Raw genomic sequence first — 72,089 nt, forward strand, 5'->3', positions numbered from 1 at the left:
ACAGAACTTAGAGGCTAGCCAACCAATGATGGATCTGATTTGAAGCCTACATGACATTGTGTAGATGACCAGAAACTGTAGGCTGACTAGCCTAGAGATCTATGGTTGAAAAAGTTCAATAAAATGATTCCTAATGTTATCACTATATATCAGAGATAGGCAAATAGCCTAATCATCATCAAAAAGGTATTGGCCTGCAACTGATGAGAGCAGATGCAGAGACCCACAGTCAAACGTTAGGCACAAAGTGCCCAAATTGGAGATCTCCATCAGATCCCTCTCATTTGAGCTTGGGGAACACTGTGGAAGAGGGAGAGGAGTAAATGGAGGAGGCAGAAGAGTTTAGGAAAACCAGAAAACACAACCCACAGACCTCAACTAAGTAGAGTTCAGAGAGTCTCATAGAAATGAAAAGCAATCACAGAGCCTGAAAATATCTATGCTATGTTGTCTTGATATGCATTACGGTTATTAGTTGGTATTTTTGTGGGACTCTGAACAGTGGAAATAGAGGTGTCTTTGACTATTTCACCTTTTCTTGGAACCATTTTTTTTCTATGGGGTTGTCTCACCAGTCTTCATATGAGGGTTTGTACCTACTCTTATTTTACCTTGTAATTCTGTGTTTGGTGGTTATTTGGGGGAGGCATGCTCTTTTCTAAAGGAAAAGGGAAATGGACTTTTTCAGAGGAAGTGCAGAGTTTGTGGGGGATTGGGAGGAGGGGAGGAATGAGAAATTGTGGTCAGGATGTATTGAAAAAAAACGAGAAACAAAAAAAGAGAGATCAGAGAAACAATATCATTCACAGTAGCCTCAAATAATATAAAATAACTTGAAGTAATTCTAACCAAGCAAGTGAAAGACTTGTATGATAAACACTTCAAGTCTTTAAAGAAAGAAATTGAAGAAGATATCAGAAGACAGAAAGAAAATGTCCTCCATGTTCATTGGTCCATAAGATTAGCATAGTAAATTTGGCATTTCATACCAAAAGTTTTCTATAGATTCAAAGCAATTCCCCCTCAAAATTCCAGCAAAATTCTTCACATATCCTGAAAGAACAATTTTCAGCTTTTTGTACAAACACAAAAAGGTCAGGATAGCAAAACTAATTCAGAATGATAAAAGAACTGAAGAGGTATCACCAATCTAGATGTCAGGTTGTACCACAAAATTATGGTAATAAAAACATCATGGTATTGTTCCCAAAACAGACATATTGATCAATGGAATCTAGTTGAAGGCCCAGATATAAATCCAGATGAAGATGATCTAACTGAAATCACCACATATATGGGAAGACAGAGCCCCAATTGGACATCTTTTGTCACCAAACACAGCCTCCAGTCTGGTGGTTCGTTACACTAATAGAATTATTGACCCAAGGGATCCCATGGGAAACAAAAAAACAAAAGCAAGCTTTTGACAAGACTATAAGTTGCTCTCTATACACTGATAGCAACGCCCCATTGCTCAAGATAATATGTATAAAACTAATTGAATATGTAGTGTTGCAGTTGGTGCCTACCTAAAGTGTTCATCCCTGTATGCTTGCATTTTTAGTGCAGAAAGGTACTTGGCATGCTACCAAGCAAGAAAAATAAAAACCAACATAGCCTCAAATACTTTGATCTGCAATGCTGTCCAACCTACAAGATATGTTAGAGAAATGACAGAAAAAGCTTGTGGAAGTAACCAAACAATATCTGATTAGCCTGAAGGCCCATGCCAGACACTGGTTAGGTGACCAGAAACCCAAGACTAAATAGCCCATTAACCTCAGGTAAAATAAAACATGAATGTTCTAAAAGAATATTAATTAAATGATTTATAAAGGCATTCTGCTATACTGACATATCAGTGCCTTGTTCAGAATGATCAGAGAAGCTTTTTCCTGTAGCACATGGGAAGAAACAGACTGACAGCCAGACCTCCTGCAGAGAGGGAAATTCTTTTGAACAATCCGCACTAAATGGAATGTCTCTATCATATCCCTCACCTCAGACTCAGAGAAATTTTCAGAAGATGGTGAAGAAAGGGTTTCAGAGCCAGAATGGATAGAGGATACTAAAAATGAGGCCTTCTAAATCAGTATAATCGAAGCTCACATGAACTCACAGAGAATGCATCATCATGTACAGGTTCTTCACAAGTCTGCATTAGCTGGGGTCCTAGAGCTGAAAGAAAAAGTGGAAATATATCACCATACCTAATCCAAAGCAATCTCCAAATGATAATCATTTAGAAATGAAAATTTAGTTTCCTCCAAGGGAGTCTCACCAGTGAAAAACACAGTATTCTTAAAGGTAGAATTCTTGTCCAGCAGGAGATAACCAAGAGAAACCAAACTCAAGGGCATCTTTAGAGGTCCTTTTCTCACAATGGCATGTGAGACCTTCCCAAAATTTGTTTAAATTTTATATTATTATGTATTATTTCTATTTTATTTTAACTATACATATTTATTCTTTTTTATCCTATATTTTCTTTGGATGTATAGTATGGCTTCTCATTTAGTATTTTTGTGTAATTCTTGAATGTACAAATAAGTGTGTTCTGTTATCTCAGCTTTCTCTTGGGTTCTTATCCTCCTGTTTGTTCATTTTGTACAATGCAGATGTGTTAGTTTTTATTTTATCTTTTTTATATTGTATTATTATCCCTTAGAAGACTGTTTTCTAATGTGGGACAGAAAGAGTCTGGATCTGGTGGAAGAGGAGGTGAGGATGAAGAGAGAGAAGGAGAAACAGGGAAAATCATAATTGAAACGTATGTTGTGGGAAAAGAAGCTCTTTTTCATAAAAGGAAAAAATAAAACCAAGAAAGATAAAAAAAAAGAAAAGATGTCTATCCATTGAAAATGAGGTCAAGGTCATGAATAGAACTGTAATATGAAACTTAGTGTCTACCTTGATATTGACATACTGATGTATATTTCTGGTTTTAGAATGATGAATGGTTCTCTATCTAAACTCTGCTCACTTGGGAGATTTTGTGCAATAACTGGTAATACAGGTGTGTATGAGAGAAGGGAGGTAGAGATAGACACAAAAGACAGAGAATATGAGTGCTCTCTGGATGTCTAGATACCAAATATATTGCATATTATAGGCATTCATGAACATAATACCTGTATGTGTACACTAAGATCTGTCTAGGATAAGTTGTTTATTATGCTTCTACCTTAAACTTGCTTTGGAATGTCTAAGGGAATCTGCTTCAAAGAGTTCACATGGTGATCAAGCTTGTGATGTGATGAATTAGGCTTATGAGCTAATATGGTCAAGAGGATTCTGGCCTGTGTGTTTCATTCCCACTGATATGATCTACTCATCCAGAATGTGGAAGGACGATCCTGAAAGTAAATAAACAGTTGTTGTTTGCACCTTGACATGAGACCAGATAACAAGAGCTTTAGGAAGGAGAACTTCTCCACAGAACAGCAAGCTGAGAAGAAAATATTGGGGAAAAAAATCAATGAACTTCTTAGTGACTACAGTAATAAAAAGACACATATGTATGTGTACAGGCATATTGGACAAATGGGTTTCTATGAAGCTTTACTTTTGCAATTTTAACAAATGCTCCCATGTTGTTGACATAATAAAGATGTTCTCTTTGATATTTTGTTCTTTGTCCTAAAGTTTTCCTTTGTTTTCTTCAGTTTGACTGATCTCAGGTGCTTTTGGAACTTAAAAAATATGGGGTGGAGATAAAGAAATTATTACTTTTTCTTCCATTTATACAACACATGGTCAGGTGAAAATTGAAAATTTCATTAAGGGTATAGATAAGAACTAAGTACTTTCTCTTTATTTATTTTTATTCATTTTCAGTGTAAAGAATATATAATATGGCTGTACATAGGCAGACCACCATTCTTCTCTTCAATTTACCCTCCCTTATTACCTAGGAAATAAGCAAATTTGTGTTATTTTACTGCTGATCACTTCCTTGTTTGTGGTACTTTAGAGGCTACGTTTATGTCCTTTAGACTCACATTTTTTCAGACTGGAACTGACAATATATCTACATTTATTCTACAGGATACACTTGATGGTGGTTCGCACTGCATTGTGTCAAGTGATGTCCCGGAGAAGCACAATCCAAAGCACTGCCGTGCCTTCATATCTTACAGACTGAGTAAAGTTTTCTTTCAATGGTCTGCTTGTACTTCTAGCTTCATTATAGAATGCCCAATTCCTGTGAAGAGAGGCCTTTCACATTTCTGCCTTGCTTCATAGGAACATTTCTTAAGATAATACTGTATTTTTATTATGAAGATATTTACCAATTAGGTAAATGTCATTTGTATTTAAGCACTAAAAAGATATTGCTGTGATTATTGTTTGTCAAAAAAGTATTTGAGTGTGGCATATTTATGGTAGTAATGTGACATTCTAGAGAGAACAAATTATCATCTAATTGTTCTTATTCTTCCCGCCAAATATCCTATTCTATCACAGTTCACCGAGTATAGTAGTATGTGATAATATTGGGCATTTCTTGTTCTTCACAGGATTGTAGAAAATCAGGAATGTTTGTGACAAATTAGAGTATTTAAAGACAACATACAATATTCATTTAATCAAATCTTGAATTGAAGAATTCATCCAATGTACAATACCAATATTTTGCACCCATGTGTTTTCACAAATACAATCCTTCAAAAGAATTTTTGTTTATCTATTTTCTGGCCCAGTCAATACACTTCTAATATTTCTTGGTGTATGGCTTTCCAAATTAGATTTCACATGTGCCAAGTCATCTTATAATTTATTTATTTAGAATTTCTGTGAATGATAAAACATTTTTTCTTCTGGACTTGTTATTAGTTAAAATATGTAATTTAAATAATAGAAGAAAGAAAGTGGGGCTTATTTTATGTATTCGATTTATTTATTTTTATTTTTCAAGAATTTCTATAGATTGGATTAGAGGGTTATTAAGTGTTGGCATAATGAATGGCTGAGCTTCAGTTTGAAACTCTCTGTATGTTGTGTATGTTATAGTGAATTAAGTTATTCACAGTGTACTAAAACCCAACATGTGGACCAATGGAATCTAACTGAAGACCCTGACATTAAACCACACACCTATGAACATTTGATTTTCGACAAAGAAGCCAAAACTGTGCAATGGAAAATAAAAGCATCTTCAACTAATGGCGCTGGCATAACTGGATGTCAACATGCAGAAGAATGCAAATAGATTCATATCTTTCGCCATGCACAAAACTCAAGTCCAAGTGGATCAAAGACCTCAATATAAATCCAGTTACAATGAACTTGATAGAAGAGAAAGTAGGAAGTAGTCTTGAACATATCAGCACAGGAGACCACTTAATAAATATAAATCCAGTAGCACAGACAATGAGAGCAACAATTAATAAATGGGACCTCCTGAAACTGAGAAGCTTTCATAGAGCAAAGGACATGGTCAACAAGACAAAACGACAGCCTACAGAATGGGAAAAGTTCTTCACCAACCCCACATCTGACAGAGGGCTGATCTCCAAAATATATAAAGAACTAAAAAAACTAGAGCTCAAAATACTGAACAACCCAATTAAAACATGGGCTACAGAGCCTAACAGAATTCTCAACAGAAGAATCTCAATTGTCTGAAAGACATTTTAAGGGATTGTTCAACATCCTTAGTCATCAGGGAAATGCAAATCAAAACAACTCTGAGATACCATCTTACACATATCAGAATGGCTAAGATCAAAAACACTAAAGACAGCTTATGAAGAGAGGATGTGGAGGAAGGGAAACACTCCTCCACTGTTGGTGGCAATGAAAACTTGTACAGCTACTCTGGAAATCAGTATGGCAGTTCCCTCAGAAAATTGGGAATAAGTCTTCCTCAAGAACCAGCTATACCACTCTTGGGCATATACCTAAAGAATGTTCAATCTTACTACAAGGACACATGCTCAACTATGTTCATAGCAGCATTATTCATAATAGCAAGTGCCTGGAAACAACCTAGATGTCCCTCAACTGAATAATGGATAAAGAAAATGTGGCACATACACACAATGGAGTACTACCCAGCAGTAAAAATCAATGATGTCATAAAATTTGCAGGTAAACGAATGGAACAAGAAAATATCATCCTCAGTGAGGTAACCCAGACTCAGAAGGACAAACATAGTATGTACTCACTCATGAGTGGATGCTAGATGTGAGAGAAGGGAAGGCCAGACTGCAACCCACAACTCCAGAGAGGCTAGCTAACAGGGAAAGACCCTAGGAGGGACACATGGTTGACCCAGCGAAGGAGAAGTGGATAAAATGAGTGGACTGGGTGTGGGGAGTGGCTGAAGGTGAGGAGTAGGGGGATGAGAACATAGGGAAATGGGAGGTCAAGATGGAACAGGGACAGAGTGGAAGGGCAGGGAGGGAGATACCAGGATAGACAAGCACATTGTGGGAATAGGAAGAGGTAAGGTGCCAGGGAGGCTCTCAGGAATCCACAAGGATGACCCACCTTGGACTGCTGGCCATGGTCCAGAGGGTGCTTGGACTCGTCTACTCTGGTAACAGGTCTAGTGAATAACCTGTCATGATAGAGCCTTTGTCCATTGACAGATGGAGGCAGATGCAGAGATCCATGGCCAGGCACCAGGCTGAGCTCTGTGAATCGATGAGAGGAGGGATTTTGCAGGCGGGGCATGTTGAGATCATGATAGGAAGATGTGCAGAGATGACCAGCTACACTAATGGAAGCCCATGAACTGTAGACTAGTGGCTGTGGAGCCCCAATGGGACTGGACTAGGCCCTCTGGATATGGAAGATGGTTGTTTGGCTCAAACTGTTCGGGGAGCACCCAGGCACAGGGATCAGGATCTGTCCCTGGTCTATGGGTAGGCTTCTGGAATCAGGTGCCTGTGGTATGATGCCTTACTCAGCCCTGGTGCAGTGGTAAGGGACTTGGGCCTGCCTATGCTCAGTGTGCTGGGCTCTACTGACTCCCCATGGGAGACCTTGATTTGGAGGATGTGGGGATGTGGGGTGGCTTGGGAGAGAGGGCTGGGGGGTGGGAGGAGGGAGGAGGTGGGATTTTTAGGTGGTATGTAGTATGAGTAGAAAATTTCTTAATAAAGAAAAATGAAAAAAAAAGAACTAGATGTGAAAAAAAGTTATTCACAGTGTGCTTTTTGATATTGGGATTATGGAATCCCAATTTTTCCTGACATTCTCTTCTTTATCCAATATGTGATGTAAATGTGTTTGGCTCCTGCTCTCTCCCACCTACATGAAAAATGCTGTCATAAACCAAGCAATCAATCAATCCCTATTCATACTAAGTCTAATTTCCAAGATTATGAGATTACTAAAACCTGTCCTGCTTTGGAGCTGATTGCCTTGGGTACAATTTTATTACTTATTTAATAGTTTTATACAATATATTTTCATGGTATTAGATCTTCTGTGACTCTTTTAACTCATCAAATTTAATTTGTGCTGCTGATATGCTCTTCAATATGTGGCCTCTCACTAGTCTGTATTGGACTCTCTAGAGGCCACAGCCTTTAAGAAAACTGATGCATCCTCTTCTAGCACTTATCAAGTGCCAATATTGATCCATTTATAGTCATATATTTGTATAGAGAGGGAGATTTGGGTCCAGTTTCTTTTTTCTCTTTATACATAGTGGATTTTCACAGCACAGAAAATTCTTAAATTTGAATAAAGCAAGAAAAAAATACAAATGGATTCAAGAAAAGAAATTGAAATGATCCACTTAGTGGTGACCAAAGGAGGTCATTATATTATCAAACTTTTATTTAGGTTATAAACAAGCAATGGCAATAATATTTTGGCTTAAAAATTATCAGGGGCTTTTAATTTGAGAATGTCATGTCCCTTGCATGCTTGGCAGAAGAAGATGATATGGTATATTAAAGAGAACACAATCATCAGCTAAACATCTGATTTTGCATAGATTAAAATATAAACCCATGCCGGGCGGTGGTGGCGCACGCCTTTAATCCCAGCACTCGGGAGGCAGAGCCAGGCGGATCTCTGTGAGTTCAAGGCATGCCTGGGCTACCAAGTGAGTTCCAGGAAAGGCGCAAAGCTACACAGAGAAACTCTGTCTCGAAAAACCAAAAAAATATAAACCCAAAGCTGATGAGTGAAGGTTTATGGCAAAGATGAAGAAATATGGAGATATTTATGATGTTACAAACAAAGATTTTTTAAAATGTAAACACTAAACAATCAAAGGTTTGACAAAGAATTCCTTGAATACAAAATGAGGAGATAATAGTAATTCATGGAAATTGAAAGTATGACTCCATAAGAAGAACAAACACAAGTTCTTAAACTTTATTTAGAAAACAAAGATCTATGTAATTTGAGATATTAACTTTACAGGACAGTAGCGCCACTGGTTTAACTAAAGATTTCAAATTTAAAACTGGGGAAAACATACATCAATGAAATACACCACAAAATGACAAGGCACTAGAAACTACTGTGGGTTTGGTGTGGCCAAACAATAATGAAACAATTGGGAAATGGAAGAATAACACAAAACACTGCACAATGAAGTTATTCAAGCATGAGTAGGACAATTATAGGACACATACATTGCTCTTCTACAGGATACTAGCTGCATAGCAACAGTGTGAGCTAGTGCACTGTACTATGTTAATATGGCCATAAAGCAATAGCATACACATGAGAGGAAGCAAAAGCCAAAAGACTCAATTAAAAATACAGTAAAATGATACAGATTATTCCTGAATACGGTTGTCAAATTGAATGAGAAAAATATACGAAATGATCTATATGGACAGTAAAAGAGCTATGGAGCAGAAAACAATATGGTATATCAAAGAGAACATATTCTTCAACTGAACTCCAGCTTTTCCACAGATTAAAATGAATACCACAAAGTGATAAGTAAAGGTTCATCAAATAAATGAGGAAATATGGAAATATTGATGATGTTACAAGGCAATAAAGATTTTTTAAAAATGTAAACACTAAATGATCAAAGATTTGATATAGAATTCCTTAAATACAAAAATGAGGAGAAAATAAGAGTTTGTGAGAATTAAAATATGACTCCATAAGTAGGACAAACTCAAATTCTAAAAATTAAGTAGACCAGTAAGATTCAAAGTTCAGTTGGCTGAATCCAATTTAGTAATGTATAAAACTCTCTGCAATAATAACCTAAAGGCCCCAAAAGTCTAATTCAATTTTTTAGGCTTCTCTTTATTTATATTTTATTTCCTTTTATATTTTTATATGTGTTTCTCTGTGTATAACTCTGGATGATTTGGAACTCGCTCTATAGTCCAGACCTGCCTAGATGTACAGAGATCTGCCTGCCTCTTGAGTGCTGGTGTGTGCCACCACCACACGGAAATGCCATTTTTTTTTCAATTTCATGCTAGTAGGTTCACACTTAGATGACCCTCTCGCTGTTCTGAAGCCAATCTGCTTACAAGACTTATTCTAACTTTACAATATCACGGCATATATGTTCATGCCAGAACTGTCCAACAGTAAGTATTGATGTAACCTTAGTTCTTAAAGTTTCTGTCCTGCCCGCTGCTCCCTAAATCACCACTCACAGAATTAATATTAATTATAAATGGTCAGCCCATAGCTCAGGCTTGTTACTAGCTAACTCATATTTTAAATGAACTCATATTTCTTATCTACCCTCTGCCACATAGCAATATTTTCTTTCAGTGTGGCACATTCATCTTGCTTCTCTCTGCATCTGCGTATGACTCCTGAAACTCCTGTGACTCCACCATTCTTCTTCCCAGCATTTCTTATGTCTGGCTGTTGCACCTACACCTCCTGCCTAGCTACTGGCCAGTTGGCTCTTTTATTAAACTAACCAGAATGTGCCTTGACAAAGAAGTATCTTCACAGTGCACAAAAAAATTATTTCATAATACTGAGCTCTACCTAATCTTTGACTGTGACATTCTGTATCTGCTTCCATCCATTGCTGGATAAAGTCTCTCTGGCCTCTTTGATGATGATTATGCTAGACTATGATCCCAGAACACTCTGCAATCAGGACAACATATAGGTCAAAAGTTTTGTGGCCAGATTGCTGTCCCAATCACTTGAGTATTGGTGGAAGTATTAAGGCAACTCCATGTAGTTAAAAGGAAGGTTTATTTGGGGGTTTTACTTACAACACATAAAGGAATAGGTTACAGGGTCCAGGAGAGGTGAAGTGCAGTCCAGCAGTGTTCTCCAGAGAACTCCAATCAGCCTACCATTCAACATCCAGGAGTACTAGGAACCAAATTTTACATATCAGCCACGGATTCATTAACTTTCCATAGTGGGAAAATTTCTTCATTAGTCAAAGGCAGTACAAATTATGCTGGGTCCTTTCCTGTCAACTGGCAAAGTCTTAATTTTCCTTTTTGAATCAAATCAGAGATCTTTTCTATATGAGACTTTAACTACTTATTTGGTTTACATGGTAGAAATATCCATTCCAATATAGTATCTTCCTTCTGCATCAAAATACCTGTGGGGAAATGTCTGGAGGGGAGTATGACCAGAATGAATTTAAGTTCTGGATTCACACGATCCACATGTGCTTCTCAAATTGTCTTTTCTAATAGAGCCAATTTATCTCAGCTTCGGCTGATTATTCTCTTGGACTATTTAATTATTTGTCCACTTTTACATTATTAGCCAAAGTTTGTAGTCCATCTTTGGGTATTCCCACAATACCCAGTAAGTTGGAAATGATTCCTGACAATTTTCAAAAGTCGTTAAGAGTCAGCAATCAATCAAACTCTCCTTAGTTGTACCTTTTGGGGTCTAATTTTTCATAGCTCTATCTTTTTTTAATATTTATTTTGCAATACAATTCAGTTCTACATATCAGCCACGGATTCCCTTGTTCTCCCCCCTCACACCCCCCTCACCTTCCCCCCAGCCCACCCCATATTCCCATCTCCTCCAGGGCAAAGCCTTCCCCACAGACTGAGATCAACCTGGTAGACTCAGTCCAGGTAGGTCCAGTCCCCTCCTCGCAGGCCAAGCCAAGCTACCCTGCATAGACCCCAGGTTTCAAACAGCCTACTCATGCAATTAGCACAGGACCTGGTCCCACTGCCTGGATGCCTCCCAAACAGATCAGGCCAATCAACTGTCTCACCCACTCAGAGGGCCTGATCCAGTTGGTGACCCCTCAGCCATTGGTTCATATTTCATGTGTTTCCATTCGTTTGGCTATTTGTCCCTGTGCTTTATCCAACCTTGGTCTCAACAATTCTTGCTCATATAAACCCTCCTCATTCTCGCTAATTGGACTCCCAGAGATCCACCCAGGGCCTTATATGGATCTCTGCATCCAGATCCCTCAGTAGTTGGATGAGGTTTCTAGCACGACAATTAGGGTGTTTGGCCATCCCATCACCAGAATAGGTCAGTTCGGGCTGTCTCTTGACCATTGCCAGCAATCTGTTGTGGGAGTATCTTTGTGGATTTCTGTGGACCTCTCTAGCACTTTGCTTCTTCATATTCTCATGTGGTCTTCATTTACCATGGTCTCCTATTCCTTGTTCTCCCACTCTGTTCTTGATCCAGCTGGGATCTCCTGCTCCCCCAAGCTCTCTTTCCCTTGACCCTCGCCCTTCGCTACCCCCACTCATGTCCAGGCTGTTCATGTAGATCTCATTCCATTTCTCTGTCATTGGGCGATCCCCGAGTCTTTCTTGGGGTCCTGTTTTCCAGGACCACCAAGGTTTCACACCACCTTCCTGGTGATGTGAGTAGCAGTCCAGTTATCCCTGTTCCACATCTAGTATCCTCCTATGAGTGAATACATACCATGTTTGTCTTTCTGAGTCTGGGTTACCTCACTCAGGATGATTTTTTCTAGATCTATCCATTTGTCTGCAAACCTCATGATGTCATTGTTTTTCTCTGCTGAGTAGTATTTCATTGTGTATATGTACCACATTTTGTTTATCCATTCTTCAGTTGAAGGGCATCTAGGTTGTTTCCATTTTCTGGCTATTACCAACAGTGCTGATATGAACATAGCTGAACAAGTGCTCTTGTGGTGTGGTTGAGCATTCCTTGGGTATATGCCTAAGAGTGATATAGCTGGATTTTGGGAGAGATGGATTCCCAATTTTCTAAGAAAGCGCCATATTGATTTCCAAAGTGGTTGTACAAGCTTGCATTCCCACCAGCAGTAAAAGAGAGTTCCCCTAGCTCCACATCCTCTCCAGCATAAGGTGTCTTCAGTGTTTTTGATCTTAGCCATTCTGACAGGCGTAAGGTGGTATCTCAGAGTTGTTTTGATTTGCATTTCCCTGATGATTAGGGATGTTGAGCAATTCCTTAAATGTCTTTCAGCCATTTGAGTTTCCTCTGTTGAGAATTCTCTGTTTAGTTCTATAGCCCATTTCTTAAGTGGACTGTTGGGCATTTTGATGTCTAATTTCTTGAGTTCCTTATATATTCTGGATATCAGTCCTCTGTCAGATGTGGGGTTGGTGAAGACCTTTTCCCATTCTCTAGGCTATCGCTTTGCTGTGTTGACCATATCCTTTGCTCTACAAAAGCTTCTTAGTTTCAAGAGGTCCCATTGATTGATTGTTTCTCTCAGTGTCTGTGCTACTGGTGTTCTATTTAGGAAGTGGTCTCCTATGCCAATGCATTCAAGATTACTTCCTACTTTCTCTTCTAGCAGGTTCAGAGTAGCTGGATTTATGTTGAGGTACTTGATCCACTTGGACTTAAGTTTGGTGCATGGTGATAGATATGGATCTATTTGCAGCCTTCTACATGTTGATGTCCAGTTATGCCAGCACCATTTGTTGAAGATGCTTTCTTTTTTTCCATTATGCACTTTTGGCTTCTTTGTCAAAAATTATATATTCATAGGTGTGCGGATTAATGTCAGGGTCTTCAATTCGATTCCATTGGTCCTCTTGTCGGTTTTTATGCCAGTACCAAGCTGTTTTTATTACTGTAGCTCTATAGTACAGCTTGAAGTCAGGGATCGTGATGCCTCCAGAGGTTGTGTTATTGTACAGGATTCTTTTGGCTATCCTGGGTTTTTTGTTTTTCCATATGAAGTTGAGTATTATTCTTTCCAGGTCTGTGAAGAATTGTATTGGTATTTTGATGGGGATTGCATTGAATCTGTAAATTGCTTTTGGTAAGATTGCCATTTTTACTGTGTTAATCCTGCCTATCCATGAGCATGGGAGATCTTTCCATTTTCTGACATCTTCTTCAATTTCTTTTTTCAGGGACTTAAAGTTCTTGTCATATAGGTCCTTCACTTGCTTGATTAGTGTTACCCCAAGGTATTTTATGTCATTTGTGGCTATAGTAAAGGGTGATGTATCTCTGATTTCCTTCTCCGCTACTTTGTCCATTGTATATAGCAGGGCTACTGATTTTTTTGAGTTGATCTTGTATCCTGCTATGTTGCTGAAGGTGTTTATAAGTTGTATCAGTTCCTTGGTGGAATCTTTGGGGTCGCTCAAGTATACTATCATGTCATCTGCACATAGGGAAAGCTTGACTTCTTCCTTTCCAATTTGTATCCCCTTAATATCCTTATGTTTTCTTATTGCTCTGGCTAGAACTTCAAGTACTATATTGAATAAGTATGGGGAGAGCGGACAGCCTTGCCTCGTTCCTGATTTTAGTGGAATTGCTTTGAGTTTCTCTCCATTTAATTTGATGTTGGCTGTTGGCTTGCTGTAAATTGCCTTTATTATGTTTAGGTATGTTCCCTGTATTCCTGATCGTTCCAAGACCTTTATCATGAAGGGGTGTTGGATTTTGTCAAATGCCTTTTCAGCATCTAGTGAGATGATCATGCGGGTTTTTTTCTTTGAGTTTGTTTATATGGTATATTACATTGACAGACTTTAGTATGTTGAACCATTCTTGCATCCCTAGAATGAATCCTACTTGATCATGGTGGATAATTGTTTTTATGTGTTCTTGGAGTCTGTTTGCCAGTATTTTATTGAGTATTTTTGCATCAATGTTCATGAGGGAGATCGGTCTGTAGTAGTCTTTCTTTGTTGCATCCTTGCTTGGTTTAGGAATCAGGGTAACTGTAACCTCATAGAAGGAGTTTGGTAATGTTCCTTCTGTTTCTATTGTGTGGAACAATTTAGACAGTATTGGTATAAACTCTTCTTTGAAGATCTGGTAGAATTCTGCACTGAAACCATCTGGTCCTGGGCTTTTTTTGGTTGGGAGACTTTTAATGACTGTTTCTATTTCTTAGGGGTTATTGGACTATTTAAATAGTTTATCTGGTCTTGATTTAATTTAGGTATGTGGTACCTATCCAGAAAGTTATTAATTTCTTTTAGGTTTTCCAGTTTTGTGGAATAGAGTTTTTTGAAGTATGACCTGATGATTCTCTGGATTTCCTCAATGTCTGTTGTCATGTCCCTCTTTTCATTTCTGATTTTGTTGAATTGGATGCTCTCTCTCTGTCTTTTGGTTAGTTTGGATAAGGGCTTGTCTATCTTGTTGATTTTCTCAAAGAACCAACTCTTTGTTTCATTAATTTTTTGTATTGTTCTCTTTGTTTCTATTTTATTGATTTCAGCTCTCACTTTGATAATTTCCTGGCATCTATTTTTCCTGGGAGACTTTGCTTCTTCTTGTTCTAGAGCTTTCAGGTGTGCTGTTAAGTCACTAATGTGAGATTTCTCCAGCTTATTTATGTGGGCATTTAGTGCTATGAATTTCCCTCTTAGCACTGTTTTCATAGTGTCCCCTAGGTTTGGATATGTGGTGTCTTCATTTTCGTTGATCTCTAGGAAGTCTTTAATTTCTTTCTTTATTTCTTCTTTAACCCATTGGTGATTCAGTTGGATATTATTCAGTTTCCATGAGATTGTAGGTTTTCTGTAATTTTTGTTGTTGTTGAAATCCAACTTTAGACCATGGTGGTCTGATAGAACACAGGAGGTTATTCCAATTGTTTTGTATCTGTTGAGATTTGTTTTGTGGCCAAGTATGTGGTCAATTTTAGAGAAGGTTCCATGGGGTGCTGAGAAGAAGGTATTTTTTTTTTGTTAGGATGGAATGTTCTGTAGATATCAATTAAGCCCATTTGAGTCATGACATCAATTAAGTCCTTTATTTCTCTGTTAAGTTTCAATTTGGGAGATCTGTCCAGTGGTGAAAGTGGGGTGTTGAGGTCTCCCACTATTAAAGTGTGGGTTTTTATATGTGATTTAAGCTTTAGTAAAGTTTCTTTTACATATGTGGGTGCCCTTGTGTTTGGGGCATAAATGTTCAGAATTGAGACTTCATCTTGGTGGATCCTTTCTGTGATGAGTATGTAATGCACTTCTTGATCTCTTTTGATTGATTTTAGTTTGAAGTCTATTTTGCTGGATATCAGGATGACTACACCAGCTTGTTTCTTAAGACTGTTTGATTAGAAAGTCTTTTCCCAGCCTTGTATTTTTAGGTAGTGTCTATCTTTGAATTTGAGATGTGTTTCTTGTATGCAGCAGAAAGATGGGTCCTGCTTTCGTATCCATTCTGTAAGCCTATGTCTTTTTATAGGTGAATTAAGTCCATTGATATTGAGGGATATTAATGACCAATGATTGTTCATTCCTTTTATTTTTTGGTGGTGATGTGTGTGTACTTCTCTTCATTGGGGTTTACTGCTGTGGCTTTATCTATTGCCTGTGTTTTCGAGGATGTATCTGACTTCCTTAGGTTGGAATTTTCCTTCTAGTGCTTTCTGTAGGGCTGGGTTTGTGGATAAATATTGTTTAAATCTGGCTTTGTCATGGAATGTCTTGTTCACTCCATCTATGATGATTGAAAGTTTTGCTGGGTATATTAGTCTAGGCTGTCATCCATGGTCTCTTAGTGTCTGCATTACATCTGTCCAGGTCCTTCTGGCTTTCAAAGTCTCCACTGAGAAATCGGGTGTTATTCTGATAGGTTTGCCTTTATATGTCACTTGGACTTTTCCTTTGCTGCTGTTAATATTCTTTCTTTATTCTGTATGTTTAATTGTTTAATTATTATGTGGTGAGGGGACTTTTATGGGGGGGTCTAGTCTGTTTGGTGTTCTATAGGCTTCTTGTATCTTCATAGGCATTTCCTTCTTTAAGTTGGGAAAGTTTTCTTCTATGATCTTGTTGAATATATTTTCTGTGTCCTTGAGTTGGTATTCTTCTCCTTCTTCTACCCCTATTATTCATAGGTTTGGTCTTTTCATGGTGTCCCAAATTTCTTGGACATTTTGGTTTATGACTTTGTTGGCTTTAGTGTTTTCTTTGACTGATGAATCTATTTCTTCTACTGTATCTTCAACACTAGAGATCCTCTCTTCCATCTCTTGCATTCTGTTGATTATACTTGCATCTGAAGTTCCCAATTGTTTTCTCAGATTTTCTATTTTCAGCATTCCCTCTGTTTGTGTCTTCTTCATTTTTTCTATTTCCCTTTTCAGGTCTTGGACTGTTTCCTTCATTTGTTTCATTGATTTTTCTTGATTTTCTTTCAGTATTTTATTGTTTTCTTCCAGGACTTTTTTGATTTCTTCTTATTTGTTTGTTCTTTCCTCTAGTTGTTTACAGCGTTCTTCATATTTTTTTGTCTTTTCCTCTACACAAGCCTCTAGCTTCTTCATGATGTCATTCATAAGGCTATTTTCTTCTGCTTCTTCTAATTTCTGATGTTCAGGTCGAGGTGTTGGAGGAGGGCTAGGGCCTGGTGATGGTGTATTGCTATTCATTTTGTTGTATGTGTTTCTGCCTTGACGTCTGTCCATCTCCTTGTGGTTCGCTCTTGGCCTTATCTGCACACTTGGTTCAGACAGAGCTGACAGATTCAGGAAGTCTCTCTCTCTTGTCCAGATGGGAGCTCTCTTGTCCAAATTGGAAGTCCGGGGCAGCATGGGAGCTCTTGTCCAGAAGGGAAGTCTGGGGCAGGATTGGAGCTCTTTTCTCTCTCTCTCTCTCTCTCTCTCTCTCTCTCTCTCTCTCTCTCTCTCTCCTCCAGAAGGGAAGTCCAGGGCAGGATGGGAGCTGTGCTCCAAAAGGGAAGTCCGGGGCAAGATCGTAGCTCTATCTTATATCCTAAGTAATTAATAGAATCTCCTCTTTGTATTTATCTCAGGAGAAATTTGAACTCCCCAGTGAGGCAAAACCTTTTTTACTTCTTCAAACATGCTTTCTAATGTGCCTAACTTTGGATCAGCTAATAAGATATCATCCATATATTGATAAATTATGGATTGTGGGAACATAACACAAATTATCTGCAATAGTTTTTGCAGAATGTATTGGCACATGGTAGGGCTGTCTAACATTCCTGTGGGAAGACCTTGCATTTGTATCTCTTGCCTGGCTGGAAATTGTTTTTTTTTTTAATTTTTATTTTGCAATACAATTAAGTTCTACATACAGGCACAGATTCCCTTGTTCTCCCCCCTCCCGCCCCCCTCACCTTCCCCCCAGCCCGCCCCCCATTCCAATCTCTTCCAGGGCAAAGCCTTCCCCACAGACTGAGATCAACCTGGTGGACTCAGTCCAGGTAGGTCCAGTCCCCTCCTCCCAGGCCGAGCCAAGCGACCCTGCATAGGCCCCAGGTTTCAAACAGCCGACTCATGCAATGAGCACAGGACTCAGTGCCACTGCCTGGATGCCTCCCAAACAGATCAAGCCAATCAACTGTCTCACCCACTCATAGGGCCTGATCCAGTTGGTGACCCCTCAGCCATTGGTTCATATTTCATGTGTTTCCATTTGTTTGGCTATTTGTCTCTGTGCTTTATCCGACCTTGGTCTCAACAATTCTCTCTCATATAAACCCTCCTCATTCTCGCTAATTGGACTCCCAGAGATCCACCTGGGGCCTAGCCATGGATCTCTGCATCCAGATCCCTCAGTAGTGGGATGAGGTTTCTAGCATGACAATTAGGGTGTTTGGCCATCCCATCACCAGAGTAGGTCGATTCGGACTGTCTCTCGACCATTGCCAGCAGTCTGTTGTGGGGGTATCTTTGTGGATTTCTGTGGGCCTCTCTAGCACTTTGTTTCTTCCTATTCTCATGTGGTCTTCATTTACCATGGTCTCCTATTCCTTGTTCTCCCTCTCTGTTGTTGATCCAGCTGGGATCTCCCACTCACCCAAGCTCTCTTTCCCTCCACCCTCGCCCTTCACTACCCCCACTCATGTCCAGGCTGTTCATGTAGACCTCATTCCATTTCTCTGTCATTGGGCGATCCCTGTGTCTTTCTTGGGGTCCTGGTTTCCAGGTACCCTACCTGGTGATGTGAGTAGCAGTCCAGTCATACTTGTTCCACATCTAGTATCCTGTTATGAGTGAGTACATACCATGTGTTTCTTTCTGAGTCTGGGATACCTCACTCAGGATGATTTTTTCTAGATCCATCCATTTGTCTGCAAACCTCATGATGTCATTGTTTTTCTCTGCTGAGTAGTATTCCATTGTGTATATGTACCACATTTTGTTTATCCATTCTGCAGTTGAAGGGCATCTAGGTTGTTTCCATGTTCTGGCTATTACAAACAATGCTGATATGAACATAGCTGAACAAGTGCTCTTGTGGTGTGGTTGAGCATTCCTTGGGTATATGCCCAAGAGTGGTATAGCTGGATCTTGGGAGAGATGGATTCCCAATTTTCTAAGAAAGCACCATATTGATTTCCAAAGTGGTTGTACAAGCTTGCATTCCCACCAGCAGTGGAGGAGAGATCCCCTAGCTCCACATCCTCTGCAGCATAAGGTGTCTTCAGTGTTTTTGATCTTAGCCATTCTGACAGGCGTAAGGTGGTATCTCAGAGTTGTTTTGATTTGCATTTCCCTGATGATTAGGGATGTTGAGAAATTCCTTAAATGTCTTTCAGCCATTTGAGTTTCCTCTGTTGAGAATTCTCTGTTTAGTTCTATAGCCCATTTCTTAAGTGGACTGTTGGGCATTTTGATGTCTAATTTCTTGAGTTCCTTATATATTCTGGATATCAGTCCTCTGTCAGATGTGGGATTGGTGAAGATCTTTTCCCATTCTGTAGGCTGTTGCTTTGCTTTGTTGACCGTATCCTTTGCCCTACAAAAGCTTCTCAGTTTCAAGAGGTCCCATTGATTGATTGTTTCTCTCAGTGTCTGTGCTACTGGTGTTCTATTTAGAAAGTGGTCTCCTATGCCAATGTGTTCAAGACTACTTCCTACTTTCTCTTCTAGCAGGTTCAGAGTAGCTGGGATTATGTTGAGGTCCTTGATCCACTTGGATTTAAGTTTTGTGCACGGTGATAGATATGGATCTATTTGTAGCCTTCTACACGTTGATATCCAGTTTTGCCAGCACCATTTGTTGAAGATGCTTTCTTTTTTCCATTGTGCACTTTTGCCTTCTTTGTCAAAAATTATTTGTTCATAGGTGTGTGGATTAATGTCAGGGTCTTCAATTCGATTCCATTGGTCCACATGTCGGTTTTTATGCCAGTACCAAGCTGTTTTTATTACTGTAGCTCTATAGTACAGCTTGAAGTCAGGGATCGTGATGCCTCCAGAGGTTGTTTTATTGTACAGGATTCTTTTGGCTATCCTGGGTTTTTTGTTTTTCCATATAAAGTTGAGTATTATTCTTTCCAGGTCTGTGAAGAATTGTGTTGGTATTTTGATGGGGATTGCATTGAATCTGTAGATTGCTTTTGGTAAGATTGCCATTTTTACTATGTTAGTTCTGCCTATCCATGAGCATGGGAGATCTTTCCATTTTCTGACATCTTCTTCAATTTCTTTTTTCAGGGACTTAAAGTTCTTGTCATATAGGTCCTTCACTTGCTTGGTTAGTGTTACCCCAAGGTATTTTATGTCATTTGTGGCTATAGTAAAGGGTGATGTATCTCTGATTTCCTTCTCTGCTTTTTTGTCCATTGTATATAGGAGGGCTACTGATTTTTTTGAGTTGATCTTGTATCCTGCTATGTTGCTGAAGGTGTTTATAAGTTGTATCAGTTCCTTGGTGGAATCTTTGGGGTTGCTCAAGTATACTATCATGTCATCTGCAAATAGGGAAAGCTTAACTTCTTCCTTTCCAATTTGTATTCCCTTAATATCCTTATGTTGTCTTATTGCTCTGGCTAGAACTTCAAGTACTATATTGAATAAGTATGGGGAGAGCGGACAGCCTTGCCTCATTCCTGATTTTAGTGGAATTGCTTTGAGTTTCTCTCCATTTAATTTGATGTTGGCTGTTGGCTTGCTGTAAATTGCCTTTATTATGTTTAGGTATGTTCCCTGTATTCCTGATCGCTCCAAGACCTTTATCATGAAGGGGTGTTGGATTTTGTCAAATGCCTTTTCAGCATCTAGTGAGATGATCATGTGGTTTTTTTCTTTGAGTTTGTTTATATGGTGTATCACATTGACAGACCTTCGTATGTTGAACCATCCTTGCATCCCTGGAATGAATCCTACTTGATCATGGTGGATAATTGTTTTGATGTGTTCTTGGAGTCTGTTTGCCAGTATTTTATTGAGTATTTTTGCATCAATGTTCATGAGGGAGATCGGTCTGTAGTTCTCTTTCTTTGTTGTATCCTTGTTTGGTTTGGGAATCAGGGTAATTGTAGCCTCATAGAAGGAGTTTGGTAATGTTCCTTCTGTTTCTATTGTATGGAACAATTTAGAGAGTATTGGTATTAACTCTTCTTTGAAGATCTGGTAGAATTCTGCACTGAAACCATCTGGTCCTGGGCTTTTTTTTGGTTGGGAGACTTTTAATGACTGTTTCTATTTCGTTAGGGGTTATTGGACTATTTAAATAGTTTATCTGGTCTTGATTTAATTTAGGTATGTGGTACCTATCCAGAAAATTATCCATTTCTTTTAGGTTTTCCAGTTTTGTGGAATAGAGGTTTTTGAAGTATGACCTGATGATTCTCTGGATTTCCTCAATGTCTGTTGTTATGTCCCCCTTTTCATTTCTGATTTTGTTGATTTGGATGCTCTCTCTCTGTCTTTTGGTTAGTTTGGAATAGGGCTTGTCTATCTTGTTGATTTTTTCAAAGAACCAACTCTTTGTTTCATTAATTTTTTGTATTGTTCTCTTTGTTTCTATTTTATTGATTTCAGCTCTCACTTTGATAATTTCCTGGCATCTATTTTTCCTGGGAGACTTTGCTTCTTCCTGTTCTAGAACTTTCAGGTGTGCTGTTAAGTCACTAGTGTGAGATTTCTCCAGCTTATTTATGTGGGTGTTTAGTGCTATGAATTTTCCTCTTAGTACTGCTTTCATAGTGTCCCATAGGTTTGGATATGTGGTGTCTTCATTTTCGTTGATCTCTAGGAAGTCTTTAATTTCTTTCTTTATTTCTTCCTTAACCCATTGGTGATTCAGGTGGGTATTGTTCAGTTTCCATGAGATTGTAGGTTTTCTGTAATTTTTGTTGTTGTTGAAATCCAACTTTAGACCATGGTGGTCTGATAGAACACAGGAGGTTATTCCAATTGTTTTGTATCTGTTTAGATTTGTTTTGTGACCAAGTATGTGGTCGGTTTTAGAGAAGGTTCCATGGGGTGCTGAGAAGAAGGTATATTCTTTTTTGTTAGGATGGAATGTTCTGTAGATGTCGATTAAGTCCATTTGAGTCATGACATCAATTAAGTCCTTTATTTCTCTGTTAAGTTTCATTTTGGGGGATCTGTCCAGTGGTGAAAGTGGGGTGTTGAGGTCTCCCACTATTAATGTGTGGGGTTTTATATGTGATTTAAGCTTTAATAATGTTTCTTTTACATATGTGGGTGCCCTTGTGTTTGGGGCATAAATGTTCAGAATTGAGACTTTATCTTGGTGGATCTTTCCTGTGATGAGTATGTAATGCCCTTCTTGATCTCTTTTGATTGATTTTAGTTTGAAGTCTATTTTGCTGGATATCAGGATGGCTACACCCGCTTGTTTCTTAAGACCGTTTGATTGGAAAGTCTTTTCCCAGCCTTGTATTTTTAGGTAGTGTCTATCTTTGAATTTGAGATGTGTTTCTTGTATGCAGCAGAAAGATGGGTCCTGCTTTCGTATCCATTCTGTAAGCCTATGTCTTTTTATAGGTGAATTAAGTCCATTGATATTGAGGGATATTAATGTCCAGTGATTGTTCATTCCTGTTATTTTTTGGTGGTGATGTGTGTGTACTTTTCTTCGTTGGGGTTTACTGCTGTGGCTTTATCTATTGCCTGTGTTTTCGAGGGTGTATCTGACTTCCTTAGGTTGGAATTTTCCTTCTAGTGCTTTCTGTAGGGCTGGGTTTGTGGATAAATATTGTTTAAATATGGCTTTGTCATGGAATGTCTTGTTCACTCCATCTATGATGATTGAAAGTTTTGCTGGGTATATTAGTCTAGGCTGGCATCCATGGTCTCTTAGTGTCTGCATTACATCTGTCCAGGACCTTCTGGCTTTCAAAGTCTCCACTGAGAAATCGGGTGTTATTCTGATAGGTTTGCCTTTATATGTCACTTGGCCTTTTTCCTTTGCTGCTCTTAATATTCTTTCTTTATTCTGTATGTTTAATTGTTTAATTATTATGTGGCGAGGGGACTTTTTTTGGGGGTCTAGTCTGTTTGGTGTTCTATAGGCTTCCTGTATCTTCATAGGCATTTCCTTCTTTAAGTTGGGAAAGTTTTCTTCTATGATCTTGTTGAATATATTTTCTGTGCCCTTGAGTTGGTATTCTTCTCCTTCTTCTACCCCTATTATTCATAGTTTGGTCTTTTAATGGTGTCCCAAATTTCTTGGACATTTTGGTTCATGACTTTGTTGACTTTAGTGTTTTCTTTGACTGATGAATCTATTTCTTCTATTGTATCTTCAACGCTAGAGATTCTCTCTTCCATCTCTTGCATTCTGTTGATTATACTTGCATCTGAAGTTCCCAATCGTTTTCTCAGATTTTCTATTCCCAGCATTCCCTCTGTTTGTGTCTTCTTCATTTTTTCTATTTCCCTTTTCAGGTCTTGGACTGTTTCCTTCATTTGTTTCATTGATTTTTCTTGATTTTCTTTCAGTATTTTATTGTTCTCTTCCAGGACTTTTTTGATTTCTTCTAATTTGTTTGCCCTTTCCTCTAGTTGTTTACAGCGTTCTTCACATTTTTTTGTCTTTTCCTCTACACGAGCCTCTAGCTTCTTCATGATGACATTCATAAGGCTATTTTCTTCTGCTTCTTCCAATTTCTGATGTTCAGGTCTAGGTGTTGGAGGAGGGCTAGGGCCTGGTGATGGTGTATTGCTATTCCTTTTGTTGTATGTGTTTCTGCCTTGACGTCTGCCCATCTCCTTGTGGTTCGTTCTTGGCCTTATCCGCACACTTGGTTCAGACAGAGCTGACAGATTCAGGAAGTCTCTCTCTCTTGTCCAGATGGAAGCTCTCTGTGCTGTGCTGTGCTGTGCTTCAGAAGGGAAGTCCAGGGCAAGATGGGAGCTGGGAGCTGGGGGCCGGCCTCTAAGTCTCAGGAAGAGGCTTGGGGCTCAGGCGGATGGGGATGGGGGCAGGGCGTGGAGACTGCAGGGTCTGCCAGGGGTCTTGGAGAAGGGGATCCTTCCCGGTGTGGCTAGAAGGGAACCTGCCCGGTGAGCAGAACCTGGGGCCAAGTTGGGCAGGTCTTCCCCAGAGTGGCTGGTGCCCAGGGATGTGGTCAGGGGCAAGTTAGGGCACTCACCTGTGCTTCAGAAGCAAGTCCGGGGCAAGAAGGGAGCTGGGGGCCGGCCTCTAAGTCTCAGGAAGAGGCTTGGGGCTCAGGCGGATGGGGATGGGGGCAGGGCGTGGAGACTGCAGGGTCTGCCAGGGGTCTTAGAGAAGGGGATCCTTCCCGGTGGGGCTAGAAGGGAACCTGCCCGGTGAGCAGAACCTGGGGCCAAGTTGGGCAGGTCTTCCCCGGAGTGGCTGGTGCCCAGGGATGGGGTTGGGGGCAAGTTAGGGGACTCACCTGTGCTTCAGAAGGGAAGTCCGGGGCAAGATGGGAGCTGGGTGGAAATTGTTTTAATTAGGTACTGTGAAAGAAATTTTTTCTCTATAATTTTCTCGTAAAGGAATGGTAAAGAAACAGTCTTTTAAGTCAATAACTATTATGGGTCATTTTTGGGTAGCAGGGAGGACAAGGGCATCCCAGTCTGTAGGGAGCCCATAGGCTGAATTACCTTATTAATACCTCTCAGATCTCTCAGCGTTTTCCAGTTACCAGACTTTATTATATAACAAATACAGGAGAATTCCAAGGGCTGGTAGATTCCTCAGTGTGTTGAACATTTAACTGCTCTTGACCAAGCTGTTCTAAAGCTTATAGCTTCTCTTTTGTCAAAGGCCATTGTCCAACCCAGACGGGTTTATTAGTAGCCATTTTAAAAGGTAAGGCTGATGGTACTTCTGAGAGTTCAACAGCAGTTGTGTTCCATTTATGTACAGCCTGAATGGTTGGTGACTGTTTATTATAGCATGTTATGATATCATACCTAGAAACATGCATTGGTCTGTATTCATTTTCTGAGCGTGTAGGAGTTTTAATCTTGGTATTCCACGGTTATAACAGATCTCAGCCCCAAAGATTCATTGCTACATTTCCAACATATGACTTCAGCATTTCTCTCTCTCCTTCTGTCCCTATGCATTCAACCCATCGCAAACTCTGTTTTATCTGAGACAGGGTTCCAATCTCTATGATTGGACATCTACGTCTTGAAGAGGCCAATTTGGATGTCATGATTTTGGTGTAATTTTAGTCACCACCAAACCCATATCTACCAGGCCCTCCAGAAAAAGGCCATTAATTCCAATTCTAAGCTTTGGTTTTTGTTTTTTATGGATGTCTGCCAAAAAATTGTTTTATTGTGTTCTTTGGAATTTTTTATTCATCTATCATAGCTGTCCTATTATCCATTGCAGTATCATTCTTTACATTAGCCACTGGTTTATTTAATTGTCATGAAGAGGAATTTCCTCCACAGTTTCTAGAAATGTTTGGATCACATTTGATTTGTGGGTCTGCAAGAGCCCCCCTGAGGCATTTCCCACTGGTAAAGGGTTGCCTCATATATTTATTATTGATCTTTACTCACTGGTCCAATGTCGGCTTTGCTACATCTTCTACATAATCCAGAGGTTGGGGTCTCCTATTTTTGTTATGTCTAGAAGGATTACTTCTAGAGGAATCCCATGTAAAAAATTTTTTCTTGGTTTTTCAAGACAGGGTTTCTCTGTGTAGCTTTGCACCTTTCCTGGAACTCGCTTTGGAGACCAGGCTGGCCTTGAACTCACAGAGATCCACCTGCCTCTGCCTCCCAAGTGCTGGGATTAAAGGCATGTGCCACCACCGCCTGGCTCAATTTTTATTTATATGACCTTGTGTACCATATTTAAAACAATTGGTACCACTGAGCCATCTTTCATTTCTGGGATTTGCCTCTCCTATCCAAGCTTCATTACTATAGTTAAGAGAGTCAACACCATTAGTATAATGAATCCATTCTTCCAAAAAAGTTGATCTGACCTTTAATGGTGTAAGTATTCTTTTGCATTCTGTATTAGCATTGTCAAATGCCAAGGACTCAGTTAGTACTTGTCTTAATTCTTTATCTGACACATCTTTTGTTATACCTGTGGTCAGCCTTTTAAAAAAAAATCAGTGAAAGTTTCTTGTGGTCCCTTAAATAACTTTGTGTATACCTCAGTTGGTTTTCCTGGTTCTGGAATTTTTACCAAGCATTTAGTGCTGCTGTACACATAGGGATATTGTATACTCATCATAAGTGACTTGTACATTCCTACCAGTGAAATGTCCCTCACTAAGAATTTGATCTTGGGAGATCTCAAAACATCCGAGTTTACCTTGTTTCTTTAAATTTCTTACCTCTTCCCTCAACCAGCTTTTCCACTGTAACTGCTGGATATATTCTAGAACAGCTGAAATTAAATAATGCCAGTCATCTGGAATGATTCTATGTGACATAGACCATGAATTGAACATCAGTCTTAGATATGTGGAATCTATTCCATATGTGACTATTGCTTCCTTCATATTTTAAAGTCCGTCATCAAAATTGGTTGTAGTGTATATCTCACATATGGCTCAGGGTGTGTATCATCTGTTGGCCTCTCATGGATGATGACAAGATAAGCCATTGTATGAGAGCCAACCTGTATGGTCTTGCCCTTCTGCTTATAGGTCCCTTGTAATGTTTCCTGAGAATTTCTTCCAGGGCTTGCAAATGAGCACTTGGGGGCTGTTCTAGGGAGTGAACCTCCTGTATTGCTAGGGATTCCAGATTTCTCATGGAAGCATGCAATTTTTTATGTTCTTCTGAAACACATGATTCCATAGACCTTATCTTTTCAGTTAATGATAATCTTTCTTCCTTACAAAGTGTCTGAGTAGCTGCAACTTCACCCTGGATAGTTATTGTTCTATCCATTAAATATTCATATTTATTATCAATAAAATCAATTTTGGCTATACACTTACTATTAATGGACTGAAGTTCTTGTATTAAGTTAGCAGATTCCAAACTAAGAAGCCTGTTTTGTAAATCTTTATTGCTATCTTGTAATCCTGGTTAGTAGATTACAGAGAAAGAATCTTTTTATGTAAGTCATCATTGCTATCTTTTAAAGCCCGTGTCAGTACCAATAATGATTCATCCTTGTTATTATTATTAGACCAGTGAATTATTATGGTAAATGCCAAAATGGTATGGGCCAGATATGCCTTAGGAAGGTCATATATTTCCAGGACAATGTTGTTCATCATATGGACAAAAAAGTTTTTAAATTCTTGTGAGGCAATGTTTTCGGCCATATTATAAGGATTACTCAAAATTTGTTAGGCAGTATCAAGTTGTAAAATAAGTACTATTCCCTGAAATAAAACACTGGCTTGCTTGACTTACCTTCCTTTCAATGGTTTTTGGGTGTAGTAGCATTTTTTGGCTAGCAGGTGTCGCTGTTGTAGCTTTAAAGCAGGTCCCGCTGAAGGCTTTGGCTGGTGGCAACTGCAAGTGGGAGCAGAGTGTCCTGTGTGCATCAGGCAGTGTCCAGCATGTGTGCTGGAGTGGCCTGAGCTCAGTGGTCAGAGAGCTCTGGGTGGCTCCAAGCCCCTCTCAACACCTCTGCAGCCGTGGAATCCACACCAGTGGGGAACCACGCATGACCTCTCCTGGACCCTGTAACATGTCCCTTTATTGTTGTAAGTAAAACCCCCAAATAAATCTTCCTTTAACTATGTGGAGTTACCTTAATACTTCCACCAATATCTGGCACTCACATGAAGCAAACTCCAAAAGCCTGGGTGCCTTCCACCTTTACCTTCCCCTGTGGCTGCTGTGGCATGCTTGCCACACTTACCACACTTCCCTGTCCTTTTTAAAATTTCCATCCCTTCTGTGGACCAAACGCTCTAGGTCATTGGCTGTCATACATGACAGCATTTAATCTTTAGCTGTCATAGAGAGCAGCATAGGCTTTTGGTTGCCAGAACCAGGTCTGAGATTATTTCTCTGAAAAGGAGCAATTTAGGGGATTGACCTCACTTTGATCAGGCAAAGTAGGGTGATCAACACAAGTGTCCACAGTTTGAGCAATGCTCTAGCAACTAGCAAGGCGTGGGGCAGTTTTAACTCAGTGGTTAGTGTTACCATAATCCAGATGGAGTTGTTATGCCCCATTTATTTTTATTTTTGGTTACCGTAAAGTTTCTCTCTAGGAAGGGGCAGTTCTGTCTATTATTGGAAGCTTAAACATTTTGAATGCTAAATTTTGAAGATCTCTGAAGAACATATTTTAATAGAAAATTTATTTTAATAACTTGTTTAGGCTTAACTTTGAACACTTGCACAGAACGCAAAGTAAGGCTTATATTTGTAATTAATTATATTAGTACTTGTAATGAATTATCTTAGTATTTATCATGACTATGAGTACAATTTTAAACATATTAAACAATTGATCATTTATAAGTGACTGACCATTCACTTGTAGTTATTAATTACATTTAACAGTTTACAAGCTAATAGTTGTCATAAGACTAGGATTTTATGCTCTCTCCATGAGGTTTATCCTTTAAAAATAATTATTTTGAATTATTTTGATCTTCTTGTATTGAAAATAAAACTTTTCATTATAGAAACAGTCCATAGAGAGACTGGCAATTTTTTAATGATTTTTCCATAGTGCACCATGCTGATCTGAGTGACATCTAATCCAGGGTTGCTGCTCAGGCCCATGTCTGGGTCCATTGCCTCATAGCAGCCAAGGTCTTGGCTGATGGCCATGGCTCCTGTTAAAAATCAGGGCCATGCAGAAGACTAGGGTCTGGTCAGTCATCTGAGATCATGTCAGTCAGTGATAGCCTATTATAAGTGGTGAGGCAGAAACAAGAGTCCTCTAGCCAGACCAATGACCCCAGGCAATGAACACTTGCAAGTAAAGATGAATAAACTAAAGTGGTAATTGTGACTCAATGGACTATACTACACCTTCCACAACAACATTCTTCACCTTATTTTGTTGTTTGTTTTTGTTTTGTTTTGGTTTTGGTTTTTGCTTTTTTCTAGTTTTTTTTTTCATTTTATTTTATATACTAATCACAGTTCTTCCTGCCTCCCCTTCTCCAGCAACTCACCTTCCCCATCTCCCTACACTCCTCAGAGAGTTTAAGACCTCCCTTGGGGAGTCAACAAAGTCTAGCATATAAAGTTGAGGCAGTACCAAGCCCTCCACCCTGTGTCAAGGTGTAGCAAGTATCCTACCCTAGGTAATTAGTTCCAAAAAAGCCATTTCATGCAGAAGGTATAAGTTCTGGTCCCACTGTCAGGGGCTCCCTAAACAGACCTAACCACATAACTGTCACTCACATTCAGTGGGCCTAGCTTGATCCCATGCAGGTACCCTAGGTGACAGGCAAGAGTCAATGAGCTTCCACCAGCTTGGTTCAGCTGTCTCTGTGGTTTTCACCATCATGACCTTGACATCATTTGCTCCTGTGATCCCTCCTAACACTCTTAAGTCTAGGAGTTCAACCCAGTGCTTGGTTGTGGATCACTGCATCTGTTGCCATCTTTTAGTGAATGTAGTTCTATGCAGACTATTAGGGTAGTCATTAATCTGATTATATGGGAAGATGAATTCAGTATAAGATTCATGTTACACTGGACAATACAAATCAAGAGAAGGACAAAAAGCCCAAAGAAAGCTCAAGAATCAGAGACCCACTCATTCATCCACTCAGGATTCACACAAAGACATAAACTGAGAGCCATAATACAAATACAGAGGTCCTAATCCTGATTCATGCAGGCCATGTGCTTGTTATCTCACTCTCTGAGTTCATATGAACTTTGGAAACAGTGATTTAGAGGGGCTTGTATTGTTGTAAAACCACTGTGGTTCTTACACTCTTTTTGCTCCCCATTGTGAGGAGCCTTGAGCTCTGAATGGAGAGATTTATTTAGTGTTGGTTGTCTCAAGATCTCTCACCTTCTTTATAGTGTCTGGTGGTGGATCTCAATAGTTGTACCCATCTGCTGTAGGAGCAAGCTTCTCTGATCACAAGGGAAGAGACACTGGTTTTTAAGTAGAGCAGAATATCATTAGGAGTCATCTTATCACTACTTTTTTCTTTTCCTAAATCTGTATTACTTAATTTTATCCTATGTCTCTGTGTTATCTAGACTCAGGGTCTTGAGCATGTAAGCAGTGTAGGGTAAGTTCTATCTTGTGGGGTGTGCCTTAAGTCAAATCGGTTATCTGTGGTTACTAGCTTTTTGTCACCATTGCCCCAACATGTCTTTCAGGCAGTACAGCATTGGGTGTATAAAGTTTGTAGTTGGCCAAGGGTTTACATTTCTCTTTTGTGAGCTTACAGAGTATTTCCTATACCAAATACACTGGAACATAGGAGAAAAGACTCTATGTAGGAATTGGCTTGATGTCTCCATCTTCAGTGATTTCTGTAGGTTCCCTCTTTAGCAATGGAACATTGCTGTCAGTGTGTGGAGAACAATCTTTACTTTTGGCAACATCCTGGGTTTTTTTCTGGATCCTTGTGGGTCACTTTTGTTCAACAACTCAATTAGATTTAATCCAATCTGGGTACTAAAACGCTTTATTTGGTGTAAAAAGATGAACAGTTGGGACTCTGGGTACCGCAACACTGACAATTTCAATAGAATGCCTTCATGTCCATGTATATATAAGGAAGTTTCAACTGTAATAGGGTTCTATACTAACCTTCAAATGGCCTCAGATTTTAGGTATTTCTCTCCATATTCTCTCTCATAACCTCTTCTCTCCTTCCTTTCCTCACTTGATCCTCCCATTATAGCCTTCCACGCTTAGCCATCCCTAACTGCCTATTCAATATCACTTTCCTAATGAGATCCAACTATTCCCTCAAGTCCCTCATCCTTTACATACTCTCTGTGGTTCCATCAATTGTAGCTTATCAATGACTTCACAGATAATATCCACATATAAATAAGTAAATATATGCAATATTTATATCTCTGATTTTTATAGTATCTCACTTGGTATGATTTTTTCTCATTCCTCTCATTTTCTGGCAAATTTCATGATATTACTATTTTATCAGCTGATTAATACGCCATTGTAGAAATGTTCAACATTTTCTTTATCTATTCTACTGTTTAGGAGAATCTATGTTGGTTTTTAAATTCTCACTATTATTAATGGAGTAACAAGGAACATAAATGAGCAAGTATCTTAGCAGTAGGATGAAACATCCTTTGGATGTTTAGCATCGTTTAGCTAGAACTTGAGTAGACTGATTGCCATCTTCTAGACAAGCTGCCACACTGATTTTCATAGTGACTCTGTGGTTTTGCACTCCTACCAGCAATGTACAAGTGTTCTTACTTCACATTACTGCCAGCTCTACTTCCCCTTGTGTTGTGGATCTTTGCCATTTTGACAGGTGTAAGATGAAATCTCAGTGTAAACTGGATTTGTAATTATATGACTGCTAATGATGTTGAACTTTTCTTTAGGTGTTTCTCAATCATTTGAGTTACCTCTTTCTCATTCTGAGGGCTACTGTATTGTCTAAATGACATTGTCTTTGCCACCTGGAAGCTTCTCAGATAGAAAGACAAAACATCATTCAAGCAGGCAAAGAACATCCTCATAAAACAGACAGTAAATATATTACTTCCTATCATCAATATTACTGCTCATAATTCTTGTATGTCTCTAATAAGCTCTGTCTACTAAGAAATATTTTTGATTCAAAACTCATTTGAGATGCCTGATGTGATCCAAGTCAACTACTACAAATGGTAATCAGAGCTTGTTAGGAAATTTGCCCAGGAGGAATTGTGTCTGTGAACTTCATGTTCAATGACACAGATGTAATCATAAGGGATATTGAGGGGAATGAAATTAGTATCTCTTAGTTGTCACCTGGATTTAGAAACTCAGATGCAGAGCCCTAGGCTGGAAAGTAATTATGAATCCTCCAGAGGTAAATAACACACTGAAAACAAAGTACTGAGATTCCTAAAATATATTGCATTCCTTAGCAATGACTTTAAGAATAAAAAGAGGACACATGGATGGGTTCATGCATAATTGATACGTGAGATTCTTCCTGACTCTTCATGCTGCACTTTGCTCAGGCTCTCATCTCAGCTACATTACAAAGATGTTGTCTTTGATCTTTGTCTTCCTGGTCCTGAAGCCTCCCTTACTTCTCTGCAGTTTGACTGACCCTGTGTGCTTTTTGAGAATGAAAGACAAGAAAAACCCAAAAGAAGATAAAGAAATTGACTGTTTCTTTTCCATTTATACAGATCATAGAAACATGAAAAATGAATATTTCAGTGGAAATCTAGATAAGCAGTAAGTACCTCTTTCATTTTTAAATCCTTGTTTATCATGACATATGATGCATTCTAGCACTGCTGAATTATTCTGTGTGTCTTTTTTCTGTGTTTTCTTCCTACCTCTAGGACATTACCCAAATATATTTCATGTTTACAGAAGGTTATTGTAGTATTTATGATGGTTTAGAGGTTAGCTTGCTTTTTTTCTCAAGTCACAGATTCCAGTCTGGAAGCTGAATGAATGATCCATGATATCAACTTTGCTTCTAGAGACAATCCTTAAATATGACAGTTCCCAACTGCTGTCATGTGATGTCCCTAACAAACATAGTACTAAGCACTGCTTTTAGTTTATTTCATAGAGGTTAGAATAAAGTGGTCTTTCTTTCATCTGCTATTCTTTTTTTGTTCATCAGCATAGAATGCAAAATTCCCACACAGAGGGCCTTGGTATATCTGCCTGGACTTTTAGTTAGACATATCAAAAGGTACTGAGATTTTTGTTCAAATAACCTATCTGTCATAATTTCACAACTGTTGTGTTCTTTGATTCCACAGCTGAAATCAGGTGTGGAAAAAGTATGTCTGTTCACTATGAGAATTTTATGCCATCCTTACCTTTACATTCAGTTTCACGTGCAAAGTCACATTTTTTTGTGGAATAAAGAATTTCAGACCTTTTTTCAAAGTTCTAGATTAGAAACACATGTAGCTTCTAATTAGAATACTCCAGTAGACAATTTATTCATTTGTTAGAACAGAGGGTGCTCCTGCAAGCAATGACTTCCTGTTTCCCTTTTAATGTGTTAGAATAAAGGTGTTGCCTGTGGTACCTGCTAACAGTTGAGAGTGGAGTACTAAGGTTGCAAATGTATCCAACTTACCCCATGCTGAATGCCGTTTATTGACTTAAAATTTGTCATTTCTCATTTTTACTGTATATTTTTTCATTTATTATATTATACTTTTAAATCTCTTTCTCTTCTTTCCCTAATTATATAAAATAAATGTGTTTATTGTGAGAATGAGTGTACTACACAATCTTAGATTTATATGTTTGACCAGTTTTCCTATATCATTGAGGTTACTGGTCGAGATTTCAGGTGAGAAAATTATTACAAGGTCCTTTGGAGTTTGATAGGGAAAATGTCAAAAATAACATTCTTGGGTAAGAATTTGGGTAAGAACAAATGCTTCTAGATGTAGCATTGTATATGTGTGAGGATCACCACAGGGAAGTTTTCAGTTTTAGACAAAGGTTTTGTTCAGTTTTTAATACCATATCCCAGTGGGACATTCAAAACAGATGAAATTTTATGACTGTCTTATATAAGAGAAATCTTAGAAGATTTGAAAAATTGCAGTAGCAGTGAAACAATATCCTATGTGTTGAATACACATCTGTTTATCAAAAATATCATTAGGTTTGAAGGAGAGTGTGGAACAAAGGGCAAGTGATCATATAGTAGCTATAAATGTAATATTCATGGTAATTTGGAATATGGAGACGACACAGACATCCAAATGATCAGATAATGAGGCAGAATGAAGGGGTGTTTGAGTAGAATTCGAACAAAAAACTTTCACCAATACATATGTCATGTCTCCCCTAAGCCTATGATTAGCTACAAATTGCAGGCAAACTGTGCCATGAGAGTCAAGGAAAGGAGGTTTTTAATTCATCTCATTCACTCTCAGATTTCACCAGCTAATCAATCATTATGCCTCAGTGATGTGATCTCCTATTTAAGATTCTGAGAAATTTTATGTCTGAAATTCTGGCACTTGAAATCACAGGGTATTTCTATATCTATACTTACATATTTACATGACACAAGATGAGAGAAGTCCAGAGAAATGCTCTAATTTCTCTTAACTTATGAGTAATAAAGAAAATGGCAAGGCAAATGTTTCCTTCCTAGACCCATTTGTTTGCATTTTTTTACCAATACAAATAATCGATTAGTATAAAAATTGTCTCATGGAGGCAAAAACACCTCATTTGAAAAAAAAAGTCCTGATTATTTCCTGAATTTTCTTCATATACGTGTATGTTGGTTCATTACAGACTGGGATTGTTGTACCTAAATTCCTATTAAGGCTTTTTTTAATTACATAGCAACATGTTTCCAAATTAGTGCATGTTTCTTTTCCTGTTTGTGACTAAACAGCAGTTTTTGTTTTATGGATATTCAGTATTATTTTCTAAGCAATATTTGGAGGATTCTAAACATGATTAGAAACATAATATCACAATTAATAAAGCAAATGAATTTATAGAGAAACATACTGGATTATTAATGCACCTATATCGTGTTTTATCTAATTAAATAAAGAAATAATATCAGATCATTGTGAATAAATTACGACTTTCTGAAACATGGCCATGATGAGTGAGATTCAGCAAAACTAAACACATATTCATCATCTCAAAAGAGACTCTTGTGTGAAAATAAGTATGGGTATTATGAAGAGACATTTTGCCTATGTACCTACTAGTAAATTCTTTAAAGTGATTGTTTAGCTATATGTGAACAGCATGGTTAAGGCAACTGGAACATGAATTTTAATGGAAAATATGATATCATACATATTTTGTCAAACTATTTCTACTAATGTCCTATGTCATCACAGTGAACATAAGTGAGAAGCGATAGATTAGTCATTTATTTTCATATGCTTTGTAGTGCATCAGGACCTTATTCTGTGGCATGCTAGAGAATTTAATATAAACTTACTGTATATGTATTCATTTTAACTTAAAAACGAATAGTATGTTCCATATATTCTGCAAATGCTCTGAACCTTCCTAGCTATCATCAGATGGAATTTGTCAGAAGGACTGTTTGTTTATGCAGTTCCTGCTCATTTTACATTTCTGAGTTGAATGAGCACTTAGATGTGTCATTTCACAAACAAAATTTCAATTATTCTAACTCCTCTCTTGACATACATAATCAGAATTTCTCTGTGGCTGAGAAAAGGAATCTTCTTGTGGCATTCATTATTCTCCATAAGTTGGAATTTGATTGACAGATGAAAGAAAAGTAAGCTTTATATATGTATTACTCTCTATATTTCCAACATGTTGTAGATTAGATGTGAGGGATACACAAATGCTTGTACTATATATTGTTGATCTTCATGTCTGCATTGTTGATATATAGTGCAATAAACAGGAAATTAAGTTATTGATATGTGTACCCTCCATTGGAATTGGGTTCCCAATTTTGCCTATAATTTTCTACTATTTGTCCAAACCATGTTGAAAATATTCTAGTCATGCATGTTTCCCATATGGATGTACAGTGATGAGAGGGAAGGAACCAAAGCATTCAATCAATCTCCATTCAGAATGAGTCAAATCTCCAAACTGTGAGTCTACCTGAACAATGTAGGAACAATTCACTTATTTTCTCACATAACTACACCAACTTGTATGGTCTATTTAAAATTTTATTATTCATTTGAAGATTTCATGGAATGCATTATGATAGTATTCACATATATGGATTGTCTTAGAAATGAGAAGAAACTGCTGTTTTCTTTATGCCAGTCTGATCAAGTGATTAAAAAAACAGGGCCTAAGTGTCCTACAGTCCTCACAGAATATTGGATGTAGTTATTAAGCATATCCTAGTATATCTTCCATATATTAAAATTATACAGTTTAATGAGAAGTCCTCTTCCTGACCATGCTCAGATATATGTGACCATAAGATTGAGATGTAAACTTGAGATTACATATACACATCAGATGAAATTACACATTACAGTTCAGGTATTAGGGAGATACCACAGCTGGTTATACATATGTGAATTTACAAACAAAAGCAACCATGTCCAGAGTTTATGGCCTACTAAGTCCTACCTATAAGAAACCCTCCATCAGAGAATTATTTATCTGGTGGGTTGACACCTCACCTATCCATTGCCATCTGCTCTATATTCTTAGGCCTCAAGTAAAGCCATTGCTACCAGCAGCTCTCAGCATGAGGCAGTAACTAAAACACTCCTAAACAACACACTGAAATAAGAAGTTATTGTTAAATAAGATCAAACTCTATAAAACTATATTAAAACAGTTATAGCCAATCAAAACACCTTAAATGAAAGAGATGCTGAAGTAAATCTATTACAAAGGACATATCAGGACAAATCTCAACCACACCAACTTGAACCCAGGGTTAGTTCTGTAATACAAAGCTGAGCATGTAGGTTGAAAGGTATCAGTACAGCATAAGGGTCCATATGAAGAGAAAGGAGCTCATTCCTCACTGGAAGCAGGTATAGTTATATCCAAACTTATATCACTAAACATTGAACATCCTCAAATACAAAATGAAAACAAAAATGTATGTGAAAGGAGAGAGGGAGGATAAGAAATATTATGCTATTTTCATTAATCCCTCTGGCTTTTCAAAGCATTTGACACAGGCTGAGTTGGCTACTTAGTCTTCATACCCTCAGCAACATCACTGTCCAGCATTGTCCAGTTCTGCCTCTGTATAAAAGTATAGCATTCTAGGTAGCAGATAATACAAATTTATTTTACCTATGTTTAATTTTAGAAGTATACAATGAAGGCACAAGCAGATTCAACATTAGCCAGTACAATCTTTTCTAGTGTCTGAAGGGCATGCATATATTTTATAAAGTTTGCAGATAATAGGATAGAACTGTAGGAAACTGCAAAGTAAAAAAAGGCAATCTCATTGGTATGAAATCCACTCTCCACAAAGAAAAACCTTTATGAATCTTAATATTCTCCCATAGGTCTCACATTCTCATACATCAAATAAATAGGACTTGTGTCTCCATGCAATGGGTCCAAAAAACAAGAATTCAATGCTATTCTCCTATTGAGTGTAATATAAAATTGTCATGTTTGTTAACTAATCTCTCATGAATAGTGTGCTCTGTTTTCAGGTTGACACCTAATAACATCCACCTGATTTTCTCTCTTTATTTTGCCATGGAAGAAATCAATAGGAACCCTCATATTTTACCAAACGTTTCTCTGCTAGTTGACATCAAATGTAACCAGGTGGCTGACAGGAGGAAATCTGCTTCTACTGCAAAAAGAAGTGAAAATTTCCCTAACTACTACTGTAAAAATCAGAGAAAATATTTAATCGTATTTACAGGACCCATGTGGGAAGTTTCTGCAACACTTGGACCACTCCTGTACATGTCCAGAACTCCAGAGGTAAGTCAGAGTGGGATACTTTAATGAAATAGTGTCTCCTTAAAGTTGATTTTCTGAGAATCAAAAAGATTAAAAGTCAGAGACTTGGTTTTTATCTATTTTGTTCCATCAAGTATACATTTTCAGATACTTTCTGAAGGAAACATAACAACTTTATTCAAAAATAGGCATGACAGGCAGCAGAAGTGTGAAACATTATACTAGAAAACGTAAATTTATTTGTAGTTTTGGAATAACCACAAGAAATTGGAAATAATTATAATAATGAGGTGAAGAATTCACACTTTCTAAAACCCCCAGTATTTGCTTACTACCCTTAGGTGTTAGACCAATCATTATTCCTTCTATCTTACTCATACTGTGCTTATGTTCTATGTCCTTCAGCTCTACTATGGTCATTTTCAACCTCTCCTGAGTGCCCATGAACAATTTCCTTATCTCTACCAGATGTCTCCCGAGGACACATCTCTACCAATAGCCATGGTGTCCCTACTGGTTCACTTCAGATGGAACTGGGTAGGAGTGATCATTTCAAATGAAGACCGTGAAATTCAATTTCTTTCTGAATTGAGAGAGGAGATGCAAAGGAACATTGTCTGTTTAGCATTTGTGAGTTTTATCACAGATGACAACATTTCATACTTTCAAAAAGCTAACCAGTATAATAGGCAGATTATGATGTCATCAGCAAAAGTTGTGATTGTTTATGGAGACAAAGACTCTGCTCTACAAATACATTTTATAGTATGGAAATTTTTAAAAATTAATAGAATCTGGGTCAGTGTATCACAATCTGACAGGATCACTGTTATGGGGGATTTTTTGCTTGACTCCTTCCATGGTACTCTCATTTTTTCACATCAGAATTCTGAGATGTCTGATTTTAAACAATTTATGCAGACAGTGCACCCTTCAAATTACAGTAAGGAAATTTCATTTGCTAAACTATGGTGGATTTATTTTAAGTGTTCTTTGTCATCATCTAATTGTAAGAAACTGAAGAATTGTCCTGACACAAATTTATTGAAGTGGTTATTTAGTCATCCATTTGGAATGTCCATGAGTGATACAGGTTATAACTTATACAATGCTGTGTATGCTGTAGCCCACTCGCTCCATGAGATGCTTCTGCAACAATTAGACATATGGTCTGAGAATCCTGGGAAAGGGCTGGAATTTGACTCCTGGCAGGTAATTGCTCATTGATTGAATGGCCTGTATGTCATAGAGATGACATTCTTAAAGGTAACCATAGTTTTCTAAATCCATGCAAACTACACACCTTTCTCTCAGGTGCATATATTTCTGGACTCTTTCACTGCATGTGATGAAGATCATGTTAGTGTCATAAATTATGATAGAGCTATTACTGACACACAAGTTAGCATTTTAGAATCTAAAGGAAGAAATTTTGTTCAGAATATTGCAAGCACACACATGAGTCTTGTGTTTTTAACATTTGGAGGAACAATATTTTTCAGTAAATATTTAAATGACAACAAGAAAATGACTTTTCTTTTATATGATCAAAATGTTATTCATCATTTTAAAACAGAGATTCCAGATGATAACACTAGTGCTTTTTTGATCAATTAAGGAAAGCAATTCCCAGGGTTATGATCAAATAACAATGTTGCTAGGAAGAAACATAGATTGTGTCTCTACTCTATAAGCATATAATTTAGGTGGTGTTTTTTAACTTATAAATACCAGTGATAAAATTTTAACTTTAAAGTGTAGTGAAAATTTATTTCTACATATAATTTCTTTCATTTACTACTGAGTACTTCTAATACAGTTGCTTTTTAGTGGAGGCTAATGAAAATTACCAGCATTATATTCTTTATATACTTTATATTTTCTGTCCTAATGTGTAGGCCCAGTTGAAACTAAAATAACAATGTGTTTTAGATATTCTCTTTTCTGAAGTACATACAATTTGTAAATCCTGCTGGAGACCTTGTGAACATGAACCAGGAGGCAAAAGAGGATACAGAATATGACATTTTCTATATCACAGATTTTAAACAATCCTGTGGATTTAAAGTGAAAATAGGGAAGTTTTCTGGACATTCTCCAAATGATCAAGAATTGTACATATCTGATGAAATGATAGAGTGGGCCACAGATTTTAGACAGGTAATTTAGTCTTAACTCAAATGATTTACATGTAGCACAAATACTCTAAAATAGCATGCTTTATTGAAATAACACATTTTAACTATTACTCATTTATTGACTTACATCCAATCTTCTCTCTCTCTCTCTCTCTCTCTCTCTCTCTCTCTCTCTCTCTCTCTCTCTCTCTCCTCTCCTCTCCTCTCTTCTCCTCTCTCCTCTATTGTGGTGTTCCACAATTTATAAATCACCACAAATTCATAATATTTATCTTTAAAACAATGGAATTTTACTTTATAATATGATACATGAGTTTTATAGAATTTTCAGTCGTTCCTTGTTGTGAGTCTTACAGATTTTGCAATTTATATTAAAGTTTTGTATTTAAAATGTATCTGATTTTTCTCAGACTCCACCCTCCATATGCAGTAGACCCTGCAGTCCTGGACACAGAAAATCCCCTCAGGAAGGAAAAGCCATCTGCTGTTTTGAATGTAACCCCTGTCCAGAAAATGAAATTTCCAACATAACAAGTAAGGATATGATTTAACAAAATAATCAACAGATTGTTTATTTTCTCCCATATTTATATAGTTCTCAAAGAATCCTCTGAGGAAAAGGAAAAGATAAATTTTATTATGAAGTTGAATGCATAAATAACATTGCTATTAGAAACACTACACTCTCTGTCTTTTTAACTACATTTTATCTGATCAGTCTTGACCTCACGAACATAGTAGTTTTTCCAAGATATGACTTTAGAGTAATAAAATTACTATTGCAACTTATCATCACCCTAATGGTCAGCATTTTTAATAGCCATATCTTTATTCAGTTTACTTAAGCCTTATATGCTATGCATCCTTTTATTCCCAGTAACCCCAAGTTTCTAACAAGGAGTGGAGTGGATGTTCAGGGATGTTCTACCATGTTTTAGAAATGTTCATTTTTGTACTGTGTGCTATTGTAGATCAATTCTATCATTGATAGTTTGTATTTCAAGTCCTACTATATTTCACAGCTTAGTTTGGATTCAACCATATTGAACACTGTATTAAATATTTTGTTATAATGTTCACAACAAACAATACACAGAGAGTTTTTTAAATAAGTAAGTAGTGGAATCTACATTGATGTACAGAAACTTTGAAAACTATATTTTCATAATATATCAGTTTCTGAAGGATGGTTAATTATTGTTGTAGTGAGAAGAAACAGCTAAAAAAAATTAACTAGCATTTTCATTTAGAGCCTGACAAACAGGTAAACACAATTCTGTATGATTTGAACATGGGATTTTGAAGAATCAGCACAAGTTTTTAAAATATATATACTGAAATTATAAGTGTATTTGATTATAAAACAGTGAATATTAAGAGAAAAAAATCACTTTAATTCACAAATATTGTACTGATTCAAATGATAGTATCACATATATATTAAATCAAAAGTCAAACTTATTTACTTTTGTGCCAGTTGAACACAAAGATACTACACTCAATTTTATTAAATTTCCCTTGCTCCTACTTAAAAAAGCATGGGAGGAATAGAGGAAAGGGAAGCTGTGGTCAGGGTGTATTGTATCAGAAAATAATATATTTTTGATAAAAATAAATAAATTCAACACGTTTATACCTAATTTTAAATAAATATTAAAAATTGAAGCATTTCAATACTTCTACTCACCAGTTTAGATGACTTTGCTTAGCAAAATCAGAGAGGACTGAACAACTAAAATGGAATGTAAACTTTCTGATGTATAAACTCAATCCTGGAATGGCATCATCATTGTCACTTTTCAGTTTGGTCTGTTGGGGCAATTCAATAGAAAGAAAAGTGAATATACTGTGGTATAAATTACAAAGATACAAATGGAGGGAAGTTCTCAGACTCATCCAGTACTATCTTTTGTAATTACGTCCTTGAGGTATGGGATTTGGTTTTGATGATTTACCAGTAAATACTGCCACCTTGGGAGCATTGAACAATCAAATCTTATAGAAATTAGTAAAATTTGCAGATAATGTGCCCTACCAAATATCAAACAGTGAAACATAAAAATAGATGTCATATTTTGACATGTAGATAATTTGGTGATAATTTGTTCATGTTGTCTCTGCTTTCCTAGGCATTATCAATGCTGGCTATTTTATTTATTTATTTATTTTTTTTTTTTGCTTCTTGCCTTTTTTCTTATTTTTGAGATTATGGCACTGTTACATCATTTCCCCTTTCCGGAACCTTCCTCCAAATCCTTCCATATATTCCTTCTTTCTCTCTTTCAAATTCATAGCCACTTTTCTCATTAACTCTTGGCATGTGCATATATTTTATGTATATACATATATACTTCTAAATACAAACTTCGGTCTTCACAGTATTACGTGTATGTTTTTAAGATTGGCCATTTTGTTATTCAAAGATAATCAGTTGGTGTCCCATACTCTGGAAAGACAATTTCTCCCATGTTCAATACACCTTAGATGCCTGCAGTTCTCCGTGTAGTGTTGAGGTCTGATTGTCTTGCTGCCATTCACTTTGCCATGTCTATTACTTTTGTCGTTGTTTAACTAATGTTTAAACAGTCATGATAGTGAGACTTTATAGCTGTAGCTTGTGATATTTCTCTGAGACAACTACTCACATCAACTGCTTGATCCACTAACACTTACAATATTTTCATCCCCCTTTTCTGCAACTTTTCCTGAGATACAGCTGAGGGAGTATTATTATAAATGTATCCGTTAGACTGAGCTCCACAACTCTAAATTTTCACTGGTTGTGATTTTCTCTAGTGGTCTCTGTCTCAAAGACAAGTTTCCTTGATGAGGAGAGACTACTTTACTATGCATTATGCATATGCATTAGCAAATATTTTGAACATTGTTAGGAATTGTACTGGTTTAATAATTTGGTGGAATAGGTTCTTTCCATGATATCGAGTGGGTAAGGCTTCTATGTCAAAGGAAACACATGAGAACATTTTTATGTGGGACCTAATTGCTGCTGATACACAGATCATAATATAGAAAGAAATAGCTCATTCTCAGTTATTGTTTGGCATAGTTCTCAAAACTGTGAGTAACTACGGTGTTTCCATGAATTACCCAATCTAAGGTAGGTTTCTGTGGCTACCTGAACATCATGTAAAAGTATATCACTGTTTTTGGAAAATACTAACAAGGTTTGGAGTAAGTAACATAAATATAAACAAAACCTTACCATTATGATGAAAGGAAAAGGAAGTAAGAATTAAATCCTGTTCATCAAACATATTTAATTTCCATATATCACAAGAGGTAAATAAAATTTAGCTATGACTTCCTAATACATTACTGTACCTATCACATTGCAAGAATATTAGAGAAAAATTAAATCTGAAAATGCTGCCCTTCCTATACTAGACATGAATCATTGTGTGAAGTGTCCAGATGACCAGTATGCCAACACAAAACGAACTCACTGCCTCAAAAAGGTTGTCACCTTTCTGGCTTTTGAGGATCCCCTGGGAATGTCTCTGGCTGGCTTGGCTCTGTGTTTCTCTTCTCTTACAGCTATTGTACTCGCTATTTTTTTGAAGCATCAAGACACTCCCATAGTCAAAGCCAATAACCAAGTTCTCAGCTATGTACTACTCATTTCCCTCATATTTTGTTTTCTCTGTCCATTGCTCTATATTGGCCATCCCCATATGGCCACCTGTATCTTGCAGCAGACAACATTTGCAATTTTCTTCACCATGGCAACATCTTCTGTCTTGGCTAAGACAATTACTGTGGTACTAGCATTCAAGGTCACTGTTCCAGATAGAAGAAAGAGATGGCTGCTGGCATCAGGTGCACCTAACATCATCATTCCCATCTGTACTATGATCCAACTGATTCTCTGTGGAATCTGGCTGGGAACTTCTCCTCCATTTGTTGATGCTGATGTACACACTGAACATGGCCATATTTTGATTGTCTGCAACAAAGGTTCAGTTATTGCCTTCTACTCTGTCCTGGGATATTTGGGCTCCCTTTCCCTGGCGAGCTTCATTGTAGCTTTCCTGGCCAGAAATCTACCTGACACATTCAATGAAGCCAAGTACCTGACATTCAGCATGATGGTGGTCTGCAGTGTCTGGATCACCTTCCTTCCTGTCTACCAAAGCACCAAGGGCAAGGCTACAGTAGCTGTGGAGATTTTCTGTATCTTGGCCTCAAGTGCAGGGCTACTTTTTTGCATCTTTGCCCCAAAGTGCTACATTATTTTGTTCAAACCACAGATAAATTCTTTTCATAAGGTCAGGAAAAGACATTCTAAAACTGAAAATATCCATTAAACATAACAAACATTTCCTATACCAGACATCCCTACAATATCACAAGGATCCTTTCTGTAAACCAAATATTATGTCAAAGTAAGAAGTCTGATCTTATGGAAAAATGTACAAAATAAACTGCATAATATAGTTTCAACACAAAATCTGGATTTCAGTTCTCATGGATGAAACATTATAATAAGCAATTTCTACAAATGTAATTCTGCTTTTTGTTATTGTTTATGATTGAATTGTGAGGAATCTGGATATTGGCATGGAAAATTTAATCTTATTTCATTTGACTGCAATTTTCCACTAAAATGATGTGTTATTTTTACATTCCAAAAAAATATGGGCATGTAGAGTGTATATACAAACAGGATTTAATTATGAAACCCTTCATTTTGATCTAGGATTGTAAAGAAGCTATAAAAAAGTAATTAAATTATGTTCTATGTAAGGATATAGACCAAAACATGGGATAATACAAATAATGATGCCAAGATGTATATGAGGCTAAATGTTTTCTGATTTAATTTGAAGCTTGAACAATAGGAAGATATTTCATGTCTTAACTTGTATGGCTGTTGAATATCTCATAGCTGGGAATGGAAAAGGGCCAATAGTTTAACACTCTATTTTTAGTTTGCTAAATTATCACAGTATCAAATGCCTTTTCAAATATTTATGTTTATATCTAGAGACATAATCTGCCCTTATGCATAGCCGTAAAAGCTTATTTATCCAGTTGGTGACCCCTCAGCCATTGGTTCATATTTCATGTGTTTCCATTCGTTTGGCTATTTGTCCCTGTGCTTTATCCAACCTTGGTCTCAACAATTCTCGCTCATATAAACCCTCCTCTTTCTCGCTAATTGGACTTCCAGAGATACACCTGGGGCCTAGTCATGGATCTCTGCATCCAGATCCCTCAGTAGTTGGATGAGGTTTCTAGCTCGACAATTAGGGTATTTGGCCATGCCATCACCAGAGTAGGTCAGTTCGGGCTGTCTCTCGACCATTGTCAGCAGTCTGTTGTGGGGGTATCTTTGTGGATTTCTGTGGGCCTCTCTAGCACACTGTTTGAAACCTGGGGCCTATGCAGGGTTGCTTGGCTCAGCCTGGGAGGAGGGGACTGGACGTACCTGGACTGAGTCTACCAGGTTGATCTCAGTCTGCGGGGAAGTCTTTGCCCTGGAGAAGATGGGAATGGGGGGGGGGCTGGGGGGAAGGTGGGGGGGGGAGGGGGGAGAACAAGGGAATCCATGGCTGATATGTAGAACTGAATTGTATTGCAAAATAAAAATTTTTTTAAAAAGCTTATTTATGTAATAGAAAGAAGTAAAGGGAGAAATGCATAATAGTTTGAAGTCCTGAGAAATACAGACTAAGTGCTCTGACCTAAATAGGACATCTAACCAAATCCTCTCATCATCATGGCTGTGGGACCATCTTGGAATAGGTGGCAGAAGGATTTAAGAGCCAACAGGTAAGGAGTTCTGGAAATGTCATCTTTATAGCAAGATGTTTCTATTGTACTTCTGGTTACTTGACAAAATCTCCACAAGAACACACAAGTGAAAATACTGGCAAAGAATCAGTAGATCTTCTTTAGGAACCCACCCCTACATATTGATGAGCTATAGGCAGTTGATAGTGCATATGGAATGAAATGTTCTTTTGAGGCTGTATTTTCTGTTATGATTCTAATAAATGGTCCTAAAGTCATGCACATGTTACCATCACTAACTGAGCTTACTGTATTATGAAAATCAACAGCCAAAAATATGGGAGAAGAGTGTCATACGATGAGTCGAATGTTGTATGGCGAAGCAAGGAGTAGATGTGATTCTGTTACATTGATTAATGACAATATCAAAAAGAAATAAATTTAAAAATTTTATCTATGAGACTCTTCATTGTACATCTATTAACTGAAGCTGACTGTTCCCAGTAATAAACTTAAGGCTCCATAGGACTGAAATTAAACTGTGCCCTAAAATATTCTTGGGCTTTAGAGGAATTCCTAACCTCAGATGTCCTAGGGCCTACATGATCTAGTAAGTGAACTAAATAGAGAATTCGTACTACTTGAATGTTAACAGAACCTCGAAATAGACATAGAGAAAAGCAAAGGAATGCTGATTACAACTTGAAAAGTGGTGGTATTTTTGTCTTCTTTAAAAACCTGGAGTTCTTAGAACTACAGTATAGGCTGGGACCACATATCTTTTATAACCCTATAGCTCTGGATTGCTCTGTAAGATTTTTTGACATTTTCATGGACAAGAAATAGCTTGGTCATAAAGTGGTCCATGTGCATAGTGGCTAACAGCCAATAATTTAGAAACTGGTTACTAATCTTTCCTTAATTCATGATTTTAAGGTTATTGGCCTTTTCAAGAAAGTCATTGGTTTCTTTAAAGGACATTGTGACAGGAATATATCCTAGGCAAATTCCAGATCTGGTGACATCCCCTTGAAAATAACACTTTGAGGGAACATGTTGGATAATGTATGTCTATATTAGAAGATATAAGAAATACTGATGTGTCTCTCTGGGATCTATCCATATAGAATGTATAATGATAAGAATTTGAGTGGGAATTGAAGGCTCAAAAACTTTTACATGGCCTGAGTTTTGTTCTGTGACAGGATCTGGTCTGTTCTCAGAGTCTTCCTTGTGGCTCTGATCCTCTGAGGGACTTCTTTACAGCTTGGCTTAATTTTATCTGAGAAAGACTCTCACTTTTCATTGCTCACAGTGTCAGGGAGGGATCCAGTGAACATTGTAAGTATCAAGGATTCCCTGAAGCCATTTTAAGTTGTTTATCTTCCTTCTTAGGAGCTCCAGGTATGTTGGAAGTTTTAATTACAGAGGAAACTGTTACCCAGCACTCCACTCCCTCTATGTCTCTTATACTCTTTCTGTACCCTCTTCTGCAGTGATCCATGAGCTTTAGCATCAGTGACTACAGATGTCCACAGATAATTAATAGCCTACCATGTCCCAATAACAGGCGATTGTTCTCAGGAGATTCACCCATAGTTATGAGTTGGGGCTGACAATAACAGTGATCTATGGGTAAAAGCACACCTGTTCAGAAGGTAATTTGCCAGGCCCATAATGTCTATCAAATACAACTATAAAAATTGTTTCTTCAACCACAGATTTTTGCTCTGACTTACATTACCAGGCTTGACCTCTCTCTTGTCTAGTTGGCATTAAATCTAATTGGAAGACTGTTGTTCTTACCCCCTGATAATTGAGCAACTATGCCCAAGAAATCATATTTTTCCTGGAATGTTGTTGGTGTAGCTTGCAGGGTCCATAGACAAACAGGAATGTTTTTGACAATTCTCTGCTTCACATTGCCTCACTGACATCCCATAAGGCAGCTAACATGGTGATAGTTTCCATTTTAGCCCCAGCTTAATTCCTCAGTGTCCTACAGTCAAAGTATGTATATTCAGTGTCTTTAGCCATAGATAATACCATACATTCCTGGCATAAAGTCAATAACATAAACAATGACTTTTATAATTTGTGGGCCTCAGGGTCTTTCCTAGACTAAAACACATAGGGACACATCCACTACTAGCATTCAGTTTTAATTTAATAACTTTATGGCCTCTTCTGGTGTCCTTTAACAACCATGTGGCATACCTTTGGCATTTGTTTTGTTTTTATTACCCCAACCCAGGTAAGGTTGCAAAATAGTTCAAAGTATCATTGTAACAGGATGTTTCGCCAACAATTTTCCATATCTACAAAGCACTTATTGCTTAGAATTTATCACCTAAATAATAAATCATTATCCAGAGGATATATAGTACAGAGTAATATTCCAAAACACATAGTGTGTTTTTAAAGACAACCTTGGTGAGGCACTCTGAAAGCCTGTTGTTATCCATTTAAGTGTCAAGTTATTCCAGATGTTCACAATTAAGAAGATACTAACAGTGAACGTAAGTATGGTCTAATACAGCATGGAAAGGTTTCATCAATTTGTGTCAGTTACTTCCTCAAAGATCAAAGATCGTTACAAAGCATGGGTAGGAAGTGCTAACATGATTGATTCTCTGTAATTCTGTTTCTCTTCAAGCCATTTTATTACATATCCAAGAGCCCTTCCGTAGTCCCCACACATTTCTCTAACCAGGATGAAATATTTGAGCCTCCATTAACCAAATTCAAAATAAAGCATAAACAAAGAAAGAAAATGCAGGAACATTAAGATTCAACATAAATATTTCAGATATATGAATAATGAGTATAGAAAGAAAGAAGACCTAGCTCAAAGGCATAGAGAATATTTTCAACAGTGTTGTAAAAGAAATATTTTCTAATTTGAATAAAAACATGTCCATCAAATCCTAGAGGCATGAAGAACACCAAATAAATAGGTCTTAAAAATAAACTTCCCGAGAGGCCGGCCCCCAGCTCCCATCTTGCCCTGGACTTCCCTTCTGAAGCACAGCCCCACCAGGAAAGATCCCCTTCTCCAAGACCCCTGGCAGACCCTGCAGTCTCCACGCCCTGCCCCCACCCACATCCGCCTGAGCCCCAAGCCTCTTCCTGAGACTTAGAGGCCAGCCCTCAGCTCCCATCTTGCCCCGGACTTCCCTTCTGAAGCACAGCTCCCATCTTGCCTCGGATTTCCCATCTGGAGGAGAGAGAGAGAGATAGAGAGGAAGAGAGAGAGAGAGAGGAGAGCACCCATCCTCCCCCGGACTTCCCTTCTGAACAAGAGTTTCCATCCTGCCCCGGACTTCCAATTTGGACAAGAGAGCTCCCATCTGGACAAGAGAGAGAGACTTCCTGAATCTGTCAGCTCTGTCTGAACCAAGTGTGCGGATAAGGCCAAGAACGAACCACAAGGAGATGGGCAGATGTCAAGGCAGAAACACATACAACAAAAGGAATAGCAATACACCATCACCAGGCCCTAGCCCTCCTCCAACACCTAGACCTGAACATCAGAAATTGGAAGAAGCAGAAGAAAATAGCCTTATGAATGTCATCATGAAGAAGCTAGAGGCTCGTGTAGAGGAAAAGACAAAAAAATGTGAAGAACGCTGTAAACAACTAGAGGAAAGGGCAAACAAATTAGAAGAAATCAAAAAAGTCCTGGAAGAGAACAATAAAATACTGAAAGAAAATCAAGAAAAATCAATGAAACAAATGAAGGAAACAGTCCAAGACCTGAAAAGGGAAATAGAAAAAAAATGAAGAAGACACAAACAGAGGGAATGCTGGAAATAGAAAATCTGAGAAAATGATTGGGAACTTCAGATGCAAGTATAATCAACAAAATGCAAGAGATGGAAGACAGAATCTCTAGCATTGAAGATACAATAGAAGAAATAGATTCATCAGTCAAAGAAAACACTAAAGTCAACAAAGTCATGAACCAAAATGTCCAAGAAATTTGGGACACCATGAAAAGACCAAACCTACGAATAATAGGGGTAGAAGAAGGAGAAGAATACCAACTCAAGGGCACAGAAAATATATTCAACAAGATCATAGAAGAAAACTTTCCCAACTTAAAGAAGGAAATGCCTATGAAGATACAGGAAGCCTATAGAACACCAAACAGACTAGACCCCCCAAAAAAGTCCCCTCACCACGTAATAATTAAACAATTAAACGTACAGAATAAAGAAAGAATATTAAGAGCAGCAAAGGAAAAAGGCCAAGTGACATATAAAGGCAAACCTATCAGAATAACACCCGATTTCTCAATGGAGACTTTGAAAGCCAGAAGGTCCTGGACAGATGTAATGCAGACACTAAGAGACCATGGATGTCAGCCTAGACTAATATACCCAGCAAAACTTTCAATCATCATAGATGGAGTGAAAAAGACATTCCATGACAAAGCCAGATTTAAACAATATTTATCCACAAACCCAGCCCTACAGAAAGCACTAGAAGGAAAATTCTAACCTAAGGAAGTCAGATACACCCTCGAAAACACAGGCAATAGATAAAGCCACAGCAGTAAACCCCAACGAAGAAAAGTACACACACATCACCACCAAAAAAATAACAGGAATGAACAATCATTGGTCATTAATATCCCTCAATATCAATGGACTTAATTCACCTATAAAAAGACATAGGCTTACAGAATGGATACGAAAGCAGGACCCATCTTTCTGCTGCATACAAGAAACACATCTCAAATTCAAAGATAGACACTACCTAAAAATACAAGGCTGGGAAAAGACTTTCCAATCAAACGGTCTTAAGAAACAAGCGGGTGTAGCCATCCTGATATCCAGCAAAATAGACTTCAAACTAAAATCAATCAAAAGAGATCAAGAAGGGCATTACATACTCATCACAGGAAAGATCCACCAAGATGAAGTCTCAATTCTGAACGTTTATGCCCCAAACACAAGGGCACCCACATATGTAAAAGAAACATTATTAAAGCTTAAATCACATATAAAACCCCACACATTAATAGTGGGAGACCTCAACACCCCACTTTCACCACTGGACAGATCCCCCAAAATGAAACTTAACAGAGAAATAAAGGACTTAATTGATGTCATGACTCAAATGGACTTAATCGACATCTACAGAACATTCCATCCTAACAAAAAAGAATATACCTTCTTCTCAGCACCCCATGGAACCTTCTCTAAAACCGACCACATACTTGGTCACAAAACAAATCTAAACAGATACAAAACAATTGGAATAACCTCCTGTGTTCTATCAGACCACCATGGTCTAAAGTTGGATTTCAACAACAACAAAAATTACAGAAAACCTACAATCTCATGGAAACTGAACAATACCCACCTGAATCACCAATGGGTTAAGGAAGAAATAAAGAAAGAAATTAAAGACTTCCTAGAGATCAACGAAAATGAAGACACCACATATCCAAACCTAGGGGACACTATGAAAGCAGTGCTAAGAGGGAAATTCATAGCACTAAACGCCCACATAAATAAGCTGGAGAAATCTCACACTAGTGACTTAACAGCACACCTGAAAGTTCTAGAACAGGAAGAAGCAAAGTCTCCCAGGAAAAATAGATGCCAGGAAATTATCAAAGTGAGAGCTGAAATCAATAAAATAGAAACAAAGAGAACAATACAAAAAATTAATGAAACAAAGAGTTGGTTCTTTGAGAAAATCAACAAGATAGACAAGCCCTTATCCAAACTAACCAAAAGACAGAGAGAGAGCATCCAAATCAACAAAATCAGAAATGAAAAGGGGGACATAACAACAGACATAGAGGAAATCCAGAGAATCATCAGGTCATACTTCAAAAACCTCTATTCCACAAAACTGGAAAACCTAAAAGAAATGGATAATTTTCTGGATAGTTACCACATACCTAAATTAAATCAAGACCAGATAAACTATTTAAATAGTCCAGTAACCCCTAACGAAATAGAAACAGTCATTAAAAGTCTCCCAACCAAAAAAAGCCCAGGACCAGATGGTTTCAGTGCAGAATTCTACCAGATCTTCAAAGAAGAGTTAATACCAATACTCTCTAAATTGTTCCACACAATAGAAACAGAAGGAACATTACCAAACTCCTTCTATGAGGCTACAATTACCCTGATTCCCAAACCAAACAAGGATACAACAAAGAAAGAGAACTACAGACCGATCTCCCTCATGAACATTGATGCAAAAATACTCAATAAAATACTGGCAAACAGACTCCAAGAACACATCAAAACAATTATCCACCATGATCAAGTAGGATTCATTCCAGGGATGCAAGGATGGTTCAACATACGAAGGTCTGTCAATGTGATACACCATATAAACAAACTCAAAGTAAAAAACCACATGATCATCTCACTAGATGCTGCAAAGGCATTTGACAAAATCCAACACCCCTTCATGATAAAGGTCTTGGAGCGATCAGGAATACAGGGAACATACCTAAACATAATAAAGGCAATTTACAGCAAGCCAACAGCCAACATCAAATTAAATGGAGAGAAACTCAAAGCAATTCCACTAAAATCAGGAACGAGGCAAGGCTGTCCGCTCTCCCCATACTTATTCAATATAGTACTTGAAGTTCTAGCCAGAGCAATAAGACAACATAAGGATATTAAGGGGATACAAATTGGAAAGGAAGAAGTTAAGCTTTCCCTATTTGCAGATGACATGATAGTATACTTGAGCAACCCGAAAGAGTCCACCAAGGAACTGATACAACTTATAAACACCTTCAGCAACATAGCAGGATACAAGATCAACTCAAAAAAATCAGTAGCCCTCCTATATACAATGGACAAAAAAGCAGAGAAGGAAATCAGAGATACATCACCCTTTACTATAGCCACAAATGACATAAAATACCTTGGGGTAACACTAACCAAGCAAGTGAAGGACCTATATGACAAGAACTTTAAGTCCCTGAAAAAAGAAATTGAAGAAGATGTCAGAAAATGGAAAGATCTCCCATGCTCATGGATAGGCAGAACTAACATAGTAAAAATGGCAATCTTACCAAAAGCAATCTACAGATTCAATGCAATCCCCATCAAAATACCAACACAATTCTTCACAGACCTGGAAAGAATAATACTCAACTTCATATGGAAAAACAAAAAACCCAGGATAGCCAAAAGAATCCTGTACAATAACACAACCTCTGGAGGCATCACGATCCCTGACTTCAAGCTGTACTATAGAGCTACAGTAATAAAAACAGCTTGGTACTGGCATAAAAACCGACATGTGGACCAATGGAATCGAATTGAAGACCCTGACATTAATCTACACACCTAAGAACAAGTAATTTTTGAGAAAGAAGCCAAAAGTGCACAATGGAAAAAAGAAAGCATCTTCAACAAATGGTGCTGGCAAAACTGGATATCAACATGTAGAAGGCTGCAAATAGATCCATATCTATCACCGTGCACAAAACTTAAGTCCAAGTGGATCAAGGACCTCAACATAAACCCAGCTACTCTGAACCTGCTAGAAGAGAAAGTAGGAAGTAGTCTTGAACGCATTGGCATAGGAGAACACTTTCTAAATAGAACACCAGTAGCACAGACACTGAGAGAAACAATCAATCAATGGGACCTCTTGAAACTGAGAAGCTTTTGTAGGGCAAAGGATACGGTCAACAAGGCAAAGCGACAGCCTACAGAATGGGAAAAGATATTCACCAATCCCACATCTGACAGAGGACTGATATCCAGAATATATAAGGAACTCAAGAAATTAGACATCAAATTGCCCAACAGTCCAATTAAGAAATGGGCTATAGAACTAAACAGAGAATTCTCAACAGAGGAAACTCAAATGGCTGAAAGACATTTAAGGAATTTCTCAACATCCCTAATCATCAGGGAAATGCAAATCAAAACAACTCTGAGATACCACCTTACGCCTCTCAGAATGGCTAAGATCAAAAACACTGAAGACACCTTATGCTGGAGAGGATGTGGAGCTAGGGGAACTCTCCTCCACTGCTGGTGGGAATGCAAGCTTGTACAACCACTTTGGAAATCAATATGGCGCTTTCTTAGAAAATTGGGAATCCATCTCCCCCAAGATCCAGCTATGCCACTCTTGGGCATATACCCAAGGAATGCTCAACCACACCACAAGAGCACTTGTTCAGCTATGTTCATATCAGCATTGTTTGTAATAGCCAGAACATGGAAACAACCTAGATGCCCTTCAACTGAAGAATGGATAAACAAAATGTGGTACATATACACAATGGAATACTACTCAGCAGAGAAAAACAATGACATCATGAGGTTTGCAGACAAATGGATGGACCTAGAAAAAATCATCCTGAGTGAGGTATCCCAGACTCAGAAAGACAAACATGGTATGTACTCACTCATAACAGGATACTAGATGTGGAACAAGGATGACTGGACTGCTACTCACATCACCAGGGAGGCTACCTGGAAATCAGGACCCCAAGAAAGACACAGGGATCGCCCAATGACAGAGTAATGGAATGAGATCTACATGAACAGCCTGGACAGGAGTGGGGGTAGTGAAGGGCGAGGGTCGAGGGAAAGAGAGCTTGGGTGAGTGGGAGATTCCAGCTGGATCAACAACAGAGAGGGAGAACAAGGAATAGGAGACCATGGTAAATGAAGACCACATGAGAATAGGAAGAAACAAAGTGCTAGAGAGGCCCACAGAAATCCACAAAGATACCCCCACAACAGACTGCTGGCAATGGTCGAGAGACAGTCCGAACTGACCTACTCTGGTGATGGGATGGCCAAACACCCTAATTGTCGTGCTAGAAACCTCATCCAACTACTGAGGGATCTGGATGCAGAGATCCATGATTAGGCCCCAGGTGGATCTCTGGGAGTCCAATTAGCGAGAATGAGGAGGGTTTATATGAGAGAGAATTGTTGAGACCAAGGTCGGATAAAGCACAGAGACAAATAGCCAAACAAACGGAAACACATGAAATATGAACCAATGGCTGAGGGGTCACCAACTGGATCAGGCCCTCTGAGTGGGTGAGACAGTTGATTGGCCTGATCTGTTTGGGAGGCATCCAGGCAGTGGCACCGGGTCCTGTGCTCATTGCATGAGTCGGCTGTTTGAAACCTGGGGCCTATGCAGGGTAGCTTGGCTCGGCCTGGGAGGAGGGGACTGGACCTACCTGGACTGAGTCCACCAGGTTGATCTCAGTCTGTGGGGAAGGCTTTGCCCTGGAGGAGATTGGAATGGGAGGCGGGCTGGGGGGAAGGTGAGGGGGGCGGGATTGGGGAGAACAAGGGAATTTGTGCCTGTATGTAGAACTTAATTGTATTGCAAAATAAAAATTTAAAAAAAAAAAAGATACCATATATCCATAAATTTGCATTTCTTTGGGAAAATTATCCATTTTTCTTCCACTATGACTAATAGTTTTGTTTGGTGTAGAGCACAGGGCTGGGATTTGCTGCCTTTCAATAATTTTTACAACATCAATCCAATGACTTTTGCTTTTTTAGTCTCCATTGAATGATATATTTGATATGGATCTGATTTTGTTTATAAATCAATCTTTCTTCTATTTTCTTTTTTTTTTTGGTTTTTCGAGACAGGGTTTCTCTGTGTATCTTTGCGCCTTTTCCTGGAACTCACTTGGTAGTCCAGGCTGGCCTCAAACTCACAGAGATCAACCTGGCTCTGCCTCCCAAGTGCTGGGATTAAAGGCGTGCGCCACCACTGCCCGGCTACTTTCTTCTATTTTCAACATCCTTTGTTTGCTGTGTACATTTACTGTTTTCACTACTATATGGCATGGGAAGTTTATTTATTTTATTTTTTTTAATTTTTTTTAATTTTTATTTTGCAATACAATTAAGTTCTACATATCAGCCACAGATTCCCTTGTTCTCCCCCCTCACACCCCCCTCACCCTCCCCCCCAGCCCGCCCCCCATTCCAATCTCCAGGGCAAAGCCTTCCCCACAGACTGAGATCAACCTGCTGGACTCAGTCCAGGTAGGTCCAGTTCCCTCCTCCCAGGCCGAGCCAAGGGACCCTGCATAGGCCCCAGATTTCAAACAGCCGACTCATGCAATGAGCACAGGACCCGGTGCCACTGCCTGGATGCCTCCCAAACAGATCAGGCCAATCAACTGTCTCACCCACTCAGAGGGCCTGATCCAGTTGGTGACCCCTCAGCCATTGGTTCATATTTCATGTGTTTCCGTTTGTTTGGCTATTTGTCTCTGTGCTTTATCCGACCTTGGTCTCAACAATTCTCTCTCATATAAACCCTCCTCATTCTCGCTAATTGGACTCCCAGAGATCCACCTGGGGCCTAATCATGGATCTCTGCATCCAGATCCCTCAGTAGTTGGATGAGGTTTCTAGCACGACAATTAGGGTGTTTGGCCATCCCATCACCAGAGTAGGTCAGTTCGGACTGTCTCTCGACCATTGCCAGCAGTCTGTTGTGGGGGTATCTTTGTGGATTTCTGTGGGCCTCTCTAGCACTTTGTTTCTTCCTATTCTCATGTGGTCTTCATTTACCATGGTCTCCTATTCCTTGTTCTCCCTCTCTGTTGTTGATCCAGCTGGAATCTCCCACTCACCCAAGCTCTCTTTCCCTCGACCCTCGCCCTTCACTACCCCCACTCCTGTCCAGGCTGTTCATGTAGATCTCATTCCATTACTCTGTCATTGGGCGATCCCTGTGTCTTTCTTGGGGTCCTGATTTCCAGGTAGCCTCCCTGGTGATGTGAGTAGCAGTCCAGTCATCCTTGTTCCACATCTAGTATCCTGTTATGAGTGAGTACATACCATGTTTGTCTTTCTGAGTCTGGGATACCTCACTCAGGATGATTTTTTCTAGGTCCATCCATTTGTCTGCAAACCTCATGATGTCATTGTTTTTCTCTGCTGAGTAGTATTCCATTGTGTATATGTACCACATTTTGTTTATCCATTCTTCAGTTGAAGGGCATCTAGGTTGTTTCCATGTTCTGGCTATTACAAACAATGCTGATATGAACATAGCTGAACAAGTGCTCTTGTGGTGTGGTTGAGCATTCCTTGGGTATATGCCCAAGAGTGGCATAGCTGGATCTTGGGGGAGATGGATTCCCAATTTTCTAAGAAAGCGCCATATTGATTTCCAAAGTGGTTGTACAAGCTTGCATTCCCACCAGCAGTGGAGGAGAGTTCCCCTAGCTCCACATCCTCTCCAGCATAAGGTGTCTTCAGTGTTTTTGATCTTAGCCATTCTGAGAGGCGTAAGGTGGTATCTCAGAGTTGTTTTGATTTGCATTTCCCTGATGATTAGGGATGTTGAGAAATTCCTTAAATGTCTTTCAGCCATTTGAGTTTCCTCTGTTGAGAATTCTCTGTTTAGTTCTATAGCCCATTTCTTAATTGGACTGTTGGGCAATTTGATGTCTAATTTCTTGAGTTCCTTATATATTCTGGATATCAGTCCTCTGTCAGATGTGGGATTGGTGAATATCTTTTCCCATTCTGTAGGCTGTCGCTTTGCCTTGTTGACCGTATCCTTTGCCCTACAAAAGCTTCTCAGTTTCAAGAGGTCCCATTGATTGATTGTTTCTCTCAGTGTCTGTGCTACTGGTGTTCTATTTAGAAAGTGTTCTCCTATGCCAATGCGTTCAAGACTACTTCCTACTTTCTCTTCTAGCAGGTTCAGAGTAGCTGGGTTTATGTTGAGGTCCTTGATCCACTTGGACTTAAGTTTTGTGCACGGTGATAGATATGGATCTATTTGCAGCCTTCTACATGTTGATATCCAGTTTTGCCAGCACCATTTGTTGAAGATGCTTTCTTTTTTCCATTGTGCACTTTTGGCTTCTTTCTCAAAAATTACTTGTTCTTAGGTGTGTGGATTAATGTCAGGGTCTTCAATTCGATTCCATTGGTCCACATGTCGGTTTTTATGCCAGTACCAAGCTGTTTTTATTACTGTAGCTCTATAGTACAGCTTGAAGTCAGGGATCGTGATGCCTCCAGAGGTTGTGTTATTGTACAGGATTCTTTTGGCTATCCTGGGTTTTTTGTTTTTCCATATGAAGTTGAGTATTATTCTTTCCAGGTCTGTGAAGAATTGTGTTGGTATTTTGATGGGGATTGCATTGAATCTGTAGATTGCTTTTGGTAAGATTGCCATTTTTACTATGTTAGTTCTGCCTATCCATGAGCATGGGAGATCTTTCCATTTTCTGACATCTTCTTCAATTTCTTTTTTCAGGGACTTAAAGTTCTTGTCATATAGGTCCTTCACTTGCTTGGTTAGTGTTACCCCAAGGTATTTTATGTCATTTGTGGCTATAGTAAAGGGTGATGTATCTCTGATTTCCTTCTCTGCTTTTTTGTCCATTGTATATAGGAGGGCTACTGATTTTTTTGAGTTGATCTTGTATCCTGCTATGTTGCTGAAGGTGTTTATAAGTTGTATCAGTTCCTTGGTGGACTCTTTCGGGTTGCTCAAGTATACTATCATGTCATCTGCAAATAGGGAAAGCTTAACTTCTTCCTTTCCAATTTGTATCCCCTTAATATCCTTATGTTGTCTTATTGCTCTGGCTAGAACTTCAAGTACTATATTGAATAAGTATGGGGAGAGCGGACAGCCTTGCCTCGTTCCTGATTTTAGTGGAATTGCTTTGAGTTTCTCTCCATTTAATTTGATGTTGGCTGTTGGCTTGCTGTAAATTGCCTTTATTATGTTTAGGTATGTTCCCTGTATTCCTGATCGCTCCAAGACCTTTATCATGAAGGGGTGTTGGATTTTGTCAAATGCCTTTGCAGCATCTAGTGAGATGATCATGTGGTTTTTTACTTTGAGTTTGTTTATATGGTGTATCACATTGACAGACCTTCGTATGTTGAACCATCCTTGCATCCCTGGAATGAATCCTACTTGATCATGGTGGATAATTGTTTTGATGTGTTCTTGGAGTCTGTTTGCCAGTATTTTATTGAGTATTTTTGCATCAATGTTCATGAGGGAGATCGGTCTGTAGTTCTCTTTCTTTGTTGTATCCTTGTTTGGTTTGGGAATCAGGGTAATTGTAGCCTCATAGAAGGAGTTTGGTAATGTTCCTTCTGTTTCTATTGTGTGGAACAATTTAGAGAGTATTGGTATTAACTCTTCTTTGAAGATCTGGTAGAATTCTGCACTGAAACCATCTGGTCCTGGGCTTTTTTTGGTTGGGAGACTTTTAATGACTGTTTCTATTTCGTTAGGGGTTACTGGACTATTTAAATAGTTTATCTGGTCTTGATTTAATTTAGGTATGTGGTAACTATCCAGAAAATTATCCATTTCTTTTAGGTTTTCCAGTTTTGTGGAATAGAGGTTTTTGAAGTATGACCTGATGATTCTCTGGATTTCCTCTATGTCTGTTGTTATGTCCCCCTTTTCATTTCTGATTTTGTTGATTTGGATGCTCTCTCTCTGTCTTTTGGTTAGTTTGGATAAGGGCTTGTCTATCTTGTTGATTTTCTCAAAGAACCAACTCTTTGTTTCATTAATTTTTTGTATTGTTCTCTTTGTTTCTATTTTATTGATTTCAGCTCTCACTTTGATAATTTCCTGGCATCTATTTTTCCTGGGAGACTTTGCTTCTTCCTGTTCTAGAACTTTCAGGTGTGCTGTTAAGTCACTAGTGTGAGATTTCTCCAGCTTATTTATGTGGGCGTTTAGTGCTATGAATTTCCCTCTTAGCACTGCTTTCATAGTGTCCCCTAGGTTTGGATATGTGGTGTCTTCATTTTCGTTGATCTCTAGGAAGTCTTTAATTTCTTTCTTTATTTCTTCCTTAACCCATTGGTGATTCAGGTGGGTATTGTTCAGTTTCCATGAGATTGTAGGTTTTCTGTAATTTTTGTTGTTGTTGAAATCCAACTTTAGACCATGGTGGTCTGATAGAACACAGGAGGTTATTCCAATTGTTTTGTATCTGTTTAGATTTGTTTTGTGACCAAGTATGTGGTCGGTTTTAGAGAAGGTTCCATGGGGTGCTGAGAAGAAGGTATATTCTTTTTTGTTAGGATGGAATGTTCTGTAGATGTCGATTAAGTCCATTTGAGTCATGACATCAATTAAGTCCTTTATTTCTCTGTTAAGTTTCATTTTGGGGGATCTGTCCAGTGGTGAAAGTGGGGTGTTGAGGTCTCCCACTATTAATGTGTGGGGTTTTATATGTGATTTAAGCTTTAATAATGTTTCTTTTACATATGTGGGTGCCCTTGTGTTTGGGGCATAAACGTTCAGAATTGAGACTTCATCTTGGTGGATCTTTCCTGTGATGAGTATGTAATGCCCTTCTTGATCTCTTTTGATTGATTTTAGTTTGAAGTCTATTTTGCTGGATATCAGGATGGCTACACCCGCTTGTTTCTTAAGACCGTTTGATTGGAAAGTCTTTTCCCAGCCTTGTATTTTTAGGTAGTGTCTATCTTTGAATTTGAGATGTGTTTCTTGTATGCAGCAGAAAGATGGGTCCTGCTTTCGTATCCATTCTGTAAGCCTATGTCTTTTTATAGGTGAGTTAAGTCCATTGATATTGAGGGATATTAATGTCCAGTGATTGTTCATTCCTGTTATTTTTTGGTGGTGATGTGTGTGTACTTTTCTTCGTTGGGGTTTACTACTGTGGCTTTATCTATTGCCTGTGTTTTCGAGGGTGTATCTGACTTCCTTAGGTTGGAATTTTCCTTCTAGTGCTTTCTGTAGGGCTGGGTTTGTGGATAAATATTGTTTAAATCTAGCTTTGTCATGGAATGTCTTGTTCACTCCATCTATGTTGATTGAAAGTTTTGCTGGGTACATTAGTCTAGGCTGACATCCATGGTCTCTTAGTGTCTGCATTACATCTGTCCAGGACCTTCTGGCTTTCAAAGTCTCCATTGAGAAATCGGGTGTTATTCTGATAGGTTTGCCTTTATATGTCACTTGGCCTTTTTCCTTTGCTGCTCTTAATATTCTTTCTTTATTCTGTACGTTTAATTGTCTAATTATTATGTGGCGAGGGGACTTTTTTGGGGGGTCTAGTCTGTTTGGTGTTCTATAGGCTTCCTGTATCTTCATAGGCATTTCCTTCTTTAAGTTGGGAAAGTTTTCTTCTATGATCTTGTTGAATATATTTTCTGTGCCCTTGAGTTGGTATTCTTCTCCTTCTTCTACCCCTATTATTCGTAGATTTGGTCTTTTCATGGTGTCCCAAATTTCTTGGACATTTTGGTTCATGACTTTGTTGACTTTAGTGTTTTCTTTGACTGATGAATCTATTTCTTCTATTGTGTCTTCAACGCTAGAGATTCTCTCTTCCATCTCTTGCATTCTGTTGATTATAATTGCATCTGAAGTTCCAAATCGTTTTCTCAGATTTTCTATTTCCAGCATTCCCTCTGTTTGTGTCTTCTTCATTTTTTCTATTTCCCTTTTCAGGTCTTGGACTGTTTCCTTCATTTGATTCATTGATTTTTCTTGATTTTCTTTCAGTATTTTATTGTTCTCTTCCAGGACTTTTTTGATTTCTTCTAATTTGTTTGCCCTTTCCTCTAGTTGTTTACAGCGTTCTTCACATTTTTTTGTCTTTTCCTCTACACGAGCCTCTAGCTTCTTCATGATGACATTCATAAGGCAATTTTCTTCTGCTTCTTCCAATTTCTGATGTTCAGGTCTAGGTGTTGGAGGAGGGCTAGGGCCTGGTGATGGTGTATTGCTATTCCTTTTGTTGTATGTGTTTCTGCCTTGACGTCTGCCCATCTCCTTGTGGTTCGTTCTTGGCCTTATCCGCACACTTGGTTCAGACAGAGCTGACAGATTCAGGAAGTCTTTCTCTCTTGTCCAGATGGGAGCTCTCTGTGCTGTGCTGTGCTGTGCTGTGCTGTGCTTCAGAAGGGAAGTCCAGGGCAAGATGGGAGCTGGGGGCCGGCCTCTAAGTCTCAGGAAGAGGCTTGGGGCTCAGGCGGATGGGCGTGCGGGCAGGGCGTGGAGACTGCAGGGTCTGCCAGGGGTCTTAGAGAAGGGGATCCTTCCCGGTGGGGCTAAAAGGGCACCTGCCCTGTGACCAGAACCTGGGGCCAAGTTGGGCAGGTCTTCCCCGGAGTGGCTGGTGCCCAGGAATGGGGTTGGGGGCAAGCTAGGGCACTCACCTGTGCTTCAGAAGGGAAGTCCGGGGCCAGATGGGAGCTGGGGGCTGGCCTCTAAGTCTCAGGAAGAGCCTTGGGGCTCAGGCGGATGGGCGTGGGGGCAGGGCATGGAGACTGCAGGGTCTGCCAGGGGTCTTAGAGAAGGGGATCCTTCCCAGTGGGGCTAGAAGGGCACCTGCCCTGTGACCAGAACCTGGGGCCAAGTTGGGCAGGTCTTCCCCGGAGTGGCTGGTGCCCAGGGATGGGGTTGGGGGCAAGTTAGGGGACTCACCTGTGCTTCAGAAGGGAAGTCCGGGGCAAGATGGGAGCTGGGAGCTGGGGGCCGGCCTCTAAGTCTCAGGAAGAGGCTTGGGGCTCAGGAGGATGGGGGTGGGGGCAGGGCGTGGAGACTGCAGGGTCTGCCAGGGGTCTTGGAGAAGGGGGTCCTTCCCGGTGGGGCTAGAAGGGCACCTTCCCTGTGACCAGAACCTGGGGTCAAGTTGGGCAGGTCTTCCCCGGAGTGGCTGGTGCCCAGGAATGGGGTTGGGGACAAGTTGGGGGACTCACCTGTGCTTCAGAAGGGAAGTCCGGGGCCAGATGGGAGCTGGGGGTCGGCCTCTAAGTCTCAGGAAGAGGCTTGGGGCTCAGGCGGATGGGCGTGGGGGCAGGGCGTGGAGACTGCAGGGTCTGCCAGGGGTCTTAGAGAAGGGGATCCTTCCCGGTGGAGCTAGAAGGGCACCTGCCCTGTGACCAGAACCTGGGGCCAAGTTGGGCAGGTCTTCCCCGGAGTGGCTGGTGCCCAGGGATGGGGTTGGGGGCAAGTTAGGGGACTCACCTGTGCTTCAGAAGGGAAGTCCGGGGCAAGATGGGAGCTGAGAGCTGGGGGCAGGCCTCTAAGTCTCAGGAAGAGGCTTGGTGCTCAGGCGGATGGGGGTGGGGGCAGGGCGTGGAGACTGCAGGGTCTGCCAGGGGTCTTGGAGAAGGGGGTCCTTCCCGGTGGGGCTAGAAGGGCACCTGCCCTGTGCTTCAGAAGGGAAGTCCGGGTCCAGATGGGAGCTGGGGGTCGGCCTCTGTGCTTCAGAAGGGAAGTCCGGGGCCAGATGGGCGATATATGGTATCTTAAGAAGATCCACAGAAAATAATGAAATGCAAATGTAGATATGAATTAAACGGTAAATATGCCCAATAAGACATAGGGGACAAATGATCAATTATAGAACATTAATCAATAGATGTCTAATAGATAAAAACAACAACAAAATGACAAGAATAAAAAACATTTTCAATTAGCTTTATAAAAAAAGATGTCAAATCAGCAATAAAGACAGATTTATTAACAGACTGGATTAGATAAGAGAATGCATCTTTTCACAGGCTATAAGACAATCACCTAACAGCCAGTGACATGGATCACCACAGGGTAAAAGGAGGAAAAATATGTATTTCAGGAAAATGAAACCAAAAAACAAATATAATTCACTTCAAACCAATGCTAATCAGACAAATAAGTAGACTCTTAATACATGTTTAGGAAAAGACTAACAACAGGTTAATACCACAATAAACATACAAGGACCAAGTATAAGGGCATTCAATTTTATAAAAGAAACACGACGGAATTAATGACAAATTGACAGCAAAACAATGATAGTGGGTGATTTCAATATCCCATTCTCAACAACAAACAGGTTAACTGATTATCAAAAAGTTGCTCATCATTGTAATAAATAGTTTCCATATAATACTAGTAATACTGCCACTTTTGAACTATTAATGAATCCAATTCCCTAGGTAAAATTTAAATAATAATGTCAGGAAGAAATACAGTATGTGTCTCTACTCTATAAGCATTAATTCAGGTGTGTGTGTGTTTTAGAGTATCAACTCCAGTGATAAAATTTTAAAGTGTACTGAAACATTATGTCTGTATATAATTTCTTTTATTTACTATTGACTACATCTAATAAAGTTACATTTTAGACCAGGCTAATGAAAATTATAGGCATTACATACTTTATATTTTTCTGTCCTATTGTACAGGAATAGTTAAACTTAAAATGACAAATGTGTTTTAGATGTTACCTTTTCTGAAGAACATACAATTTGCCAATCCTGCTGAAAATGAACAAGAAGGCAAAACATGATACAGAGTATGACATTTTCTATGTCACAGATTTTCAACAACACTTTCAACTCAAAGTGATAATAGGAAAGTTTCCTGGACATTTTCCAAATGATCAACAATTGTACATATCTGATGAAATGATAGAGTGGGCCACCGATTTTAGTCAGGTTATTTGCTCTTAACTCAAATGATTTACTTGTAGCACAAATACTCGAAAATAGCATGCTTCATCATTGGGATAAAAGGTTTTGACATTTTGACAATTATTCATTTCTTGACTCACACTCTTCTCTCTCTCTCTCTCTCTCTCTCTCCCTCCTTCCCTTGCTCTCTAACTCTCCCTCCTCTCTCTCTCCTTTTGTACATGTGTCAATATATAAATCACCATAAATTCATAATATTTAGCTTACAAACAGTGAAATTTTAATTTATAATATGCTACATATATTTAATAGCAGGATTTTGACTGGTCCCATGTTGTGAATAACTGCAGCTTTTGCAACTTACATTAAACTTCCTGATCTAAAATATATCTGATTTTCCTCAGAGTCCACCCTCCATTTGCAGTAGACCCTGCAAGCCTCAACCCAGAAAATCCCCTCAGGAGGGAAAAGCTGTCTGCTGTTTTGACTGTAAACCCTGTCCAGAAAATGAAATTTCCAACATGATGAGTAAGGATGTGATTCACCAAAATAATCAACAGACTGTTTATTTTCTCCCATATTTAAATAGTTCCCAATTAGTCCTTTGGGGAAATGAAAAGATGAGTTTCATTATGAGTTTGAAACCATCAGTAACAGTACTATTTGAAATACTACATTCTCTTTTTAGTTATTTTTTATTAAAATTTTTTTCATTCGTTTTACACACCAAAGATCCCCTCTTCCTTCTTCCTGCCACCTCCCAGCCACTCCCTCACAACCCCACCCCACCCAAAAAAAAAGACATGCCTCCCATGGGGAAGCACATCCAATACAGGCAAGTCCAAGCCCTTTCCCCAGCCTCAAAGCTGCACAAGGTGTCCCATCATAGGTAGTGTGCTCCAAAAGGCCTGCTCATGAACCAAGGATGGATTCTGATTCTACTGCCAGGGGACCCAACAAGAAGATCAAGCTACACAGTTGTCTCAACATGCAGAGAGCTTAGACCAGTCTCATGCAGGCTGCACTGCCATTGATCCAAATCTCATGAGTTCCCACTGGTTTGGTTTGTTTGTCTTTGCAGGTTTCCCCATCATAATCCTGATGCACTTGCTCATTGAATCTCTCTTCTCTCTCTTTGACTGGACTCCTGGAGCTCAGCCTGGTGTTTGCCTATGGATCTCTGCTTCTGCTTCCATGAGTCACTGGAGAAAATTTCTGGAATGACATTAGGGTATTCACCGATCTGATGACTGGGGTAAGCCAGTTCAGTACAGGCACCCCTCCACTATTTCTAGTAGTCCAAGCTGGGGTCATCCTTGGGGATTCCTGGCAACTTCCCTGGCACCAGGTTTCTTTTTATCCCCTTGAAATCTCCCACTATCATTGTATCTCTTTCATTGCTTTCCTATTCCATCCCTGTCCCAGCTCAATCATCCCATTCCCTCATGTTCTCATCCCCTATCACCTACCCTCCATTGCCCATCCCTCATCTTGGTTATTTATGAAGAGCTCATCTATTTACCCACCCCAGGGCGATTCATGCATCCCTCTTTGGGACTTCCTGTTAGTTAGCTTCTTTGAAGTTGTGGGTTGTTGTATGGTATCCTTTGCTTTACATCTAGTATCCTCTTATGAGTGAGTACATACCATATGTGTTCTTCTGAGTCTAGGTTACCTCACTCAGGATGATATTTTCTAGTTCCATCCATTTGCCTGAAAGTTTCATGATGTCTTTGTTTTTCTCTACTGGGTAGTACTCCATTGTGTATGTACCACAGCTACACCACTCTTTGGCATATACCCAAGAAATGCTCAATCATACCACAGGAACACATACATGCTCAGCTATGTTCATAGTAGCATTATTCATAATAGACAGAACCTGGAAACAACCTAGATGCCCCTCAACTGAAGAATGGATTAAGAAAATGTGGTACACTCTCTGTCTTTTTAACTACATAATGCTGGAACAGTCTAGAGCCAAGAACATAACATTTTCTCCTGGATATTTTATGAGAGTACTAAACATTACTACTGCAACTCATTTCATCATAGCATTCAGCATTTTTAATAAGTTGTATCTACTTTGCAGTTTATTTAAGGCTTATATGCTATGCATCCTAATATTCCCTGTACCAACCAATGTCTCTAAAAAAGGAGAAAATATTCAGTGATGTTCTAACATTTTTAGAAATGCTCATTTTTGTACTGTGTGCTATGTTAGATTAATGCTATCATTGGTATCTTATATTTCCAGTCCTACTCTATTTCACAGGTTATTTTAGATGCCATCATACTGAACTCTGAATTAAAGATTTTCTTATATTGATAAAAAGTAATTCACAGAGAGTTTTTTAATTAAGTAGGTAGTGGAATTAACATTGATGTACAGAAATTTTGGAAACTATATTTTATTTTATTTTTTTTAATTTTTATTTTGCAATACAATTCAGTTCTACATATCAGCCACAGATTCCCTTGTTCTCCCCCCTCCCTCGCCACTCACCTTCCTTCCCCCACCCCGGCCCCCATTCCCATCTCCTCCAGGGAAAAGCCTTCCCCACAGACTGAGATCAACCTGGTAGACTCAGTCCAAGTAGGTCCAGTGCCCTCCTCCCAGGCCGAGCCAAGCAACCCTGCATAGGCCCCAGGTTTCAAACAGCCGTCTCATGCATTGAGCACAGGATCCGGTCACACTGCCTGGATGCCTCCCAAACAGATCAAGCCAATCAACTGTCTCACCCATTCAGAGGGCCTGATCCAGTTGGTGACCCCTCAGCCATAGGTTCATATTTCATGTGTTTCCGTTCATTTGGCTATTAGTCCCTGTGCTTTATCCAACCTTGGTCTCAACAATTCTCACTCATATAAACCCTCCTCTTTCTCGCTAATTGGACTCCCAGAGATCCACCCAGGGCCTAGTCATGGATCTCTGCATCCAGATCCCTCAGTAGTAGGATGAGGTTTCTAGCACGACAATTAGGGTGTTTGGCCATCCCATCACCAGAGTAGGTCAGTTCGGGCTGTCTTTCGACCATTGCCAGCAGTCTGTTGTGGGTTATCTTTGTGGATTTCTGTGGGCCTCTCTAGCACTTTGCTTCTTCCTATTCTCATGTGGTCTTCATTTACCATGGTCTCCTATTCCTTGTTCTCCCTCTCTGTTGTTGATCCAGCTGGGATCTCCTGCTCCCCCAAGTCCTCTTTCCCTCGACCCTCGCCCTTCACTACCCCCACTCATATCCAAAAGTGCACAATGAAAAAAAGAAAGCATCTTCAACAAATGGTGCTGGCAAAACTGGATATCAACATGTAGAAGGCTGCAAATAGATCCATATCTATCACCGTGCACAAAACTTAAGTCCAAGTGGATCAAAGACCTCAACATAAATCCAGCTACTCTGAACCTGCTAGAAAAGAAAGTAAGAAGTAGTCTTGAATGCATTGGCATAGGCGACCACTTCCTAAATAGAACACCAGTAGCACAGACACTGAGAGAAACAATCAATCAATGGGACCTCTTGAAACTGAGAAGCTTTTGTAGAGCAAAGGATACTGTCAACAAGGCAAAGCGACAGCCTACAGAATGGGAAAAGATCTTCACCAACCCCACATTAGACAGAGGACTGATATCCAGAATATATAAGGAACTCAAGAAATTAGACATCAAAATGCCTAACAGTCCAATTAAGAAATGGGCTATAGAACTAAACAGAGAATTCTCAACAGAGGAAACTCAAATGGCTGAAAGACATTTAAATAATTGCTCAACATCCCTAATCATCAGGGAAATGCAAATCAAAACAACTCTGAGATACCACCTTATGCCTGTCAGAATGGCTAAGATCAAAAACACTGAAGACACCTTATGCTGGAGAGGATGTGGAGCTAGGGGAACTCTCCTCCACTGCTGGTGGGAATGCAAGCTTGTACAACCACTTTGGAAATCAATATGGCACTTTCTTAGAAAATTGGGAATCCATCTCCCCCAAGATCCAGCTATACCACTCTTGGGCATATACCCAAGGAATGCTCAACCACATCACAAGAGCACTTGTTCAGCTATGTTCATATCAGCATTGTTTGTAATAGCCAGAACATGGAAACAACCTAGATGCCCTTCAACTGAAGAATGGATAAACAAAATGTGGTACATATACACAATGGAATACTACTCAGCAGAGAAAAACAATGACATCATGAGGTTTGCAGACAAATGGATAGATCTAGAAAAAATCATCCTGAGTGAGTTAACCCAGACTCAGAAAGACAAACATGGTATGTACTCACTCATAACAGGATACTAGATGTGGAACAAGGATGACTGGACTGCTACTCACATCACCAGGGAGGCTACCTGGAAAACAGGACCCCAAGAAAGACACAGGGATCGCCCAATGACAGAGAAATGGAATGGGAAACTATATTTTATATAATATACTGGGTTCAGAAGGATAGAATTAACTACTGTTGTAGTGAAGATAAATAGCTAAATAATTAACTGGCAGTTTCATTTAGAGCTAGACCAGCATTTAAATATAATTCTATTTGATTTGTCCACTAGGAATGTGAATTATCAGGCAAATGGATGGAACTGGAAAATATTATCCTGAGTGAAGTGACCCAGAATCAGAAGGGCAAACATGGTATGTACTCACTCATAAGTGGATACTAGACGTAAAGCAAAATACAACTAGACTATAAACCACAGATCCGGAGAAGCTAACTAACAAGGAGGACTCTAAGAGGGACACATAAATAGCCCAGTGAAAGAGAAATAAATGAGATCTACATGAGTAAACTGGAAGTGAGGGGGGTAATAGAGGGCAAAAATGGGGTTGAGAACATAAGGAAATGGGAGATTGAAGCTGGAACAGGGACAGAGTGGGATAGCAAGGAAAGTGATACCATGATAAATGAAGACATCATGGGATTAGGAAGAAACAGGATGCGAGGGGAGTTCCCAGGAATCCACAAGGATGATTCTACCTTAGACTACTAGCAATAATTGAGAGGTTGCCTGAACTGGTCTACTCAGGTAACCAGACTAGTGAATAACCTAACTGTCATCATAGAGCCTTCATTCAGTTACTGATGGAAGCAGTTGCAGAGATCCATGGCCAGGCACCAGAAACACCTTCAGGAATCCAATTGACGGTAGAGAGGAGAGATTCTATAAGCAAAGGACATTGAGATCATGATGGGAAAATGTAAAGAGATGGCCATCCACACTAGTGGAAACTCATGAACTGTGGACCATAGCTGTGGAGCCCCCATGAGACTGGACTAGCCATTCTGGAGATGTGAGATAGTTGTTTAGTTTGAACTTGTGGGGGAGCCACCAGGCATGGGGATCAGGATCTGTCCCTGGTGCATGAGAGGACTTTTTAGCCCAGTGCCTAAGGTGTGACACCTATCACAGCCTTGGTGCAGTGGGGAGGAGCTGCAATATGCCTCAACTGAATGCAACAGACTCTGCTGACTCTCTGGGAAACCTTGAATTGGATGAGGTAGGATAGGAGTGTGGGTTGGAGGGTAGAATGGGAGGCAGGAAAAGGGAGCTGGGCGGGATCTGTGGTTGGTATGTAAAATGAAAAGAAATTTTCTTAATAATAAAAAAATTGCCATGTAGAGAGTATATGCAAATAGGATTTAATAAGGAAACACTTCATATTGATCTAAAAAAAGCTACAAAAAGATAATTAAATCATGTTCTGTGTGAGGTTATAGGCTATAAGATGGGATAATACAAATAATGTTGTTAGGAGGTAACTAAATGTTTTCTGATTTAATTTGAAGCCTAATCAATGAGAAGATATTTCATGTCTGATATTGTAATGTTGTTGAAAATCTGATGCCTGAGGATCAAAAAGGGCCCATAGTATAATATTCTGTTGATAGTTCGCAAAGTGACCATAGAATCAAATGCCTTCCTAAATATTTATACTGATGTCTAGAGACATAGGCTACAGTCATATTTAGTCATATACTTTTATTTATAAAATTGAGGAAGGCAAAGGAGAAAGACACAATTGTTTAAATTCCTGAGAATAACAGACTAAGTTCCCTGATGTAAAAAGGACATCTGTACGAATTCCCTCTTCTTCATGGATTAGGGAACATCTTGGCATAGGTGTCAGAAGGATTTAAGAACTAACATGTTAGTGCTGTGAAGTAACATCTTTATAACGTGATGCTGATATTGTATTGCTTGGGAAAATCATCTCAAGACCACCAAGTAAAAATACTGGCATAGATTCAATAGATCTTATTTTGCAACCTGCCACAACACACTTATGAGATATAGGCAGTAGATAGTGCCTGTGGGAAGGAAAATTTTTTTGAGACTATGGTTTATGTTAGGATTCTCACTCTTTAGTAAATGTCCCTACCATGCACATGTTAACATCACTAACAGAGCATGCTGTGATATCAAAACTGAAAGCCAAGATGCTGGGAGAAGGTTGTGTTTTATGTGTGGAAAGTTGTATGGAGAAACAAGTAGTAGAAATGTTTCTGTTACATTGACGAAGTATGACATTTGCAAAAAAACACAATTTAAAAATGTTGTCAAGGTGATTGTTCATCTGTCATCTATTAATTGAAGCTGATTATTCCTGGTGTTAAAATTTAAGGGTCCATGGTACTGATATTAAACTCTGTGATAAATCTTTGGGCTTTATAGGAATTCCTAAGGTCACATGCTTTAGGGGCTAGATGATCTACTATGTGACCCAAATGGAGACATCTTACTAAATGAATGTTAATAGGACATGGAAATAGAGGTAGTGAAAAGGCAAAAGGATGCTAAATAAAGGTTTATGAATTTTGGTTGTGAGTCTAGCCTTTAACAGCTGAGCCATCTCAAGGAAGACCCAAAGAGAGAGGCATAGATTGCCCTGGGAAGGGAAAATAGATGTGATCTCCATGAGTAAACTGGGGATGAGGAGTGGTCAGTGGAGGGTAAGGGATGGGGGAAGAGAACAAAGGGAATGAGATGGTCGAGCTGCAACAGGGATGTAATGGGAAGCAATGAAAGAGATACTTCATCTGGGCACTGCAGTAGAGCTGAGCCTGTAGTCAAAGACACCGGTGAGCTGACCCTGAGGGCTTGAGAACAGAAGAGCTGACCTCACCCCCTCTCCTTCACCATGTGTTGGCATGAGTTGAGAGAAATGATGTATGTCACCTCTTCCTCATCCATTGCCTCCTGTGGCAGATGAGAGGGCTGGTCCCTGGTCACAAGAGTCAGAGGACTAACCCTATTCATCACCTGTTGCAGAATGTGAGAGAGTAGGCTCTGCTTCCCATCTTGGAGCACACTAGAACTGACCCTGTTGTTTGGGGTGGAAGTGAGCCAGCTCTGAGGGTGTGAGAGAAAGAGCAGACCCTGTTCTACCTCTTATTTACCCTACAGCAATCAGGAGAGAGGGCCCTGCACTCTCCCTGGGCAAAACAGTAGAGCAGTTTCTGCTAGTGTGAGTGTGGGTAAGCCAAATATGAGGACCTGAGAGCAGGAGACCTGGTCCCATTCCTTGCTTCAGGCTGCATTGGTTGAACTAGCCAAGCCAGTGCTGGAGAGCTCACCTAGGTAGTGATGATGAGGGAAAGCTGGCAGGCTGATCTACCCAGCTACCACCCTGGCCCAGAAGTAGCACTATGAAATGGACCACTCCAACACCCAGTAAATCTACGAACTGTCGGAGTATTTGAACAGGATGAACCTATAGATTTAAAATAAGAATCTCAATGACCCAGGAAAACAGCAGGACATCCTAGAGGAGCCCAAGTGATAGCCCATTATCAGTAGTGAGGCAGAAACAAGAGACCTCTAGGCAGACCAATGACCTCAAGGCAATGAACACTTGCAAGTAAAGGCGAATGAACTAAAGGGGTAACTGTGACTTAGTGGACAATACTACAGCATCCACAACAATATTCTTCTCCTTATTTTGTTGTTTGTTTTTGTTTTGTTTTGTTTATGGTTTTTGCAATTTTCTAGGTTTTTTTTCATTTATTTTACATACCAACCACAGTTCCTCCTGCCTCCCCTTCTCCTGGACCCCATCTTTCCCCTTCCTCACCCCATACACTCCTCAGAGAGGGTAAGGCCTCCCTTAGGGAGTCAACAAAGTCTAGCATACAAAATTGAGGCAGTACCAAGCCCCTTCCACCCTGTGTCAAGGTGGAACAAAGTATCCTACCCTAGGGAGTATGTTCAAAAAGCCATTTCATGCAGAAGGGATAAGTTCTGGTCTTACTGTTAGGGGCTAAACAGATCAAGCCACAAAACTGTCACTCACATTCAGAGGGCCAAGTTCGGTCCAGTCCAGGTTCCTCAGCTGACAGGCCAGAGTCCATGAGCTTCCACAAGCTTGGGTCAGCTGTCTCTGTGGTTTTCCCCATCATGATCTTGCCATCACTTACTCCTGTGATCCCTCCTAACTCTCTTCAACTGCATTCTAGGAGTTTACACCAGTGCTTGGATGTGTATCACTGTGTCTGCTTCCATCAGTTACTGAATGTAACTTTTATGATGACAATTAGGGTAGTCATTAATCTGACTATAGTAGAAGATAAATTCAGTATAATATTTGTGTTATGACCCAACTCTGTGCCAGTTGCCAGCCAGCAGCAAAACTCCTCTGGAAATCCTCCCCAAACCAAAACACCCCTTTGAACCCTGCAATCTACAAGTTCTACA

At 39.1% G+C, this 72,089-nt stretch overlaps 1 protein-coding gene across 1 annotated transcript; it reads left to right on the forward strand.

Annotated features, from left to right (window-relative positions):
* The first annotated feature begins 31,696 nt into the window (after nucleotides 1-31,696).
* On the forward strand, nucleotides 31,697-43,531 carry LOC131902246 (vomeronasal type-2 receptor 116-like). Its single transcript, XM_059253278.1, has 6 exons — nucleotides 31,697-31,896; nucleotides 36,810-37,089; nucleotides 37,474-38,280; nucleotides 39,001-39,228; nucleotides 39,617-39,740; nucleotides 42,612-43,531. Exons 1-6 carry the CDS (start codon nucleotides 31,700-31,702, stop codon nucleotides 43,529-43,531), a joined length of 2,556 nt encoding a protein of 851 aa, XP_059109261.1. The 5' UTR covers nucleotides 31,697-31,699.
* Nucleotides 43,532-72,089: the final 28,558 nt, after the last annotated feature.

Source organism: Peromyscus eremicus, chromosome 1, assembly GCF_949786415.1.
Source record: "Peromyscus eremicus chromosome 1, PerEre_H2_v1, whole genome shotgun sequence".
Lineage (NCBI taxonomy): Eukaryota > Metazoa > Chordata > Mammalia > Rodentia > Cricetidae > Peromyscus > Peromyscus eremicus.

Excerpts from the sequence above, each read along its gene's own strand:
- LOC131902246 (XM_059253278.1), top strand. The coding sequence starts at position 31,700 with ATGTTGTCTTTGATCTTTGTCTTCCTGGTCCTGAAGCCTCCCTTACTT. Across the intron at positions 37,090-37,473 it reads ACATGTCCAGAACTCCAGAG|CTCTACTATGGTCATTTTCA; the intron begins GTAAGTCAGAGT and ends TATGTCCTTCAG. Across the intron at positions 39,229-39,616 it reads GGGCCACAGATTTTAGACAG|ACTCCACCCTCCATATGCAG; the intron begins GTAATTTAGTCT and ends GATTTTTCTCAG.